General features: G+C 33.7%; 1 protein-coding gene across 6 annotated transcripts; it reads left to right on the top strand.

Moving 5' to 3' along the window:
• Positions 1 to 26,473: 26,473 nt before the first annotated feature.
• Positions 26,474 to 29,919, top strand: LOC146905302 (uncharacterized). Of its 6 annotated transcripts, none has more exons than XM_085727529.1 (5): positions 26,474 to 26,998; positions 27,408 to 27,500; positions 28,159 to 28,227; positions 28,830 to 28,986; positions 29,106 to 29,919. In XM_085727529.1, exons 1-5 carry the CDS (start codon positions 26,974 to 26,976, stop codon positions 29,107 to 29,109), a joined length of 348 nt encoding a protein of 115 aa, XP_085583655.1. In that variant the 5' UTR covers positions 26,474 to 26,973; the 3' UTR covers positions 29,110 to 29,919. The 6 variants fall into 6 exon arrangements, 5 of the variants coding, with proteins under 5 accessions (XP_085583655.1, XP_085583654.1, XP_085583657.1 ...); XM_085727528.1 differs by having other exon boundaries at positions 29,526 to 29,915; XM_085727531.1 differs by having other exon boundaries at positions 27,408 to 27,525; positions 29,526 to 29,912.
• Positions 29,920 to 62,555: the final 32,636 nt, after the last annotated feature.

Below are 62,555 nucleotides of genomic sequence, written 5' to 3' on the forward strand. Positions count from 1 at the left end.
AAAGGTGGTAGCCATGCTCATCCTCACTAAAACCGATGAAAGTTCACTTCTTAGATTTAGGATCACGTTTATTCCAACCTGATGTGAGAGTTTTACATCTTTTTAGCTCCATGACTCTTATGGTATGTTTCAATGGCACCGATGGACCTCAGTTGCTAAAGTAAGCTAATGTGTTGACTGCTTCCGTCCAGAACCACTTTGGTAAGCCTGCGTGCACATGCAAGCTTCTGGATCTCTCATTCAAAGTTCTCAGAGGATCTAGGTAATGCACAAAACAAGAGTAGAACTTTGTCTTCATTCTTAATTTTCACTTCAATTTTCACCAAATCATGAAGGATTTGTTGAACTTCGTCAATTTTTGTGTGATGGTTTTAGACTCCACCATTCTGAATGAGTACAATTTTTGTTTCATGAATTTTCTATGAACCAATGACTTGGTCATATACAACGACTCCAACCTTTGCCCTTATCATCGCCACACTTGGCTCCTTTTCCATAATCTCAGGTAGTGTATGCTTGTGACATCGTAGTCGGCAATGCAGCCTCACCCTTCAAAGCATCAACAAACCTTCGTTGAATCAAGATTTCTTGCATCCTCACCTCCCAAAAACTAAAATCGTTGTCTCCGGTGAATTCTGGATATCCCATTTGGTACGCATGGTGCTCACCTAATGATATGTTCTGATTGCCCCATGGTGCACACCAATTGTTGTGAAATCAGATAAAACTCACATCAATACTTTGATGTCTGGAGCAAAATTAGCAGCAACCAAAAGGAGAAGAAGAACACAACAATATTTGTTTACCCTTGTTGGTCCAAATTTGACCTATTTTGGGGGAGAGAACAACTCTCCAATTTACTGTCAAATACTAGTTCTTTACAAAGAGATATAAGAGTTACAAGAAATTAGACTTTTTCAGGTTTTGTAAGACCAAACCTGATTTATACCATTTTTCTCAAATCCCTCTCTCTGGCCAAGAGACTCAATGATTTATCCCTATGATGCTTTGAATTGTTTTCCAACCCTAGATTTTTCCTAAAAGCTCTCAACTTTTAACCCTAAAAGTTGTCGATTTTGTAACCCTAGAACTCTCACTTTTCCATCTCTTCTTGAAATTGAAAACCAACACCTTATATATACATCATCACTTAGAGCTTCATGCACACTACATATTCATGTACTATTTGATTAGAAGATAGTTTTTTTTTCTCTTTTTTTTTAAGAGGAAGATAGCCCTTTTCAAAATTGAGATTATATAATATTTATGACATCTAATGATAATGTCATTGTAACAACAGCTATGGTGACAATACATATACCCAACATTTACATCAGCCACCAAGGATGCCATCTCACACGATATTTTCTTTACGTGGAATCACAAAACTATTTATTATTATTATTATTATTATTATTATTATTATTATTATTATTATTATTATTATTATTATTATTATTATTATTATTTATCAAACAAAACATTAGATTAAGAGAGACAAGCTTGTAAATAAAAGATAGACTACGTAAGGTCAAAACTGACCATTAATATAATTACAAGTTTAACCTTAGTCTGTCTTGGTTATTTTTCTTTGTAATTTTATGCGTTAAAGGAATGTTTAAGCTATATATTCTTTTGGCTTCTTAATTTTTTTTTACAGAATTATAATATAATTTGTCCTCGTAAGTATAACTCAGTTGGTAGGGATATGCATTATTATATGCAGGGGCTGAATTTCGAACCCCAAACACCTCACTTATTCACCTTAAAAAGGTGAATTTTAGCCATTAAACTACTTGGGAAAAAAAAGAATTTAATTACAATATTTTAAATAGAGAACTTCGACTTAAATTTAAGTCACGGTACATAAAGTCTAATTATGCAAACTCTAGTTTTTTTTTTTTTTTTATCATTAGAAATCAAACTCTATACCCATAATTTACAGCTAATCTCTTCCACTGGATCATGGATTTCGGCCTAGTTAATACATGAAGAATTCAAACAGAAGGTTTAATTTTTTGTCTGCATGGGGTAAACATAAGGTCTAATTTGTTAATGCTGAATTGAGTGAAAATATGGGAACATTGAATAATGATAGGTAAGTGAGAGAGGTGTGGGTATGTGATTGGATAAGAATATGTAAAACTGTAAAAGGGATTAAAAGGGAAGAATAAGCATGACACATGAGCCGCCCATGGCCCACTGTAACGGATTCGCTGGATAGTGGTGTGGGCCCAATTCCCCGACAAAGAAAAGATAGTTCATTCTATCATAGTATAATAATAATGCAGCCATGCCACCTGCAACCTTTTGTGGCCAAGTAAAATGTCAATGTTAGAACCAATAATTTATGGAGAAATGATATTTTGACAACCATTTTTTGACAATTTTTGGACAACTTTCTCTCTCTTACTCACATGATGTTGTTATCCTCTCTCTTTCTTTTTCTCTCTCCATTGTTTTTGACCAATAAGAAGTGAGAAAAACAAGGTTGTCAACAAAGTTGTCATCAAATGGATGTCAAAATATCATTACTCTAATTTATGCATCTTAAAAAGCTAATATTTGAAACACGAGACACATTAATGCATGTGAATTTTTCCAGCATGATATTAGGGAATTTGATTTGTTAATGTACACATGATATTAGGGTTTCTTTGGGAATTTGAAGGAAATGGTAGGGTTTTGGAGGGAAAGAAAAAAGGGAAGAGATAGAAATCTTCGGCTTTATTTGAGAGAGTGATTTAGTAGAGAATGATAAAATAATGTTTGATTAAAGATATATTATTAATTTTTAGGGTATTATAAATTTGGAAAAGAATCGAAGAATTTATCTAAACCCATCCAAAAACCCTTCAAAGTTATTCTTCAATACATTTTTTGAGTTTTTCAAATTAGAGGATCTCCTTCAAAGTCATCACATCTTCACCAAATTCGCAAACAAAATATTAGGTCTACACTCCGTCTAATCACATTTTTTTCATCTACAAAGAAGGCTCGAACTCTAACCTCTATTTTAGATATTCGAATTTGGACTAGCATAATGTTGAGACATGTGATTAATTATATTAATATATGATGTTATTGTAAATAATATTATGCTGTTGTGATAATCAAAAGCCAAAAAAAGATATTATAGTAATGTCAACGAGGATAGGATTTTGAAGAGTTGGGGATGTTGCACTTTTCCTTTTCTAAGTTAGATATTTTGCTAGATCTTGGTGTCATTGTCAAATTCTCAAATATAATAACAAGTTGGTAAATTAGTATCTTTTTGAAATCGTACACGTGGAATGTTAATGCTAATTTGCCATAAAAAAAGCATCAAGAACTTCGGTAAAAAAACAGCATCAAGGATGCTTGCCATGTTTAGGCTGTGAAATGCTGTCATAGAATTTTAGTATTTAGAACTTCATTCTCCTATACAACTGAATCTGGATTTTATATTCCAAAGTTACAAGTGCCAAAGTCAGAAATAATCTAATCTAGAAAAGCAGGCATGCATAATACATTGCTAGATAAATTTAAACTTTTTTTGGGATTCCATTCACACACATGTTATTATTCGATCAAACTTAGAGGAAAGGAAAACACATTTTTCATATATAATCAAATTTGGAGTCTTTTTTCATTTCAAAATGACATAAAAATAAAAAATTATTTCCATCACAAATAAACAATTATTTCCAAACATAAAATTGCTCCAATCAAGTGACTTACATAGCGTCACCCTTACGTCTTGATTTGAACTCAAGACCTTCAAATCTTTAATTCTTAGCGAGTTGAGCATCCAACTTGTAAGATAATGACCCCGTCTGTTATAGTTTTTTTTTTCTTTCTAAAATAGATTTTTATAGTGTAATGTCTTTTTGCTATAATTTTTTTAACAATTTATTGTTTAAGGAAAGCTTCAATTGAAAAATTTGTTTGAATAACTTATCTTGAAATATCATTCTAAGTATTTCATCATATTGTCATAATATTTTTTTTTATGGCAAGATTTCAAAAAATCTCCAAAACAAGAAGCTATTTTAAATAGCTTTTCATAATAAACATTTTTAAAAGATAACTTTTTTAAAAAATATGTGATTTTTACTTTGTAAAATCTCTAAAGATGAATATTTAAGTTAGTAAATTTAAATTTTTTTTTTATAACTTATAACAAATAGGCTTGAAATAATTTACACTAGTTTTGAGTAAATTTTAAAAAAAAAATCATTTTTAGAAATATAAAGTAAAATTCCTTCTTTTAAATCTATCACAAATGAACCCTATATTATAAAATTAAATTATTATTACAACAGCCCACATTTTTTTCCATTATTGTGCACAGTATATAAAGCATAATTCTAGTCGTTATTGTTTTTTTTTTCCCTAATTAAAGGATAATAAAAAATAAACTCTAGCAAGGTGCCTTTTTCTTTTTTAGACAATAAAATAATAATCAAAGTGCCATTTTTCTAACCAAAATAAAACTAATTATTCTACCATAAGAATTAAAAAAAAACTAATTAAAGGATTAGGGAAACCTGAATGTGGCCAAACTCACTTAATTTCGACCACAATCTTTGGGGTATCGATTTGTGAATTAGAATTAGCATGTGGAGATTAGGTCGAGGTTTGGATAAATAATATGTAGATATAATTATAGATTTATATCTATTATCTACCTACTTGCCTTGTCCACAAGTTGGTTAGTTATAGTATATTGGAAAATCAAATCTAGAGATGAGATAGAATCTTCCCTTCGACATGTTTAATAAACAGAGACCACAAAGTTGAAAAACCTACTTGACAAAATGCATTGTAAAATTATTCTTTTTGATAAGATTGTAAGATTGTATAATATAACTTTTTTTTAAGAAATATAATATAATTATTATTTTTTTGAAAGAAAATATAATATAATTATTAGAAATACAATTAAAATCAATGGTTAAATCTATATATAAACATACAGAAAATACATTCATAATCATGCGTGTCTACAAATCACTTTTAAACCTATGTTGAAGAACTGCAAAACTTTTTTTTTTTTACAACAAGAAGTTCAAAACTTAAAATTAAAAGTTATTTTCCTCAAAAAGAAATTAAAATTTATAATTTTAACTAGAATGTCAATTATTAAAATTGTGTTAATATACAAATATACATACGCGATAATTTATGAATTTATATAATTTCATTTCTGTAAAATTTTCATTAAGATGCAGTTCCAAATTATATTTTTCCTTTGAAGTAATTCTCTAAGTTAGTATCTATTTTAATTGTTATTTTGAATTTGATGAGCTGCCGCCAGCAATTTTTTGTGGTTCCATAGTTCAATTCCGAATCGCAATTGCTTCCTCACGTTTTGCTAAATTCTGATTTGTATTTGGTGATTTTCCTTTGGGTGGTATTTTATTCCACTGATTGGAACCTATCAATTGCAATTGGTTTGCTGTATGCATGATTTTGCAAGTAGTGTGATTGATCTTCAAGGGGCATCTTACTTGCATCATCATCATTATTGCATTTTCACCGATTTGAATTTCAACCCATTGTTGCATAGAATTCCAAGTCCAATTTTCGGGTTACGTGAATTTATTCCTTGTTTCCACCCTTTCTAGCCGCGACTTCCTCTCTATCCACCCGGCCGATTACTGTTCCAGCTGCTGTCATGCCTTGCGATTAGCGGGCAGAGCTTTCAGCCCAATCGGCCTTCTCGCCAGCTGCGCGGTTGCATAATTTTTTCCACACCTGCGATCACAACAATATCGTTAGCAAATAAGGATTTTTCGAAGTACAATAGAAGCAGCGGCGAAGCTGACAAAAAATTTATGCAGGGGCCAATAAAGAAGATTTTTTTTGAAAACAGACGTATTAAATTTAAGGATAAAATATATTTTTAGTCCCATAAATTATAATTTTTTAGGTTTAGACCATAAAAAATTATTCAATTTTTGTCTCAGTTTTTTAAAATTTTACCAAAAAAAAGTGTTTTTAGTCTTGAATTTAATCTATAACAAAAAATTAAGGACTAAAATTAACAAATCTGAGAAACTTAACATAAAAATCGCTATTTTAAAACGTTGGGCAAAATGCATTTGAAGAACTCAATTTCATCAATAACCGTATGTTTAATAATAGATTAATAATGTCTTTTCAAATGTAAATAAATAGGTTATTTGCAAGATACTCATTGTCCATTTAATTTGTATACGACTATTGTCTTGATAATTTTTATTGTTGAAAAAGGTTTCTCATTGTTGTTATTGAGACCGAAAGTATCAAACCAATACAAATAAATCTATCAATTTTGTAGTAGTTTTTTTACTTTATTATTTATGCTAATTTTTGCAACTAAACTTGTTTGGGGTAACTCAATGTTTATTATTTGGGGTAGCCGGATATAAATACATACCGACTAATTCAAGAATAATATCTTTTTTGGGGTAGCCAAGGCTACCCCTCCCATATGAAGGGCTAAGCCCCTGAATAGAAGGTTAGTTTTGTGCATGCTTTAAGTGGCTTAGTAACGACAATTGATGAGCAGCTACCAGTTCCGATCATAAAAGGTGATTCTCTCAGTATTAGGATTACACAGGCAGGATATGAAAAGGGAATTGTTGAATGTAAGCGGCTCCTACATGGAAGGCTAGTTATGGAGTAAGGGAGATAAGTCGTATACTGCCAATGATTTATATTTGAAACTCTCGAAACTATGGAAACTCTCGGGACAATGGAAATTGGTATCATTAGGGAGAGATTTTTATGGATTTGAGTTCTTCTCCACTTTAGAGGATATGTGCAATGCTTAGGCTCTAGGCACCTCTAATATGAAGTCGGGTATCCTCCGTCTTTTTCAATGTACGAAGGACTTTAACCCTTATACGCAACACCACACTCACTCCCAAGTTTGGATACGCTTGATGGATTTACCTCGAGAATATTGGAAGGAAAGGATGTTGCACAAGATAGCCAGAGCGATTGGAACTCCTTTGATCCAATTTCCACAATTCAATACCGTCGTTTTGGGAACTATGCGAGGATTCTCAATGACACAGATCTTTCTAAACACATTTTTTATGAGATTATGGTGGAAAGAGATGGTTTTTCTTTTCAGGTGGAAGTTATTTATGAGCGTTTACCATTATTCCGTAGTCATTGTTGCATTATCAAACATAATCTTTATAATTGCAAGTGGATACATCCTGAGAAAAAGCATGGCAATTAATGACATGTCATCTTACATTATTCTTATCATGTTTTTCAGTATTTTTCAGTAGGTTTTACCAGCAAAACAGAGGAGTATAAGAGTAATTGCCTATGATTTTGGGACATTTGTAATATTTTCTATATTTAAGTCTGTAATAAGAATTTTCCCGAAACATAGCAATTTTATGGTGTTCTTGATGCAATTCACAAAGAAATCACGCAAATCGGCAAAGCAAGACAGCCAAAGATTTATATGGTCCTTGGGAAGACGAAGATTGAAGATTCAAGAGGCATCAGAAGACGTTACAGAGGAAGGAATTATGTTCCCAAGTTCCAAGACATCTTACATTGAAGAAAACACCAACACGGGCAAAGAATAAAGGCATTTTAGCACTGAATTTACACTGAAGCGCCTGGGCGCTTTCAAAAAGCGCCTAGGCGCATTAAGGCGGTTTAAAAAGCGCATGGCGCATGGCTGGCTAAGCCTAATACGCCCAGGCACATGGAAAAAGCGCTTCGCACTTTGTGACTTGCGAAAAAAGTCACTTTTTGTGACTTTTTCGCCTGGAAAACCCATACTTTTAGCCAAAGTCAGGTGGAAACTTTCCCTATAAATACCACCTTCCTCATTCATAATTTCTCATTCAGAACTAGAGCAGTTCAAGAGAAAGTCGATTCTAGGAGCCAACTAGGAGTTCTATCTTCTCATATCTTTTCTAGGGTATGTTTTTATCTTTTTGTATCTTGTTTTTAGTTACCATGTGTAACTAAGTAGTTATAGGTTAGAGTTCTAAGATGAACTCCTATTTATTTTGTTGGATAATTATTTAATTTATGTCATTTATTTAGTTATTTTATATTCGCTATTTAGTTTTATTAGTCTAAGTTTATTTCTATAGTAGGCGCAACCCTAGATTAGATACTTAAGTTTTGACATGGTCCAACATAATTATTACTATCTAGATGCTTATATCTTGATATTTATGTCCTTATACTAATAACTATATGTCTAGGAAGTAATTAGTAAATAGCTAGCGAAAGATACTGAAAGCGAGTTAGGGTCACTAAGACCGAGTCAAATCTGGTGAACGTAGAAGGTAACTAGTGAAAGATTAAGGAAACACGCGGTTGCTTGAAGGAAATAAACTGAAACCTAATAGAACCATTCTTCTTGACCCTTGGTAAGGTAGACGCTGATCGAACTGCCCGTTTGTAGAACTAACAAGAAGGAGAGTGTGAGTTGAGATACCTAAGATTCATGGATGGGCTAACCTAATAGAACTTTGGCACTTAATAGCCTTAGGGAAAACTAGAAGGCCAATTTAAGTTCATGCTTCAATTACCTTTGAATTAACAAGACCCCACACGTAAAGATCATTATGTGACCAGTAGGTGCAGTTAGCCATCGGAGGGATAACCTTTAATCAACTGGGAGAGTAAGACCCCGCAAGTAATGATCACCGTGCGATCAGCAATGCAACTTGATGACCGATTAGGGTAGAAACATCCCACGACCTCATCACATAGATAGTTCACTTAGAATAATTAAATGCGACATGTATGTTAATTTAATATCCAACAAATAAGTAGGGGAATTCAAAGAATCCTCTAACCACTATTACATTTCTGCAACCAAAAACAGGTAACTTGCTCTATTGCAAACATATAAAAATTACAAATCTCTTAACCTTTATCTCTTTATTTTATCGTCAAACTTAAAATAAGTAACGCGAGTTGTTTGGATGAAACGACAATCCATGCGGATACGATACTCACTCATCACTTTATTACTTGGTAAACAATTTGGTACACTTGCCTAATCTAATCATCGGTAATCTTGGGACAAAAAACCAATGGTGGAGGAGCCTCCTGCTGCCAAAAAAAGTGTTGAAATAGTGGCGGGAAAAGCACACAGGTCACATGGGCACCTCCAATGTTGCAGAACACTCGGCAGCAACACAACAACAACATGCCCAACAACATATTGACTCAACTGCTATTCCGGCAGCCACAACAGTAGCACCAAAATTGATTAACTTGACCAACAATAATGATGCAGAAAATGAGGTACGAGAAACACAGCTTAATAAGGAAAACAGTTCTTTTCATTTTGCACTTGAGAATGTTATTGATAAGATCGTGCGGCCTCACATTGATGTCGTTGATAATTCGCATTTAGATATTATACGACCAATATTAGAACAGATGGAACCTTTGGAGAAAGTGTTGAATGTCGAGGGCAGTAGCACTCTCTCTTCTCCCTCGAGTTCGGCTCCGGTGAAGCAAGTTGTGGGGGTGAGCACATGTGAGATTTGTCCTATACATCATAAGGATATTGATTTGGTACGGCATGTGTTGGTACAAGAAGATGAGAACAATGCGCCTTTTACTTATGTTTTGACAAATAAAGCAATGCAAGGCTCTCAATAGGTCAACTTACAATACTCGTTCAAAGGGTGATCCTCCATCCACTTCTCAATGAAGATCTTTCTTTTGGTCATTAACGCGGAGCTCTATGGCTTTGTGTTTTCTCTTGAATATTCTCTCACGCATCGTTGGCATATGAACGTTGGTATCTTGATCATATGTTTGGATATCTATCGTGACGGAAACAGTTGTGAAGATAAGTTGACTAATCATGGGCATGGTGTCATGAGTATTTTCTGGTGGATGTATTACCCGCTTTTATTAGACATAATTTTTTTAAAGACCAGGTTGGGCTTCCTAATTACCGTTTTCCTTAGGTCTCGAGTTTTAGTTTGTTTTTCTGCTTTCTTTTTGCGGGTTTAGGTCTGGACCCCCGCTAGCTTGTACAATTTTTCCTTTTTTTAATAAAATTTTATGAGCATGGTGGTAGAGGATGGAGGTGGTCTTGGGGTGACAACCTAGTTGGAATGTCTTGTCTCCTCCTAATGTTCTCCATTGCTTTTGATTCAGGAAAATTTAAAAAAATAGTTATTTTGAATAATCTATTATAATAATATAAAAGATTAAATATCACTAGACTACTTGACAAAAAAATATAAGTTTAAACATTTTTATTCTCTACAAAACCTTTTTTTCGTTCCCATAAATAAAATCACATTGTTTAATTCCTAGAAAATTATCACCCAAGTTGTTGTAGTTCCTACTATATTTTTTAATAGAATTTACGATGTTTAGAAAATTATAAAAAGATCCACAAAAATATAAGTTTTTTTAACTTCTAATGAATTAAATATAATTTTTTTAAATATCAAAAGTTGAAAATATAAGTAACAAAATATTAGACCTTAGAATTAGATTTGGAACTCATTTTTCGTGCATGATTTTTAATTTTGTTGTATCTCTTGTGTGTGTAAGAGAATGGAAAGAATATTGTAATATTCTTTAATTTAGTGCAATATTTGTCGGAGTTTATATTGTGGTTTTTCCTTTGGTATTTGTGTTTGATTTTGATTACACTTTAAATTTGAATGAATATAGTTTCTTTTAGTAAAAAAAAAAACTTGCAAATGAATAGAGTTTTATCGGTCCAACAGTAAAAGTAGAAGAAAAGGGTATTTGGTCATTATGCTCACATTATGGTTGATATTGACCTCTTCGAAATAATTTTGATGAAGTGATGGTTGAGCGTGAAGGGTTTGCATTCTATGTGGACATTGTTTATGAACGCTTACCTGAATTTTGCTCCATGTGTTCTACTATAGGGCATTCGATTTATTGATGTAATAAATTGAACCCTGTGAAGAAGATTTCCTTCTTAGACTTGGCTGGGTTTTGATGATAACAAACTCACTTCACAAAAGAAGAAAAACTATATGGAGGCTCAAGTTGAAGAATGAAGTTAATGAGACTTAGGCTTCATAGTTATATTTTTGTAAGTATGGTTCTTATCTTTGACACTATCATTCTTAACATTTAACAAGACTTAGAATGCTCAGAAAATAATTACAAATATTTTTTCTAAGTCTCCATATGAAGCAATGCTAAATCTCTCATAAAAATAAATCACACACTCACTATAATTTTTATTTCAATGTGATTTTGCATTAAAATGTTTTTGCATGTGTTTTTAAAAAAAAAAAACTTCACGTTTTACATTGATCATGAAAATATTTAATTAATCATGCCAATAGTACAAGCTTTTGATGATTCAATATTAAATTGGCATGATTGGATTATGCTTTTGAAATATGACTTTTGTCCATTTTCAAAACAATAATTACCGTTGGAATTACCGTTGAAATCATTCTTAAGAGAAATTATTTATTACCCAACAGCTATTTCTTTAAAGCCATTTTCAATCAGTTTTTTTGCTGCTGCATTCCTTTGAATTAAATTGATTATTTGGCCAACGAAATAGATTTTGCATAGCGGCTGTTTGGATTTTATTGTTCTTGCAACAGCTACTAAATTTTAAATGCATTTTATGAATAGGTGTCTTTTCAAATAAGTTTCTATTCATTGGTAATTCTTTTTGAAAAATAGCATTGCTTCATAAACATCTTTTTAGCCTCTATAAATTCAATTGAGAATCAAAACAAATTACTTAACATTATTACTACAACTTTCAATCTCAATTGTCATATTCAATATCACTTGATTTATCAAACTTTCACCATCTTGCTTTGAAAACTTTGTCCACATTTTTAACATTCATAAAGAAGTTTTCTGAGCACTAAGTTCTTACTGTTAATGTGATATTGATCAAAGCATAACAGCCATACATTCATTATTCTTCAATTGCCTTTGTAAAAAGCTTCTCACCATTGTTGGTGAAATCATTGTAAAAGATAGTGGGGTGCTATCTTGGTGTGTAGAGAAATATTGTTAGGGGGCCTTGGGATTAAGGTTGCTTTGTAACAAAGATTCTTTACATAGTGAATTCCTTCGCGGGGTGTGAAGGGAGTGGACTGACCCTAAGGTTTAGAGGGGAACCACTATAATTCTCTTGTGTCTTTTCTTCTTCCCTTACTCTTTTATTTTTCCGCATTCATACCTTCATCATTATTTATCGAAAAAATAATCAACAACACGAAACTCTTAAAAAATTGACCAATATTGCTAGAAACCTAATTCACCCCCCTCTTAGGTTACAATCTGAACTTACAAACCCCAAGAGCAAAGTTGATAGAGTGAAGTCGGATAAACCCAAATTGAAGGGTGAATCTTCTAAGCTCACTATTGAAGATGAACAACCTCAGAATGCACTGCCTAAGAATGAGCCCTAAATCATGCCCTTGACCACCAATAATGAAAAAGACAAGACAAAGGAGGAAGATAACACTAATGTTTAATCTCACGAGGACCACCATGATGAGGAGCATATTGCAAAGGAGATTGATGTTATAATTTAGGTAAGTGCACCAAATCGTATCAATTAATAAAGTAGTAAGACATCGTCTCCATAGGGATTTTTGTTCAACTCGGTAATTAGCGAAACTTATTTGAAAAGTAAATAAAAGAAGAGATTTGAAGGTGGTTGTAGGGTTTTAATTGTCTTTCCCAATGCGAGATTAGGTTTTTGTGATTCCGAAGTATAACGACGATTAGGGAATCCTGGAATACCTCATTCGTCTTTGTTGGAAATTAAATCAAGTAATCATTAATTTATAACTTGTCTTATGTTTGTATTAAAGAAAGTAAAAAATAACCCCATGATGAATCAATGGAAGGTTATTCTAACATCCCGGCAATTCAACCATTTACAATTGCAGGGTTTCCTTAATATGAGTTAATACAAGAGAAGATTATCAACAAGTTAATCTCCAATATGCAAGGTGATTGAATCCAAGATGTATTTATCAAAACAATAATCGATATGGAAATTAGGTTTTAGGAAAATATTCAATCACAATCATATGGTAATTAAGCTAATAGATAAACATCATATATCAAAGTTTATTGATAAAATTAAAGAGTTAATGAGAAGAGAACACCATATATTTATAGAGGTTCCCCTTTTTTCGTCCTCGCTAAGGGTATATCCTCTATTCAAAAATGAAAAGAGAAACTACATTCTCCCCTTTTTGATGATGTCAACTAAGTATGTTGATGTTACTGTCTTTAGTTCCCCCTGAAACTCAGCCATATCTTTGAAACACAACCAAACAAAAATATACATATATTCTCCCTCTTTGACAACAATAAAAAGGGAGACATGAATAGAAGTAAAAACATAATTCAACAACGAAATGTGAAGAAAAATAAGAAAACATGTCAAAACGCACAAGTACACCATCCCAATTGAATAGAAGTAAGCATTCAAATAAGGCACAATAGTTATGAAAAGGCATGCATAAAGACAAATATAAATAGACATGGCACATGTGCATTCTAAAGAAAAATCAAAGTGTATCAATATCAATGAGTTACTAGGCCAATATAGATATAACAAGAATTTCTTACTAACCGGGAAGCTTCAACCAAGAGCTAAAACAAGAACAGTTAGTAGAACAAAACTAAATAGCCTGATGCACTTGATTATTTAAAGCAAGAGTTATCAAAGATAACTAGTTCCCTACGCATTTTGAGTAGTCTTATGAAAATATTCACAAGTTGACACTTAGGGTCAACATATTCAAAAGTTACATCCTCGTTTTCTACACAACCCCTAAGGAAATGATGCCTTATTTCAATATGTTTAGTACAAGTGTTATCACAATTGCTTGGAATGTTACCTAGTTTTAAATCAAAGTTTAGAAGTTGTTATTTAAGACATAATATTTGAGATGAACAACTACCAGCCGCAACGTATTCGGCCTCGACGGTAGAGAGAGCAAGCTTATGTTGCATCATACTATGCCACGATACCAAACGGCTTTCAAACAAGTGATATGTACCACTAGTATTTTTCCTATCCGATTTGCAACCTACAAAATCAAAATCAGAGAACCCAACTAAACAACAAGCACTCGATTTCAGGTACCGTAAACCAAAATTTGAAGTCCTGCTTAAATACCTTACTTTTTACGATTTTTAAGTGGGATTCCTTGGCTCACTTGCTATTAAATAAAGCAATGATCGAATCATATTGCGGTACCTCTTAACATCAAATTCAATCACTTGTTTGTCCTTGTCGATAGAAAGAGTTGATGCCATAGGTGTAGAGATGGACTTGCAATCATGCATGTCAAACTTTTCGAAAACCACGCTTTTGAAAAGTTTTTAAAGGGGAGAATCTATTCACCACCCCCCCGGCGTCTAGGTAATCATTGTATCTCAAAACCTTAGAGATATTGTTCTAAAATCCACTTTGGTTCAACAAATGCAACCATTCTGAACAATAAAATGACGAGGGAATTGTGTGATGATTTCAAAATTCAACACCATATCGGCCAAAGATGAATGGGGTTGTAGAAGTAGCCAACAAAAACATGAAAAAAAATCATTCAAAAAATTGTAAAAACCTATAAAGACTACCATGAAATGCTTCTGTTACACGGTTATAGAACTTGTGTTCGCACCTCAACAAGGGCAACATCTTTTTCATTACTATACGGAATGAAAGCAGTACTCCCTATTGAAGTGGAAATTCCTTTAATGAGAGTGTCGATGGAATCTAAGCTAGAAGAAGCAGAGTGAGTCCAAGCGAGATTTGACCAGTTAAATATCATTGGAGAAAAAAGGATGATTAGCTTTATGCCACGGTTAACTATAGCAAATGAGGCTTATAAAAGCTTGTGATCAAAAGGTTCACCCTAGAGAATTTCAAGAGAGTGACTTAGTGCTACATAAAATATTGCTCATTCATAAATATTCTCGTGAAAAATGGACCTCAAACTATGACGGATCATATGTCTTGAAAAAGGTCTTCTTCATAGGAGCTTTGGTTCTCATGTAGATGGACGATAGGGGTGAAAATATCTGAAAATACAAAACATAATAATATAGAAATTTAATAGGGGTGACAAAATTGATAGTTTGGATGGATAAAATTATTTTGCTTTTACTAGGCCCAAAATATAATTTTTAATTAAGTCCATTTGAAAAAAAGTGATATTTAGCCCAAGCCCAAATCAATTTTATTATAATTTTATTTAAAAATTTAATATTAATTAATAAATAAATATATATTAATTAGGGGTGGTAGACCAGCGGCCAGTAGTGTCATAGTCAGTGGCAGAAGGTCGCAGGACGCCCCCGTGATCAACCGCCAGATTGCCGCCATGGGTGATCGAAAAATTGGGCGGTGGTTCGCCGTTTGCTGTTGTGTAGCTGCTGGAGCTCCTTCAGATCAACGCTGGTGGCCACTGTTGAAAAATATGTTAAATTCATTTGGTCGAAAAATTGATCAAATTATGAAATATTTCTTAATTATTAAATTCATTTGGATTCTAATAAAAAATCATTGGGCTAACAAGAAGAATTAGTATTCGGCCTTGTTAAATAAAATATGTTTGGACATGTATCAAATTAATTATATAGTAGGTTATTACCCCCCGTAATAAATATACAGTAGGTTACTAAATTAATATGCAACAAGTTATGAAATTAATTCGTGAAGAAGAATAATACACTTTAAAATTTAGATCGGATGGACATCCATCCATTGATAATCTAATAATGGATGAATCAGATGGATTTTATACTAAACAAATTGGATTTGATGGATTTTTTATAACAATTTGAGTGAATCATCAAATTCGCCCTTGAATTTTCACAGATAAGCCAAATTCATCCCTTAATTAAGCGAAATATCAATTTAATCCCTTAATTTGTTAAATTTCAATCGAGTTAGTCCTTCTGTTCAACCGGAGCGTTAACGGTGCTGACGTGACCGTTAACCTCTCACATGTCAGACGCCACGTAGGCAGGGACTATATTGGTCGATAATAACAAACATTTGAAAGGAAAAAAATTGATTGATTTGCAGAAAATGTTTTGGCTTTCTTCCCTAGCGGCTTTTTTCTTCCCCAACAACTCTTTCTTCCCCAAATATATAAAATTGGAACCCTAATTACACAATCTGTAATCTACACTCCAAAATCACCAAAATTTCTTCCAATAATAAGTGGTCCATTTCTTCCCCAATTCAAAAAACTCCAAACCCTAATTTTTTTTCTTATTGAATCTGAAAGTCAAAACCCTCAAAATTTCTTGAAGCAAAACTATTGAAATTGAATCTGAAATGATGGGGGGTGGGAATATGGGAAAAAATAGTTATGAAAGTCGAGCTTCATCTTCAAGTTCCAAGTTTAATGGTGATGTGAGTGCTTGAATGTTGGTGTCCTAGAATTTGTGTTGTTAGAAAAGCCAATACTGTAAAAAATCCAGGAAGGTCATTCTATGTTTACCCTCTGCCAAAGGTATGTTTAACTATTACACATGACTGATTTTGAATTTACTTTTGTATAGGATGATGCTGAACATTATGAATTTTTTGTTTGGGTTGATGAAGCTGAAGAACTAGGATACTTTAAAAACAATGGAATTGGTGCTGGTCATGGAAGAAAGACAAGATTGATGGAGAAGGTTTAGTCCATGGTTAAGGCTAAGGCTAAGGAAAGTGGCAATAAAGAGGTTTGGAGAGCAAGGTTGATGGACAAAGTTGAGTGTGTAGGAAGTGAGCTTAGGTTGATTAAGTTTGTGATGGTCGTAATTTGCTTGATTGAGGTTTTTAGCATGGTATTGTATTGTTCTAGGCGTGTGTAAAGTTCTAATGAAAAGAGGTTGAAGATGACCGGTAAATATACCCTTTCTGTAATAATATTACCATCAAATTAGTCCCTGAATTATTTCTCTATCTATCAAATAGATCCCTACGTTATATTAAAAACCCATCAAATAAGTCCATGAATTGTTTAATCAGATATCAAATTGATCCTTGAAGCATATGTGCATAAAATTAAGTAAAAAAGCCAGAACACACAAATTGAAACTGAAATATTACATAGGCAAAAGTCATAGGTCATAAGTCATAAGTCTGAGAAATTACATAGGCAAAAGCAACCCAACTATGGGGCATTAACAAGTCATAAGTCTTAAATAAAGATAAGCAAAAAGAAACTCAACTATGGGGCATAATTCAAATAAGCCTAAATATTACAAATCCAAAAGCATATTTTAAACTCCATGAAGCATCACTTCTTTGGAAATCCAGGATTTGGTATAAACTCCTTGAATTTAGGTTGAGTCGAAACGGGTGGACCATAGGTTGGATATGGAACTCTAATTATGCCAGTAGGAGTTGGATGAGCTGGTGCAGGACCCCTCATTGGTGTTTTCTTAGGCCTATGAGCTGAAAGAATCGGTCCTCTAATGCCATACCTCCTTGGCGCAACACCCTGAAATTGCAAATTCAATCAAATTAGTCCCTAAACTATGACATAATCAATCATATCAGTCCTTCGATTGATATACTAATTGGCAAATCGATCCTTAAAATTTAAGAGTCATACCTGTCCAGCATTTGCAACAACATTTCCTGTAGTTTTTGCATTTCCAGGCACAACATTTTCTGGCACAAAGTTAGGAGCATTTTCAGGCACAAGCTCCATATCTTTAACTGGTTCAACTTCAGTTGTTTTCCCACCTGTCTCCATACTTCCCAGAGATTCTCTCATTGCTCTCTCAAGCTCCTCCCTCTCTTCGGTTGTTAATGGTACAATTTTAACCTCATCACTATCTACCACATGTTGTGCATATATTTCCACTTCATTCCCATCAGCCCTTGCAACTTGCACCATATCCAAAACATGTTGATCAGCTGTCAATGGATTCAAGCAGATGTTCAGATCAGTTGCAACACCATCATATGGATTTAAGTATGCCTCTGTAATGTTTCACCATCTTCTCAATGTCCCACAAACACAACTCACCAGCATCCATCTTTTCCCATACACAGAATTCACTGCCAACGTATTGCAGCCTCCGATATTCATCTCGCACTAAATCACCATCGTGATGCATCAATAGTGTGATATTGTCTTCCATCCTACAGATTTCGGCAAGTTTAGTCATAATCACAAACAAAACAACATCAAAATACAAACCCTAAAATGCAAACCCTTTTCAGAAACTGTTTTATTCAACCTGTAATTTCCATCATTACAAAGTTAAATGTTCATCAATTTTAGAAACCAACCATTAAAAAAATCAAATTTTTAATTCTTAACCCTAAACCCTATAACGAATAATCAAAACAACTGTCTCAAAAACGCAACAAACACAAACAAAGAACAAAGCAAGCATCAATGATCACAGAAAGAAAATAAACTCAATGATAAAAACTTAAAACGAAAAAACAAAAAAATGGATAAAAAAGGGTGAAAACGAACACAGAAACTTGATAAACTAGAGGAAAGGCGTTACCTTTAACCACAGCCAAACACAGAAACTTCAAACACTAGATAATCGCCGGAGATGATGATGATTTTGGAGAGGTGAGAATGGAGAAAGTTTTAGCAGAAGGATAAGGGTCAATGACGTTTTTGATGTTTCTGATTGAAATGTGAGGAAGGAGGTATGGGTAATACATGGGAAAAATTGGAAAAACATAAAAAAATTAAACTGAAAAGTGAAAAGTGGAATTTTTTCACTTCCATCAAGTTAGTTCTGGAACACGTGGCTTCCTTCTTGCCATGTGTACAAGACAACACAACATGCAGGGCGATAGATCAGCATGGTTAACGAAACACTTGGACAGAGGGACCTTTTTGATGGACGTCTGACAAATTAAGGGACTAAGTTGATATTTCGCATAATTGATGGATGAATTTGGCTGATCCATGAAAATTCAAGGACAAATTTGATGATTCGCTCATAACAATTTAGTGGATTTTAATAGATTAATGGATTATATTCATTCATCCATTATAATCAAAATCCATATCCATCCATTTTGCCACCCCTTATGGACGGTGAGGAAGTGCCATTCCCACACACGCGCGTACACACACACACAAGGGTCGCATTGGATCATAAACCTAAACAAGGAGACCTAAGCAAAAACTAGGGTATCTTGGTATGTTGAAAACTTGGAAGAACAATCTACGTATAAGTTAGGGTTTAAAAAAAGAGTCGATAGGTTGAAAACCTAAAAAGGTGATCTAGGCAAAATTAGGGCATCCCAGTGGATTGTAAAGTCGAAAAAAACCATGCACGAGATATGATGAACAAAAGTCAGGGATTTCAAAACAAAAATGTGTGTCGAGCGGTACAAGGTATGATGAACGAGATAGATCCTGACTCAGCCGTGTATTGTTCTCAGAAGAAGAAATATTGGGTGTAGATAATTTTATGTTTGAGTAGCACTTGTTATGTTACGAAGGAAGCTAAGAATCTTTACATCACCATTTTTCTCCTAAATAAAGTACTTGTATTTGACTCTTATTTTTATAGTAATGTCTTATTTGTACGTGGGATCATGCCTTTGGGATGGGAGAGAGTAAGTTTTGAAGTTTAAAGAGCAATTTTCCTATTTTTTAAAGTTGAGATACATTACAATTTCAAAATAAAAATCAAGATCTAGATGATGTCCCTCTGTCAATTGAAACATGTCGGTTGATAGGGTAGTAGTATAAAGTTCAAAAGAATATATTCGAACACATTATTTTTTTTATCACTACTCATCTTATATGAAGAAATTTGATGTGAGAACCTATATAACTCATTAGGTAGAATACAAAATATGTTCCCTCCATTCTCTTGAGTTTTCGAAGAGACTACCAAATCAGTACACTAAGTATAAGAAACTTTTATGCCAACATTTTCAGAAACTTCCATAATTTTTTTTTAAAAAAAGTCTAAAAACATCATTAGGGAGAATGTCATGTAAGGCTTCCTTAATTGTGTTTATTTACTATAATTGTCCAATTTGAACGGAGATGAAATGAAACTCTAAATTATCATATATGGTTTTATATTTTTTACATGCATATATCAAGTAGGATGGACTAAACTTTTGGACTAAACTTTCATGTCTTAGTTGTCGCATATCGTGAAAAACACCATATCTTTAGGAAAAATTAAATGGCACATATATATATATATATATATATATATATATATATATATATATATATATATATATATATATTATAAAAAAAACCAGAACCACCATATCTAAGCCAATGAAATTTTAAGCAAATGGAAAGAGCTTGGTTTGTGTTTTGGAGTAGAGTCGGAGGTGTTGTTGCTATTCTGATGCAATGCAACGGCAGTACTATGCCGTTTGAGTCTTTTGATATTTTGGAGTGTTAAAGAGCAAATTTAGAAGTTAAAAGAGCAAAATCCGATAACGAATTGGAGGTCACACAGCCCAATAAAGGCATCTAACATCAAACCACTTGTGCAACAATCTCACAACAATAGGCGTTACTTTTCACCCCATGTTGAGTACTAAAAAACCTCTCAGTTTTAAATGTGTATTCGCAGATGATAAATGGAAATAATAATTTTATTATGAGACTATATAAGTTAAATGTGATCAACTATCTCTCTGAAAGCATCTTAAATAATTGTTTTTATATACTAATTATACAACTCATATATATTTAGGCAAATAATAAAAAAGAATACAACTCTTGTGTTTGTTTGGTTCTACACGTTCATAATCAACTTTACTATAAAATAAAATAAATAAACATGTCAAAATCAATTTTATCCCTCCAAAAATATAATTAAATATACACTTAAGCAATCCACCTTTTTTGTCCAAAAAAAGTAACCCACACTTTTTTTATTTTTTTTTTATTTTCAAGACACAATTTTTTATTCAAATGTTATCATATTTTAATTAAGTCACTTCAACAAAATCTATGCAACTCACTTTACATCATATTTCTCAAATAGATAGGGAAAAAAACAAGTAACATATTCATTTTCATATGTAATATTCTAAGATAACGAATTGGAGATGCCTAATAATTGATCGACTTTTATTTATAATTAATTCGGGAGGTAATACTACGTCTATATTTAGTATTTGATTAATGATTACGTAAGTTTAACTCAGTTGATAAAGACAATGCATAATATATGCAAGGTTTGAGGTTCGATTCCCGGACATATAAACAAAAGTATTTGATTAATGATTGAACAAGTATATTTTGTCCTCTTAAAATACATTCCAATTGGAGCTTAAAACTGTATATGGTTTTTATTCTTTTTAAATAATTATTTAATTGTAGTCGGTGTCTTCACCTAAAGCTAATCCTTGGGGTTGATGTCTGTTTTTGTGCATGTGCATGACTGTTGTTGGTGTTTCTGATTGACACAGAGAAAATAAGGGCAGGTTTCACTCCAAACAGCATGTTTATGTTATGAGTTCTGAATAATCTGCAAACAACAGTAGGAAGCAACATCTTGATCACTTTTTAAGCGTGAAGAATGAATGATCTTTATGTGTTGAAGCAACATCTTCAATTTCATGATAATAATAATAATAATAATACAATGGTATGCTTCTTTATATACTGCTCATCAGTGGATATCACATGCTATCTCAGAGTTTAGCATTACATTTAATTTGCATTGTCCCTAAAAGGAATACAATGGTGTTCACTTTATAGATGATCATTATTAGATTGTAATAAAAATCACATATAACCAAAGTTCTTATAATCAGGATTTTGATTCAGGTCGAAAGAGAAGAGTAAAATCGAAAATCGTAAAATGGCAATCGAAATTGAAGGATTCTATTCAACTACTTTTGTAGAATCGATATAAGAAATCGTAAAATTGCAATCAAAATCGATGGATTTTACCAAAACAAAAATAATGCTAAATTTATGTTATAAATTGTATATAGTCATAAATGACTCAGTTTAAAGTCCACAAAATACTTGTACATAAATGACTAAAAAAGATTGACTAAATCTTTCAAAACCCTTTAAAATCCTGCGATTTTGTATGAATTTCACGATTTTGATGTGATTTTACTAGAATTTTACCTATTTTGAGATTCTGCTATACATTTGACTCGTTAAAGGTGAATATAATCGCAAAATCCTAGAATTTAGGATTTAAGTCAGAATTTTAACAATAAAGCAAATAACCATTTTGGAATACGATAATAAAAATCTCAACCATCATTTTGTTTCCGACTTCAAGTTTGTGTTTTGTGTAGGAGAGATAAAATGTTTATAAATTATAATTAATCTTGATTTTCAAATAATATTTTACTTTTTCGTGCTAAGTCTACTAGGTTTAAGGCATTGTTTGGTAGTTTGAAGAGAAGAGTAATGGAAGGATGTGAAGAGGGAGAAATACATGGAAAAATGGTTAATTTTTCACATTTTTTAAAAGATGTTATTTTAAAGAAGAATGATAAATAGTGTTTATGATTAATATACTTTTAATTTTGAGAATATCATAACAATATAGATTGATTTTGAAGAATTCATATCAACCCTCCAAAACTCACCCCATGTTTTAAAAATAATGATAGTCAGTAGTTAGTTAAAATTATTTTGTTAGTTAGGATACCAATTTAGTTACTATATTAGTCATATTATTGACTTATTTGTATTCTCTCTTCCATTTTTGTATCATTTTAACTATCATCAATAAATAGCTTTGCAAGTTTTTTCTCTCTATTATTTCCACCATACTTTCTAGAGAAAATTAAATTTTCTCATCTTCATTTCCTTATTTCCTTTCTTGTTAATTTTTTCTTTCCGATTCAATTTCTTGATTTCTAGTTTTTGATTTGGTTGTAATGTCTTGATTTTCCTTTCGATCAATTTTGTTTCTTCTCATGACCATTTTTTCTTTGTTTTCATTGAATTTTTTCGATCTTTGATCCAATTGTATTTGATTTGATTTCGATCTAATTTTGTTTTTGTATAAATTTTTTGTAAATCCAATTGTGATTCATATTTACAGTTCAGTTCGTTCTTCTTCTCACATTTTCCCTCAAATTCTAGGGTTTTCAATGTTATGATATCATTTTCCTCAATTTTCTTTTCGAATGTTGTTTGATTTTGATTCGATTTCATCATCATGTTTTCCTTTTGCTTTGATTCGTTTCTTTCATCACAATTTCTTGTTCAACTACAATGTTCCTTCGTTTTTACTTTTATGAGTTTTCTTTTCGCAATTTCTCTTTCGATTCCTTTTGGATTTTGTTTCTGTTGTTGCGATTACAATATTCTGTTCATCACAATTTAGCCATCGTATTTTCCCCAAATCCTTGATTTTGTGATTTCAATTAGATCTCATTTCAGTTCTACGAGTTTTTTTTATAAGGTCAAGATAAAGGTTAGGCATCAGGGGGAAACTTAAACATCCCAACTAGGTTGACACCCAACAGAGACTCCCATCCTCTACCGCCTTTCCAATACGTAATATTATTAAAAAAAAAAATCCATAAGGGAGGGAACTAGGCCAAAACCATCAAAAGAAAAATAAAGAAAGCTAACAAAAAGAAACAAAAATGTCTAAGGGAAATGGAAATTCAGCAAACCATTTCTGTCCCTAGCAAAATCAGCCACCAAAGAGGAAGGCATAGATGTATAGCAACTAGTGTCTGACAGGCATGACCCAAAAAAGCAAGCTTATCGGCACAACAATTTCCTTCTTGGAAAATATGAGAACAAATCACCATCATACCATGTTGCAAGCAATTGTGCCACCGGTTCCGAAGACGAATAGGAATGACAGAGGGATTCTTGAAAGCATGCACCACACTAGGTGAATCGCATTCAAGCCACAACCAAATCCATGGATGATGAGCACCAAACTCCATAGCTAAAATCAAACCCATAAGTTCCGTTTCAAAAACAGACCCCGTCCAACGTTACTAGCAAAACAACCTAAAAAGGTTCCTCTAAAATCACGGAAAATTCTGCCGCAAGAAGCATTATGACCAATAACCGAACCATTCGTGTTCTCCTTAACCCAAGTAATGGTGGGAGGCTTCCAAACAACCGAAATAATCTCCTTAACAAGTCGGTAAATAGGTGGAATCAAGAAATTATTTAAAACAGCAATATCAAATGATAAACAATTACAGTTGGAGTGCATTCTGACATAGCAACAAAGGAAGTAATCCTTGCCATGGTCGCATGAATAGAAGGGGGAACCGAGTTGAAGCGAAGCACATTCCTTACCAGCCATATGCAATACACCGAATGTACAATTGCAGCCACAAAAATGTCCCGCACTTGTGAGCTACAGCGAACATGAACACAATCTAATAAAGACAGAACCGAAGTCAGAGAGACCGTACAATTTAGCTTCAGACCAATACATCTCCGAACAGCCACCGCAAAATACAAATAAAGGAATAAATGAGAAGAGGATTCAGCTTGCTCGTAACACAGACCACAAGTAGAAACCAAGGTACACCCATGCATTTACAAATTCTCGTATGTGGGGAGTTTGGACAATCAGCCTACAAAAAACAAATGAATGGGAAAGAGGAATACAGGGACGCCAGATGATGGATGCCCACTCAAGCTTATCCAGAGAAGGATGAAGAAATTGGAACCCCATCTTAGCAGTAAGGGTGCCATCAAAAGCATGGATCCAAACACGCCTATTCGGCAAAGGAGTAACCGGTAGCGTGATTTTGAGAATGTTTGCCGCAACTGTCGGATAATTGAAAAGAGAAAGAATAAGCTGCCACCTACCATTAACAATAATAGTCTGAAGCTTGGCAGTAAGATACGAATACATATTCGGGGGAGAATTGAGAATAGAAACTCAAGTTGCTCCCATCCAATTATCCAGCCAAAGATTTATTTTTCCACCATTACAATAATCCAAACCAAATTCTCTGACAACATTGTCAAGAATTCCTTTACACCGGACCAAATAGAAGATTTAAAATAGCGGCTTCGAGGGAGACCATAAGAGAGAAATCAGTGCTGAAAGAGGAGAGAGCGCTGAGATTCTTGAGTGAAAAGATTCCAACTCAAATGCAAAAGCAGAGAGGCATTAATAGACTGTGTGGATTTGAGGTCAAGACCACCAGATTCCCAAGGATGGCAAACATTATTCCAAGAAACCGTACAAATTTTGCGAGTACAAATATCACCTCTCAAAACAAAATTTTTAATCCACCTATTAAGCATATGTAACAGATGGAACAACCAACGGTAAATATGAAAATAATACACCAACATACCATGCACTACCAACATACCTTAATGCGATGAACAATTGGTTGGAAATGTATACACTTAGGCTTACCTTGGAAGATGGGGCAGCCTAAGTATTGGAATGGCAAGGTACCAACCGAAAAACTTGACAACTGTGCCAACATATTTCTCCGGGTAACAGTCATAGCACCAGTAAACAATTTACTTTTACCAAAATTAACAAATTGGCCTGAAGCTTCAGAATAAGCATGAGTCATTTTAGTTCTATGAGTCATTTCCATTTCAATTTATTTGTTTTCCTTTATCATGATCAAGTTTAAATCTATTTCTCGTTGATTTTTTTTCCTTCAAAATCTTAGGGTTTACAGTTGATTCCTATTCTTGGTTAAGAGATATTAAATTTGTTTTTTTTTTTTTGTATCGTTGCACTTTGCTATTGGTTTGTTTCTTGGTAATTCCATTATGGTTCAATTTGGAATGTGTGAGTTGATTTAGAAGAGTTGATTGTTTCTTGGTAATTCTATTATGGTTCAATTTGGAATGTGTGAGTTTATTTAGAAGAGTTGATTTCTACAACTTCAGTTTAGTTTGGAAATTTTATACATAGTTTTTTTTTTTTTGGATAAACATTGTTGTTTTTGTTTTCAAGGGGGGAAATTCATTGCATTTCATTAGCTAAAATGTGCCGAATACATGAGGTTAGGATAAACAGTGGGTGGGGTTTATCATGGGAAAGGAGAGTTGTTTCCCACCATAGAAAAGTTATTCTTGACCGTTAGATCAAATAGAGAACATGATTTTATTATAAAGACTCAACACAAGATTTTTTTCACTCTCCTCCATGGAGCCCAACCACTTGCAGCAATCTCACAGATCTATAATTGTTGTTACTTTACCATACCCCTCGTCATCCTTCAACCTCCATGTGTAGTGATTCAAATGGTATTGACTCAAAACAATGACTAAACTCTTAGAAATTGGTTTAGGATATCTTAATATTATAAATGGAATGCAGGTCTGCTAGCAAACCCTAGCCAAACCCTATTCCAAGCCTTCACATTTTAACCTGCAAGCCCTTTTGGAGCCAAAACTTTAGAGTTTGAAAATGCCAAAATGACATCATTGCCCTTCAATTGATAAAGTGGACGGTGCACAAAAGTTAAAATCTCAGAACCTTTTCTTCTCACACGTTTCCTCTCTACTTCCTTTGTACCTTTTCTTCTTTTCTTCCATTCTCCTTCAACGGAATTGTCTGCCACACACTCAATTTTCAAATTTTCATCTTGGTATTACAATTCCTCTGCACCCTTCCCCAACTTTCATCTCTAATCCAATTTTCAAATTCACTCCAAATTCAAACTAACATTCAAATTCACTTTCGGCAAACTCGCCACCCTTCCACTCGTCTCCTTCTCCGACGAAAAAATAGGCGAATCAACTCTCGACGTCAAATCCACATCTCCTTCCACCTCAGGCGTCGTCGTTGTGATTTTTGGTCCGAAACAGAGGGATTGGAGTATTAAGATTAATAAGATGGAGAAGACGCTTACGATTTCGACGGCAGTGGCAAGTGCAGCGGTGAATACGATTGTGGTGGAGGAATTTAGGGATGAGTTTGAGGGGAATGCAAAGATGGAGGAGTTTATTGCGGCGATGAAAAGGTGGGGATTGGATCCGACGGAGAAGCTCTCTCCCACTTTCCCTCTCACCAAGTTTGGATCGTGAATCTGACATAAGAGGGAAATCGATGGTTCCTTCTCCACCATTTTTGGGTACATAACCATCTCTTTCGATTCTTATATTCATTCCTGTTTAATTGATTATATGTTCTTGGTATGTTATGATCATGAGCCGTTTTGTTTGTAAGATGTTTGATGAAATGCCCAAGTGGAGACAAATTGTTATTAATTCTGTTTGGATAAAGATTTAATGAATTGCTTATGAAATAAGCTGAAAACAGCTTATGGACACATCGTAAGTTGTTTTTATAAGCTTTGTCAAACAGTTTTACAAGCATTTGTTCAGGTATTCCTGAACGAGAGATACAATATGATAAGTCAGTTCATCAATTTACAACTCCCAAATTTATTCAAATATTTTTGTTTTGGGTTTCGATTCTTTTTTATTTCTGTAAAATGAAATAAATGATGGTGATTTTTTTTTTGTGTATATTGAAATTAGATGCTCATGCGAGTGTCAGGAAGCAATTGACCAAGTTGTTCAGGGAATCTCTCAAAGCTAATGTTCTCACTGAACCTTATGTTGCAAAAAATGGTGTGAAACATGCTGATTATCAATGGTCAGTTTCTCTAAATCGATTCATTTACCCTCTGTTTGGATTTCAACTCAGTTTAATTACATGCATGACAACTTATCAAAACAGCTCATAGCTTATATATTAGAAATAACTTATTTAGTGTACTTCAGTTTGTTGAAATTCTAATTTTGGAGTTGGCCTAATTGAACTCATTCATTGGGAATTTCATAACATGAAACCTAAAGAAGTATTTAGTTTGTGGAATCATATTAAAGGAATTGGACCTTTCCATAAATATTAAAGAATATGGTGTTTTGAAGGATTATGTTTTGTGGTACCATTGATCAGTTCTTATAATATGATACAACTATATTGAAATATTTCTAAATGGAATTCTTTTTGAAATTATGTTTCCGTTCGATTCTAATGTGTTTTGTTTGTGAGTCTGTATTTGCTTTCTTGAAGCTTCTTTTGTAATTCTCCTTTGTACTTTTTTTGTGGAGTAATTTGGTGGTGGCTGCCTATTTGGGATCTCAATAGATTGAGCTTTTTATTGGTGATGGCTTTAATCTAGATTTTTTTAATAATTAAATGAAAATAAGTAATTATGCTTTTTGTTATTTCATTATGCCTTAACTGTTTTTTATTTCTGTGGTTGTTCTTCGTGCAACATAGTCTACTTTTGCATAAGGAGGGTAGTAACTGTGCAACGGAAGAGGTGGCATCGAGGTTGCTCGATCATAGGTAATGTAGTCTGTAGGAAGCAAATTTTTATGATCATGTTACTGAATAAAAATTAGTTTTTGGTGCTATATTATGTTTTTATCATATGTCAAGGCTCAATGTTATATTCTCCGAGTGGCTCAATGACTCAGTATTCATGTTGTATTTTATACGGTTGTGCTGTTTTTGTTGTGTCTACTGCTTCAATGGACTTCTCTGATTATGCTCTGTCAAGCTCGAATTCTAATTTTTTTTAATGCTAAATCTCTAAATCAATGTTTTAGTATTTGATAAGCTCATTTCAATTTATGCTCTAAATTTTTGCTAGACAATTGATTTCCTGATTAATTGGATAGTGACAGACAAGAGAAAATTGTCACACTCATTATTCAGAATAAGCACCAATCTATTGTAACTCACAATTTTTGTTTGCTGAGTGAACGTCTCTTTAAAAGTCACAATAGGAGATTATTACTCTCATTGTTTTCCTAAAATATTTCTATTATGAAATTGCAATGACTATGGCCTTAATCCATTGGTTGAAAAGCCTTTACAGATGAGGCAAGTCTTGGATTTTGATTACGCCAAGTAAACTCATGTTCCATTTGTTCATGTAATATCAGGTTCTGATGTTGATGGTGATCATCGTTCTGATGTGAATGACATTGTTGTTGATTGGTGTGCGAATAAAAGGGTCATTCCTTATAGAGACATCAATGCAACTCAATGTTACCTTGCTGGTGCTGGAGTAAGGATATATCACATAACTTTGTTTTTGGGGTACCTCACCTTGCTATATTATTCATTTCAATCTAAAGAAACCATGGCTTAACATGGTTTTCTTTACTCTGCAACTTTCTTTCTATGATTTTAATCTATTTTACATGTTCTTGAAATAGATGACGTGGCTAGAATTTTGTATGCACATGATTGTGTATCAACTGAACTCAAAGAATGCTATAATACAAGCTAGGATGGACAAGAATCTTACTTTGGAGCTCACTATAAACTCATTTTACCATGGTTTTTTTTAAGCTCCAACAGGTTGATTATAAAAGTTAGCTAGGGATAGATTTGGAGTTGAAAGTAGGTATCCACTATTTGCATTGATATTTGAAACTTAATCTAGCAGACAATGATGTGCCAAATTAGCATTTTTTATATTTAGGATGAAAGCAAAAGAAAAACATGTAGAAGGAATTTTTCTTCATTTGTTAATTTGCTCAAAGACATCGACTTCTTTTGATGTATCACTAAACATTCTGGTATCATGCATAACATGTATCATCCATGATGTTTTTATTGTTTGATCTTTGTAGTGTTCAATTTCTGTCAAGCAACCCTCTCGCGCACATGCTCTGATTTAAGATTGACTGATGCACATGGAAAAAAAAGTGGAGTTGTAAGCTTGAGTGGGGGACTAATTCAAAACTATACTAAAATCTTATTGGTTTTTTAGTCTCATGGTGCAATTTGGAGCAGTTAAGCATTCAGAGGCAAAAATGTGGCATAAATAACTTTTTTTCTTTCGATCAAGGCAAAGAGAATAATTTATTTGACGTGTATCGGTAAAAGTAACTATTAGAGGACTTTTATTAGGTTGCATTTTGAAACACAATATAGTTTAATTTATATTTGTAATGGCCTTTACTCTGTTGTAATAGTTGATTTTCTTATATAAAAATTCATGTTTGCTGCATTGATCAATGATGCATAATATTATAGAATAATTTATTTTTCAAATTTATTGATTTGATTGTAGTCAAAATATATTGATCAATAGTCTATAACAGATCCGCGCGATAGCGCGGGTCAAGAGTCTAATTTATGATAAAGCCTTTCAAAAGCTTCAACCTACTCACGTGTATAACGAACACACTTTCCACTATTCATTTAATGCTTATTACCATCCTAATTCAAGACTTTCAGAAACCAAATCTAAATATAACACTAACCAAAATCACTTTTCTTTTAAATCTGCTTAATTTTAAATTTGCAAGAGTTAGATTTGAATCCACAAAACACAATATTCTGTGTTCACGGATTTCATGTATTTTATTTTTGGAATTTTTGCAAAAGAGCTTCAATTCCTTGTATTTTATTTTTTGAATTTCATGTTTAGGAAAAAAAAAACGAAGATAAGAAATCTATAGCTGCAGATTTGCATTCTCAAGGTTGAAGATGTGTGGAAAAAATTGACAGACCATCATAAAATTTGTGCACCTCTTTAATTTAATGGTCAAGAATAAATTTCCCATGGTGGGAAACAACTCCCCTTTCCCATGTTAAACCCCACCTAAACATTGTTGTTGTTAGTTCTTTTTCTCGATTTGATGGTTGATAGCAGTGTTCTTCATCTTGAAGATTTGTGATGAAATTTCTATATCACTTTCAGTTTTATAATTCGACTCGTCATTGGTTTTAATTTCAGTATTGATGGAATTGTCCCTATCGTTTGAAAAGTATTCCTTCAGATGAATTTCTCAATTGTAGCGGAATCTTGAATGTATTGTGTATTCTATATCAATTGGCAGGCTTTGGAGTAAGGGTTTTGTTGAACTTGTTTGCTGTCATGTTTTGGAACTTATGGTTTGAAAGCAAGTGTAACATATTAGATATCAGTTTGTTAGTTTTGTGCAAGCCATTTCTTATGTTGAGTATGATGTTAATGATTCTATTTTGGTCCAGGATCATTGATGAAGGTATCATTATTGTTGTTGGATTTATGCTTGCAAATGGAGTTCTCTTCAAGCACGATGTTATTGATCAAATTGTGTTGAGTTGTTATATTCTTTTCTACGAAGATTGATTTCGTCTAATGTGAAATTGAATTGGTTGTTGTGATATGGACTAGCTTTGTCATCCAGCTACCGATTAGAGTTCTTAGGATTCTATATCAGTGCATTGTAGATGAGTCCAAGACTAAGCCAAATTGTGCAAGTTTGAGTTCCATGACATTGCACTACTACAACTGCATATTGATGATTAATTTCAGCAAATGGCTTGTTTCAAATGAATGTCAATTGGAGTATATCTATGTTGTTCATTGTTACAGGTTACTAGTTGTCTATACTTTGATTTTAGATTCCTTTATTGCATGGTGCTTTAGGGAAAGTGGCATATGGCTACTTGTGTAGACTTTTGTTATTCATTGGTATGTTGATGTCATGTTTTATGAAGGTTGCACTTACCTTTCCCAATTCGAAGCATATAGTTTCCACTTTATATGCACATCAAATCTTTGGTGATATGTTTTCTTAATGATCTCTGTGAGCTAATTTCCATATTGGTTAAGCTTCATTTGATCTTCTGGCATGGATGGTTAAGCCTTTTTACATGCATCTGCCTTGGTGGTTAAGCCACTCTTCAATCTCTTTCCGCTTCTGCCCTGTGGTGGTTATGCCTTTCACCCTATGGATTTGTTAATGCAGCTTATGTTAAATGGTTAAACATGTGTTATGGCTTCTGCTTATTGGTTAAGCTTTTGTTGTTTTCCTTTGGTATTTGGATGTTGTGGAGACGATGTAAGAAGCTTAAAGGGGCCAAAATTTTGTCGAAGATTTCTAGCAGTTATGCACCTCAACTATTATAAATATATTTTTTAACTTTATTTTCGTTGTTTGGTGTTAGCTTTGTAATCCAAAACTCTAGCTAAGTGTTCTTTTGCCTTGAGTTTGAGGGAGGCTATTAAGAATAATGATAGCTAGTAGTCAATCAAAATTACTCATAAAAGTTGAAGAATGATGAGAAACCCGATTCCTCTACGATAGGATGAGGGAACTATAATCGTAAAGATAAGAAGAAATTTCAAGATAATAAATCTATACAATGTCATAAATTTGAGAAATATGGTCATGTGCCAAAGGATTGTTGGTACAACAAAGGAAAACAAGTTTCTAAAGACAATGGTGATAATGATGAAGCAAAGATGGCATAAGAGGATTCTAATGGTGTTGATGGAAACAATTTTAGATGATTATTCTTATTTTGAAACTTGGTTCTTAGTAGGTTGCTCCAATCATATGACCGGTCATAAGGCATGGCTAATCAAATTTGAGGATGTAGTAAGAAGCAAGATTAGCCTAGCTGATATTGTATGTGCCAGGTATAAAGTGTTAGTCAGCTTATTGAGAGAGGATTCTCAATAACAATGAAAAATGAGGTCCTTCGGTCCTTTGTTAAAGAATAGAACCTGATGACATGCTGTCATTACGTAATTTTTAGGACTTATTGTGACATTTTATTAGAGTTCTCATGCAATTTTCACTATTCTGGGGTGCAAAAAGATGAAAAACTGAAGTTCTGCCAGACCAAATCGCGCCACGCCAAAATATTGCCTTTGCCGCGATTTTTGAGACACATTTGCATATGTCCCTGTTTGAGGGAAATCGCGGCGCGCCAATTACAACTGCGCGACGCGATTTTGATTAGGTCAGGCCCAAAATCTCTATAAATACTGCACTCAGCCAGAAGAAAAGGTGTTACGATTTTGGAGAGCAAAGTGCGATTTTGAGACATCAGAGACGGCTAGAAGGGCGATTTCTTCAACCTTTTACCAATTCATGTATGTTTTAATTATTTCATTGATTATGCTATTTGTAAACTCGATTATGAGTAGCTAAATCTCTTAGAGATTAGATCCGAGATGAATCTTTGTAACCCTAATTGACACATGTTGCTGTGAAACTCTATTTTGTTTATGAATTCAATTCTAGTTTATTCAATTCAATTGTTCTTAATGCTTTTTATATCTTGATCACATATAACTTGATTTTGTGAGAACGAATGACCACTGACCATGGCTTTCGACTTAGACCTAATTGAATTGTTCTAATAAACAGGGTTAGTCTAGGAATAGATAATCGTTTGTTAGTGATAATAGGTTAACGTTCGGTAAAACCTTCAAGAATTATTAGACCACCTAAGGAATTAGGGGCTGTAGTTTAAGAAGAGGGTCCTAACTCAAGGGATTGATTAGGGCTATTTTGTTAATCATCGTAAATTAGAAGAGGATTCATAACAAATACGTGCAGTAGACCAATTAGGGGAACTTAGAGGATTCGACGGATCTGATCTCATCTTTCTCTCATATTTTCTTAATCAAATCTAATTTCTTTTATTTGATTTCATAAAATCAAACCAAATCTTCTGCCTAGTGGCAAAACAAAATAAACTTTACACATCCTAATTATATAACGAAATTGAATTATTGAAGTTAAAAACAGTCCTCGTGGGATCGATATTTTTACTACTTCGATAGTATTTGGTGCACTTGCCAAACGTCTATCAGAACCTTCAAGACTTTGATTAGCTCCACAAAATTTCAATGTCTACAAATCATGTTTGATCACCAGAAAAGTTTGCTATGGAATTAAGGTTTGGCCATTTGAATTTTAGATCACTTAATCAATTAGTGTTACAATAAATGGTGAATGTATTTACCGAAGTTTGCAATGCTTGAGAAGCTATGCGAAGGCTGCTTAGTGGGGAAGCAACCGAGGATTCTTTCAAATCTTACTTATCAATGAGGTCCTTATTCATATTACAGGTTGTTCACTCAGGTGTTTGTAGTCCTTTTGAGGATCACACTATTGGAGGAAATATATATTGTCTCTTTTGTAAACGAGTATAGCAGAAAACTTTAGGTGTATCTGATCAAGCACAAAGATTAAGTGTTTGAAATTTTCAAAAGATTCAAAACACTAGTTGAAAATCATAGTGAAAAGAAAATAAATTTTTTAAAATTGATGGTGAGGGAAAGTATACCTCCATAATTTTTTGACCATGCAATTGACCATGAGGTTACAACTCCATTCATCGCTCCACACATTTGGTATAACTGAAAGAAGGAACAAAAGTATTTTCGACGTGACTTGGTGCATGTTGAAACAAATAAGCATGCCAAACTCACTTTGGGGAGAAGAAATTTCAACTGTTTCATATGTAATGAATAGGTGTCAAACAAAGAGATTGAATAACAAAGTTACACAAGAAGTATGGAGTGGTAAGAAACCATATGTCAATCATGCACGAGTTTTTGGTTCAATTTGCTATAAGCATGTTTTTGATGCTGGAAGGAAGAAACTAGATGGCAAAAGTGAAGCAATGATACTTGTTGGATATCACAATACTAGAGCTTAGAGATGAATTCTCAATGGAAAAATTATGATTAGTAGAGACATAATTATTGATGAGAATGAATCATGAAAGTAAACATGTAATAGTACAACTAACAAGCCTTTTATGAATTCCTCACTAAATGAGTCACACAATGAGGAAGAAGATGAAATTCATCCAGAAGTTACAATTGAGAATGTTCATAATGAAAGACCTCAGAGAACAAGAGTAGTTATAGATAGCTAGATTGCAGGAATGTGAAGTAATAGCTAATAATGAAGTCATATAAGATGGAGACTTGATTCACTTTGCATTACTAGAAGATGTTGATCCTATTAACCATAATGAAGCTTTCAAGACCGAAACATGGAAAACTGCAATGACAAAAGAACTAGTTGTTATTGGAAGGAACAATACATGGAAACTTGTCAAATTTCCATCAGACAAGAAAGTAATTGAAGTCAAGTGGGTTTACAAGTTGAAGCATAACCATGATGGTTTGATTCTTGACATAAAGCGAAATTAGTGGCTAAAGGATTCCTTCAAAGAGCATGCCTTGACTATTATGAAGTTTATGCTCCAGTTGTAAGGATAGAAATAGTAAGGTTAGTATAGGGGTGTTCGCGGTGCGGTTTGGATCGGTTTTGAGGCAAAACGTCAACCGATCCAAAATAAACATCACATGCGGTTCGGTTCGGTTTGGATGAGTTTTCTAAAAAAATCCGAACTGAACCGATCCAAATATATGCGGTTTAATTTGGATCGGTTTTTGGATATCCAAAATGCAAAATATATTTTTTTATTTACTCTTTTTTGAAGAATATTATTTTTTTTATTAATATTAATATTACACAAACATGGTAAAAATAATAGGTTTGATGCAAAATAAATTAAAAAATTAAAATTATAGTATGAAAATTATCGATTATTTTTAAAACATATGAAGTAATAATAATATAGATTAAATTAGTGCAATATATAAGATTAAAATTTAACAATGAACATAATAATGCAATATATAATACTAATAAAAGAATAAATAAGTATTAATATTTATTTTTGTTGTTCGATTCGGTTTGGTTCGGTTATGAAAAAGTGATCCGAAATCCGATCCGATCTTAGCGGTTTTTACAAAACAACATCCAAACACATCCAAATATATTCGGTTTTTTGCGGTTTTTGGTTTTTTTGGATCGGTTTGTGGTTTTATTTTGGATCGGTTTGGATTTGAACACCCCCTAGGTTAGTAGTAGCTATAGCCTGCAATAGAAATTATATACATTTCATCTTGATGTCAAATCTGCTTTCCTGTCCATTAGATGAAGTAGTTTTCGTCCCTCAACCTTCAGATTTTGTGATAAAAGCGGGAAGGAAAATTATATATATATATATATATATATATATATATATATATATATATATATATATATATATATATATATATATATATATATATATATATATATAGATTTCACCAAGCTCTATATGACCCTAAACGGTCACCAAGACCTTGGAATAAGAAAATATATTCTTATTTGGTTGAATTAGGCTTCACAAAGTGCAAGTCAAAATATGGTGTGTATGTGCAAGCAGATGCACTTGACAAAACACTCAAATGTCTCTATGTTGATGATTTGTTAGTCACTAGTAGCAACATCTACAATATGAAGAAGTTGAAGTAGTTCATGATGAAAAAATTTGAAATGACCGACTTAGACAATATGTCTTACTTCTTAGGCATGTAATTTATAAAAATTGGAAAGGTATCATACTACATCATAGAAACTATGTTAGAGAGGTTCTTAAAAGGTTCATAATGATTGAATATAATCATACTACCTCACCTATTGAAGAAAATTTGAAACTTGAGAAGTGTGGTGAGGAAGAAAAGGTTGATGCAACCTTGTTCCAACAAATTGTAGGCTCACTAAGGTATATATGTAACAACAGACTAGACATAGGCTTCTTAGTTGGTTTAGTGAGTAGATACATGAATTATCCCATTATCTCTCATATGAAAGTTGCAAGAAGAATACTCATAGCATTTTATTTCCTACAAAGTTTGGATGATAATGATGAAATAGTTACATGTTACTAAAATTATGATTAGTCTAGAGACAAATCTGACAGAAGAAACACATCTGGTTACTTTTTCATGGTTTTTGGTGCACCAATTTCATGGTGCTCTAAAAAATAACCAATGGTGGCATTGCAAACTCGTGCAACGCACGAGTTATATACCTAGCAGTTGAATTATAGGGAACATGTTATTGATAAATCAGCCTATGTTTGTTAATAATAGTTAGTTATTTAGGTGGTGATGTGTGAAGCAATTTACCACACTTTAGCCATTATAGGTTTTGACTCCACCATTCGGTAAAAGTAGAGTTGTTGTTTCAGACATTGTCTATGTGCCAAGGACTTGGTCATGTACAATGAATCAAGTTTATTCCACATAGACACAGCAGTAGTCTCCCTTGCTACCTCTCTCAACACCTTATCACCAAGACACAGAATGATAGCACTGACCGCTTTATCATTCATCTCCGTCTTCTCTACAGGTGTCAGATGCGCAGGCATCTGTGCTTCTCCCTTCAATGCTTCAACACACTTTTGTTGAATTAGAATTGCCCTCATCTTTACCTTCCACAACCCGAAGTCGTTACTACCGGTAAACTTTTCAATATCCCACTTCGAACCCATGATACCTGGTTATTGATTTGACCTTTGCCCCACGGTGGGCGCCAATTGTTGCGGATTCGTTGTGAAAACCACACCAATAAAAACTTGATGTGTGGAGCAAATTAATACCAAGCAATCAATTGAAGCGGATGACAAAAATAAAACAAACAAAATAAAACCGCAAGAGAGGAGAGAGGGAGAGAGTACACAAGAATCTGTTTACCCAGTTCGGTCTAATGATGACCTACTCTGGGGGAGAGAGCAGCTCTCCGTTCCACTATAATGATATGAGTTTCTTTACAAAGAGATGTCAGAGGGTTACAAGAATCAGTCTTCAAACCTAATTCTACCCAAAATCCCAGCCTCTTCCCGTGACCAAGAGACTCAATCCTAATAGTGCTTTGTTCAAGGTGAATCGAAAACAAACCCAACCCTAGTGTTGTTGCCAAGAGAATTCTCTATAAACCCTAGTTTTTATGTTGGCTTCTAAACCCTGTTTTCTACACTACGTTTCATCTGATACAAGGCTTATATTTATAGTAAAAGTAACCCTTAAAATATGGAACAAATCTGCACTGAAAATACGTTTTCTTTATTTCCTTCAGCGTACCATCGTGCCACGTTACGATTCCATCGTGGCACGATTTTTCCAGTGCTTGCCTCAGGATCTGAAACCACCAATCGTGGCACGTTGCTCTCCATCGTGGCACGTTGCTTCTGAAATTTTGAACCTGATTTTAAGTTAACTCTTACAAGTTCTATGAGTCATTTCCATTTCAATCTTATTTGTTTTCCTTTATCATGATCAAGTTTAAATCTTTTTCTCATTAATTTTCTTTTTTTCTTCAAAATCTTAGGGTTTACAATTGATCCCTATTCTTGGTTAAGAGATATTAAATTTGTTTTTTTTTTGTATTATTGCACTTTGCTATTGGTTTGTTTCTTGGTAATTATGTTATGGTTCAATTTGGAATGTGTGAGTTGATTTAGAAGAGTTGATTTCTACAACTTCAGTTTAGTTTGGAAATTTTGTACATAGTTTTTTTTGGATAAACATTGTTGTTTTTGTTTTTAAGGGGGGAAATTCATTGCATTCATTAGCTAAAATGTGTCAAATACATGAGGTTAGGATAAACATTGTTGTTGTCAGTTCTTTTTCTCGATTTGATGGCTGATGGCAGTGTTCTTCATCTTGAAGATTTGTGATGAAATTTCTATATCACTTTCAGTTTTTATAATTCGACTCGTCATTGGTTTTAATTTCAGTTTTTATTATTCGACTCGTCATTGGTTTTAATTTCAGTTTTGATGGAATTGTCCCTATCATTTGAAAAGTATTCCTTCAGATGCATTTCTCAATTGTAGTAAACTCTTGAATGTATTGTGTATTCTATATCAATTGGCAGGCTTTGGAGTAAGGGTTTTGTTAAACTTGTTTGCTGTCATGTTTTGGAACTTATGGTTTGAAAGCAAGTGTAACATATTAGATATCAGTTTGTTAGTTTTGTGCAAGCCATTTCTTATGTTGAGTATGATGTTAATGATTCTATTTTGGTCCAGGATCATTGATGAAGGTATCATTATTGTTGTTGGACTTATGCTTGCAAATGGAGTTCTCTTCAAGCACGATGTTATTGATCAAATTGTGTTGAGTTGTTATATTCTTTTCTACGAAGATTGCTTTCGTCTAATGTGAAATTGAATTGGTTGTTGTGATATGGACTAGCTTTGTCATCCAGTTACCGATTAGAGTTCTTAGGATTCTATATCAGTGCATTGTAGATGAGTCCAAGACTAAGCCAAATTGTGCAAGTTTGAGTTCCATTACATTGCACTACTACAACTGTATATTGATGATTAATTTTAGCAAATGGCTTGTTTCAAATGAATGTCAATTGGAGTATATCTATGTTGTTCATTGTTACTGGTTACTAGCTGTCTATACTTTGATTTTAGATTCCTTTATTGCATGGTGCTTTAGGGAAAGTGGCATATGGCTACTTGTGTAGACTTTTGTTATTCATTGGTATGTTGATGTCATGTTTTATGAAGGTTGCAGTTACCTTTCCCAGTTCGAAGCATATGGTTTCCACTTTATATGCACATCAAATCTTTGGTGATATGTTTTCTTAATGATCTTTGTGAGCTTATTTTCATATTGGTTAAGCTTCATTTGATCTTCTGGCATGGATGGTTAAGCCTTCTTACATGCATCTGCCCTATGGTGGTTAAGCCACTCTTCAATCTCTTTCCGCTTCTACCCTGTGGTGGTTATGCCTTTCACCCTATGGATTTGTTAATGGTAGCTTATGTTAAATGGTTAAGCATGTGTTATGGCTTCTGCTTATTGGTTAAGCTTTTGTTGTTTTCCTTTGGTATTTGGATGTTGTGGAGACGATGTAAGAAGCTTAAAGGGGCCAAAAATTTGTCGAAGATTTCTAGCAGTTATGCACCTCAACTATTATAAATATATTTTTGAACTTTATTTTTGTTGTTTGGTGTTAGCTTTGTAATCCAAAACTCTAGCTAAGTGTTCTTTTGCCTTGAGTTTGAGGGAGGCTATTAAGAATAATGATAGCTACTAGTCAGTCAAATTTACTCATAGAAGTAGAAGAATGATGAGAAACCTGATTCCTCTACGATAGGATGAGGAAACTATAATCGTAAAGATAAGAAGAAATTTCAATATAATAAATCTATGCAATGTCATAAATTTGAGAAATATGGTCATGTGCCAAAGGATTGTTGGTACAACAAAGGAAAACAAGTTTCTAAAGACAATGGTGATAATGATGAAGCAAAGATGCACAAGAGGATTCTAATGGTGTTGATGGCAACAATTTTAGATGATTATTCTTATTCTGAAACCTAGTTTTTAGTAGGTTGCTCCAATCATATGACCGGTCATAAGGCATGGTTAATCAAATTTGAGGGTGTAATAAGAAGCAAGATTAGGCTAGCTGATAGCAGATCATTACAAGCAGAAGAAGTAGGAAATATGGGCATTTAAAGAAGTGATGGTAGTTTAGAAATCATTGAAGATGTATTGTATGTGCCAGAAATCATTTCTCAATAACAATGAAAAATGAGGTCCTTGGGTCCTTTGTTAAAGACTAGAACCTTCCAAGACTTTGATTAGCACGACAAAATTTCAATGTCTACAAACCATGTTTGATCACCAGAAAAGTTTGCTATGGAACTTACGGTTTGGCCATTTGAATTTTAGATCACTTAATCAATTAGTGTTACAATAAATGGTGAATGTATTTACCGAAGTTTGCAATGCTTGAGAAGCTATGCGAAGGCTGCCTAGTGGGGAAGCAACCGAGGATTCTTTCAAATCTTACTTATCAATGTGGTCCTCATTCATATTACAGGTTGTTCACTCAGGTGTTTGTAGTCCTTTTGAGGATCACACTATTTGAGTAAATATATATTGTCTCTTTTGTAAACGAGTATAGCAGAAAACTTTAGGTGTATCTGATCAAGCACAAAGATTAAGTGTTTGAAATTTTCAAAAGATTTAGTTGAGAATCAAAGTGAAAAGAAAATAAAATTCTAAAAATTGATGGTGGGGGAAAGTATACCTCTAGAATTGTTTGACCATGCAATTGACCATGAGGTTACAACTCCATTCATCGCTCCACTCATTGGTATAACTGAAAGAAGGAACAAAAGTATTTTCGACGTGACTTGGTGCATGTTGAAACAAATAAGCATGCCAAACTCACTTTGGGGAGAAGAAATTTCAACTGTTGCATATGTAATGAATAGGTGTCAAACAAAGAGACTGAATAACAAAGTTACACAAGAAGTATGGAGTGGTAAGAAACCATATGTCAATCATGCACGAGTTTTTGGTTCAATTTGCTATAAGCATGTTTTTGATGCTGGAAGGAAGAAACTAGATGGCAAAAGTGAAGCAATGATCCTTGTTGGATATCACAATAAACGGTCACCAGACCTTAGAATAAGAAAATATATTCTTATTTGGTTGAATTAGGCTTCACAAAGTGCAAGTCAAAATATGGTGTGTATGTGCAAGCAGATGCATTTGACAAAACACTCATATGTCTCTATGTTGATGATTTGTTAGTCACTAGTAGCAACATCTACAATATGAAGAAGTTCAAGCAGTTCATGATGAAAAAATTTGAAATGACCGACTTAGACAATCTGTCTTACTTCTTAGGCATAAAAACTGAGAAAGGTATCATACTACATCATAGAAACTATGTTAGAGAGGTTCTTAAAAGGTTCATAATGATTGAATATAATCATACTACCTCACCTATTGAAGTAAATTTGAAACTTGAGAAGGGTGGTGAGGAAGCAAAGGTTGATGCAACCTTGTTTAAACAAATTGCAGGCTCACTAAGGTATATATGTAACAACATACTAGAGACATAGGCTTCTTAGTTGCTTTAGTGAGTAGATACATGAATTATCCCATTATCTCTCATATGAAAGTTGCAAGAAGAATACTCATAGTATTTTATTTCCTACAAGTTTGGATGATAATGATGAAATGGTTACATGTTACTAAAATTATGATTAGTCTAGAGACAAATCGGACAGAAGAAACACATCTGGTTACTTTTTCATGGTTTTTGGTTCACCAATTTCATGGTGCTCTAAAAAATAACCAATGGTGGCATTGCAAACTCGTGCAACGCACGAGTTATATACCTAGCAGTTGAATTATAGGGAACATGTTATTGATAAATCAGCCTATGTTTGTTAATAATAGTTAGTTATTTAGGTGGTGACGTGTGAAGCAATTTACCACACTTTAGTCTATAAGTACATGTGTTTTTAATCAGTTTCATAATATATATTCAACCTTTATTCAATCTCAATTCATAATTTTACATTTACAAAATTAAACTCTCTTTCATTCTCATCACATAACATTTTTATCTATACCAAAACGTTCTGAACTCTATCTTTTCTCCTATCATTGAGTGTAAGTGCCAAGCTTGCACCAACCAACTATAAAAAAAACTAAATTGTCTTTATAATAAAAAAAAATCAATAACATTTATCAAACAAATTCAACCCTAGTGCATGATGAAAGTACATCAGTATTACAGTAAGAGTTAAAAGATATATGGGATTTCATACCCTTGTTATTAAAAATAAGGGATATGAGAATCTTTGCATGGAAAATTTTGTTTCACTTGAAACACTTTATAATAAAAAAAAATCAATAACATTTATCAAACAAATTCAACCCTAGTGCATGATGAAAGTACATCAGTATTACAGTAAGAGTTAAAAGATATATGGGATTTCATACCCTTGTTATTAAAAATAAGGGATATGAGAATCTTTGCATGGAAAACTTTGTTTCACTTGAAACACGCATGGAAAGGATTGTGAACCAACAGAAATAAATGCGACAACTACATTGTCCATCAACTAAAGGTAAATAAAGTTACTCGTTTATCCTTTACCATTTTATAACATAAATAGTAGAAAATAAATAAATGATTTTGAATGTAAACTCATCATAAATAACTCTATTTATATTTTGTTGATATGTAAATAAAAATTTACCCATGTGAAATCAAATTCCATTTTGGATATCTTGTGAGATTCTGGGTTATTGTCAAATACATATTTGATGTGCCAACTCATACTTAAAATGTGTGAAAAAGCCCTTTATTCCAATTTGACGATTTTTAGTATAAAATCAGATTGACAAAAAAAATATATTAAATGGTGGATTCTAAGGTGTGGGTTCAATCAAGTCCCTCACCGGTGGACTGTGAGAAAAGCATCGTTAGATTAAATAGATGGTTCAGATTTATTAAAATTAAAAATGAGAACATCTACAACTATTCATATTCAATCATGTCTCATGAGCGGTTCCTACTCTTTCCCCTCTTTCATAAATTTTGGGACTCAAATTTATCTCACCTTTCATCAAATCCAAAATTCATCTGCAATTGCAACCACACCCTCGTTTCTGCACCATGCCTCTCCAAAGTCATAGCAGATGATAACATTATGAGATATGCTTCTTGTTTTGTATCAATGTTAAAATAATTACAATAGCAATCTTGCATTTATAAGAATATATAATATACACGGTTCTGAAACCCCTAATTTTAATGTCTTTAATTATGTCTTTTAATCTTAGAGGAGTCACGTATGCAGAGAAGATAAATTTGGTTGCAGATGCTTTTGATTTCATTAAAGTTGTTGTTTAGTTGTATAAGAAAAGAAATGAAATTGATATTTGAAGAAGATAGATTTATATTTTAAGGTTCTTAAATTGAGTCAATGATGATGATTGGGGGAACGAAATAGGGTTTCTTGATTGTGAACCTTACGAAAAATAAGAACATAAATTGAAACTATTTGAGGATAAGATTGAATGAGAGTAGCTGTAGATGTTTTCAATTTTAATTTTAGCAAATTTAAACCATTTATTTAATCTAATGTGTTTGTTTCATGGTCCACCGGTGAGAAACTTAATTGAACCTTCACCCTAGTATCCACCATATTAAATGTAAGTTATGATGGTTAAAGATCAAAGCATATCTTTATACTAACAATTTAGAGTTCTTATAAATAGCTTATTTCAAATTCCTTTCCTCTAAAGATGTCCACCTCATCAAAAGCCTACTTGGCATATGTTCCCAAAATTCCTCCTAATTTTTAATACAAGCTTGATCATTTTAATTGTTATTAAAAACTGTTTTTTATTTAACATTAAATTGTACATAAAGTAAACAGTTGGTTACAATCAGATAATTATTAATATAATTATTGTTTCGATTAAAATTTAAATGTTACAATAAAAATTTGAACGTTACAAATCAAATAATCATTAATATAATTTGTATTCGATTAACATTTATACGGTACATTAAAAATTTGGTTGGTTAAAAAATTATAATAAATAAATTGAATAAATTATATTTTGAATTTTGGTCCGTTACACTAAGGCATTAACCTACTAATTAAAAAATTAATTGTATTAATTAGTTTTTAAGGTTATATAATTAATTTTTGTTCGTTACAAAACTATATTACATAATTATTTGTAAGATATTATTAAATATTAAATTAAATTTCAAATGTTATGAAGTTAATTTTTTGTACGTTACATGAAATATAATTAATCGTTTAATGCACATTTTATAATATTAAAGACGTTGATAATATTAATTTTAAAACGGTCAAATTGATAATTAATTTATATTAATTGTTATGGTACTATTTTTCTATATAAATAGTAGCGCTTTTGGGTACGAGTACACAACAATCACAAAATATAGTCCTTCTTTTTCTGTTCTCTGGTGCTCTGATATTTATATTCTAAACTATTTTTGTAATTTTTCTACTGCAAAGGAAAATGTCTATGAAACACGACTTCATCTCTGATGTTTCGTCAAGAAAACAATCGTGGACATTGGTTGTGAGGGTTTTTCGTGCTTGGTTTGTTCAAGACTACAAAAATAAAAAACTACCATTTTCCATGGAGTTGGTTCTAATGGATCGAAAGGTGCCTTTTTCATATCGTTTTTTTGTTTTGTTTTTGTTTTTAGTATTTTTTTGTTTAAAGTATAGTGTTCTCATCTTTTTTATCTAGGGTGATCGAATTGGTGCGTCTATACGAAGAACATTGATCTACAAGTTCAAGGAGCAGCTCCAAGAGGGAATGATGTTCACGATTTTCTCATTTGATGTTGCTTGCAACAGTGGTTCGTATCGACCATTACGAAGCGAATTTCACAATCAACATAAAAGTCAAACTATCTAAAATTGTTTTGGTCCCAACAAACGTGTATTCGTTTACACCTGCACCTGATGTTTTCAATGAATCTTACGACAACAACTACTTGGTTGGTAAGTGACTATAATTTTCTTCATGTAGATTTTTTTAAATATTATTTTTGCTTACAAAAATAACACAATAATTTATATATTGAATTAATAAAATGTTTTGTTTAATATGATTCAATTGTACGTTATATTCTTTTAATAATAAATAGTAATTTGATCGATATTTTAATGTGTGTTATATATGCAGATGTAATTGGAGTCATGACTGGAGTTGGAGTTGAAAGAGAGTAGGAAAGAGATGGTGTAAAAACTAAAATGAATGTCATTGAATTGGATTCAAATGGGTAGGTTTGATTTTTTTTGTAATTGTAATTTTTCAAGACCTGTATTTTAGTATTTTTATTAATATTTGTATAATCTTTGACAATTTTAAATAGGTACTGTTTTAAATGTACTCTTTTTATTAATATTCCGATGAATCTCAAAATGTTGTTGTAGCCATTATGTTGGCAAAAGTTAAATTGTTTCAAGGTAATAATTTATGACTAGCAATTGTGATTGTTTGTTTATACGTATATATATACTTGATTCATATACTTTTGTATCTTAATGATAGGAAAACCAGCATTGCAAAATGCATTTTCTTCCACTAGAATCACATTCAATCCTAAAATTGGTGAAACAAAGGAACTAAGGAAAAGGTATATATTTTTTAATATAACATTTTTTCTTAAGTTATAATATTATTGATTGATACTTTTTATTATAGCTTTCTTAGTGCAAATACAAATTCTCCTGCATCGGGATTGATCCAGTTACCAAATTCATCTCGCATACCTGTAAATGAGGAGTTTCTCAAACTTACTCCTAGGACCACTATTGAGGAGTTGAAGAATGTTAATAAGGTTTTTTTTATTACAGGTCTATTTTGGTAAAGTTTGTACGCCTTTTGGTATAATCTTATTTTGTATGGTGATGCAGGGCACCTCTTTTATTGTCTTGGGAACAATAAGTGAGATTATTGATGACGACGGATGGTGGTACACCTCTTGCTCATGCAACAAAAAAGTGTATGCTGATTCTAACATGTACTTTTGTGAAAAGTGTGATCGTCATGTTGTGCATGTCACACCTAGGTATATTCTAACTTAAATATTTTGCGATTTTTAATCAGCTTAAGGCGATATCCTTAAGTTTGTTATTGATACATCCAACCGTTTGATGCAGGTTCAAAATCAAGATTCGAGTAGTTGATGACCGTGGAAGTGCACTTTTTGTTTTATTTAATCGAGATGTTTCCGGATTGCTTAATAAATCATGTTCTGACATTATTGAATCCAACAATATTGTCGTATGTATTTTTCAACCATTATTATAATATAATTATAATATAATACAAATCTCTAATATTATATTTACTTTGAAAATGTATGATTCTACACAAACAATAATAACAAATGTATGATACTTTTATTCTAATGATATTTTGGCAGGGTGATCCATCTCATGATTTACCCGATGAGATTGCACAATTGGTTGGAACCGAGTTATTGTTTAAGGTTGACATTTTTTTTTGGCTAAGCAGGGAGACAGACAGACATCAGGAGACAACACCGACATCCCAACTAGGTTGGCACCCCGGGACGCCTCCGTCATATGCCTTCCAATCTCTAAAATTTATTAAAAAAGGGGAAAAATATATACAAGGAGAGGGGGGACTAGGCCAAAACCCTCAATGAAAAAGCCAAAACAATAATAAAAAATAAAAAAGATGAGACTAGCTATCGTGTTATGAAGCTTAGCAATGATCCACATATCCTTTTAAAGTTTAAAAAAGCTGAGACACTCGAGGTATTGTAACACTCTAATTGTTTGAAACAATTTTTGAAGACATTAGTTTCCTTAATGAAATACAAAATTGTAATGTTTATTGTATGTGTGCATGTTAAAACAATTAGAGTGATTTGGTGGAACCTGCAATTCATAGCCGGTATGCTTCGAAGACAGTTGGTCTCGAGAAAGACAATGTTGTCATGGTATTTAATAACTTTATGAAGTTTATTTTATTTGATATTTTGGAAGAAAAAAATGTCGGTTGTGATTATAATATATATACTTATTTTATTCTAAGTTGACACAATTTTTGGTATAGGACTTAATGACTAAGTTTTCTGAAACAATTCCCACAACTCCATCATCCGTTGACCCTGAAGGTGTTATTGAATTGGATTGTGAATCATTTGCACCTCCTAAGAAGAGAATGTTGCCAACAAATGAAGATTGTGGAACAACTGACGCAATTTTTCAACCGGTGAAAAAGATCGTGAAGATAGCGAAATAGTGTCTTCAAGTGACTTTGTTTTGTTGTGTTCAAGTTGTTTGTCTATTATGTCAAAGTTTCATGTCTGTTTTTAGAGTACCAAAATAAGGTCCATGTCATTGACAATGGAATTACTATTTTCAATTTAATAAATCAATGTTGTTCCATGTATTGACCCGGTAAAATGAAATAATATATAATTTGGTTCAGATTATCAATTTACAATAAATTCTATAATAAATAAAAAAATTAAAGGCCGTTTTTAATTTCAAATAATTTTCTTCTATGAAAATGAATTATATAACCTTAAAAATGTTTTACAACATTTAAGATTTATAATTAGTAGGTAATTGTAATTGTGTAACGAATCAAAATTCAAGATATAATTTATTCAAGTTATTTATTATAATTTTGTAACTTACCAAATTTTTAATGTACCATATAAATATTAATCGAAACGCCTATTACATTAAAAATTATATGAATGTATCAGACTAAGTATTTTATGAAAAAAATTAATTTGAAGTTAGAAACGGCTTCAATATAATAATTAACATTTAGCATGAATTAAAATTTAGGAGAATTTTTTTGGAATACATGTCAATCCATCTTATGATGATGTTGACACCTACATAAAAGATAATTCTTGGAATAGGATTAATTGGACTTTATTCTTCATCACTCAAACTATTTGGTCCATAAAAAATGGAGATTGTTTGCGTTCGTAATGGTAATTTACTGTCAAAATTTTAATTCGTAAAATAAAATACAACTTTGGGATAAAAATCAACTTTTTTTAACAAAGAATCTCCATTTTTGCAGCAAATTAAAAATTTAGGTTGGAACCAAAATTACAGTAAATGAGATAATTGAGGGACAAGAAAATTTGGTTTTAAAACAAAATACTTTTGTCGTGAATTTGATATAAAAGATAGACTAAAACACAATTAATTATCATTTTTATTTATTTTTTACATATGTGCAAACTAATTTCTTGCTTCACACTTCATATTTTTGGTTTCCGTGCTTTACAATATTTATTTAAGACCTAGGTATATAGAGTGGTTTTTTGACTAAGAAAATATTCAAGCTGTAAAATCATCATGTGTGTCTTGTTTGGTTTGTTTATATTTTTAGCAGGCTAAATGGTAAGTTGAAGCCCCATATAGAGAACACGATGACATTGCTAGATTACAAGAGTTCTACGAGAGCTTTAAAAACAAGAATAATGTTGATATATTACAATTGAATAATTTTTTACATAAAATACGAATTCGATTACATATTAATAATTATTAGTGTACTTGAAGTATCGATTAAAATCTACACGCTATATTAACAAAATTACTATATTTATGAGGCATAAAATAACGGTTCGTTTTGTGTAATACTGAAAGTTTGTTAGATCCCGGCAATGCTCCCTGCGAAAATAAAAAACAATGTTAGCAGTGGTTTCTATGTATAAATTATTATCATGAACGACTTTTCTTTTTGGAAAAAACCATTATTTTGACAAAATATAACAAGTTTTAAATTAATATTAGTTAATGTTGTTTAAAATTTACACAAGCAATTAACTTCATAGGGTTAATGAAATTTGCATGATGGTGCAAATCAAAACATTTTCAACATATTTGTTGTTCATAATATGAGAAAATGGTGAGGATACTAAGGGAGTATGAAGTGAAGATGTTCCATATACATGGGGATAGTGCATTCCTGATTTGATGATCAATTAATTTAAAATTAAACCACAAATTATCGTTTTAGTTTGACTCATTATTCTAAATGTTGATGCATAATTGAAAATAGGAGTTTTAGTTTGAAAATTTTAGTGTTAAGTTACTAAACATTTAAGATATTATATATTGATGTAATTGGTGTCTTGATTAAGGTGGATTTTGTTTGAATGAAGACGTCAAATCAATTATATTAAAAATCCTTCAAGCACAAGATGTGCCTAACAAAGGAAAATACAAAGTTCGAGATGCATATGAAGGTGAGAAAAACACAAGAAGGGGGGTTGAATTGTGTTTTGAAAAATTCTTCGTTTCTCCTAAAAACTGAACACACTGATCAGAAGCTAGGTGAGACAGCTTCTGAAGTGATAATCAGAATCTAAATGCAGCGGAATAAAACAGAGAGAGAGAAGAAGAACGACACAAAGCAATTATACTGGTTCCTTCCACAATCCGGAAGTAGTCCAGTCCCCCTTGCACTTCCAAGGAGATTTCACTATGAGTAATATCTGATTACAAATGCTCAAGCACACAAGCAAGAGACTTCCTTTACTCAAGCACACAAGCTAGAGACTTCCTTTGCTCAAGAACACAATCAAGAGACTTCCTGCTCAAGCACAACTGCAAGAGACTTCCTAACTAAACAAAATTACACAGAAAATTGTTTAAGGTTGAACACTTGATATACAATCAGAGGTGCTCACAATACAAATCAGATACAGACTCAATGGACTTAAGAATTTCTAAGATATGACTTTGAGACACAGAAATTCTAAGTGAATGCAGAACAATTTCAGCAGAGATTTGGCACTTGTAAAAATGTTATGAGTCTTTCGTTCAGCGTTCATGCATTACCAAAACTCTAGGTCTTCACTCCTTTATATAGAGGTGTGAAAGAGACGTTGTGAAATTGCCAGCACACCAAAGAGTCGTTGTTGAAGCTTGATCTTTCACCAATGATCTTTTGCCTGATTTGGTTGTTGTCCTACGAAGAACCAATTTGAAATCCATTCCTTATCCAAAGGAACATATATGCAGGCGAGACCGTATTCTGGAGCTGTTTTCTTGTCTTGTAGCGTGGACACAAAACAGAGTGGTGGAGAACGTGGTTGTACAATTCGTACAAAGTACAATGTCAACGCTTTCGTCCAAATTGCAAGCACAAGCCTTCAAACACCTTTGAAATGACCGTTGCAATGTTCCACTAATTTTCTGCTATGTTTTCGAATCCAATAGACAGCTTTTGCAATGTAGATCCTTCAATCTTTGAATGTTTTGCAAATCCAGTTGATCTTCAGCTTCTGGTGAAATGACTTCTGATGAGGCAGCTTCTGATGATGCAGCTTCTGATGATGCAGCTTCTGATGAAGCAACTTCTGCAGCTTCTGATGGTGCAGCTTCTGATGATGTGGCTTCTGGACCTCTTGTCTTCAGAAGCACTATTCTTCAGGAGCAGCTTTACTTCAAGAGCGGTATTTCTTCAGGAGCAGCTTGACTTCAGGAGCGCTTTGCCTTCAGAATCATCTAAGCTTCATTTCCTTTGCTCTTTATTTGCTCATTCAGAACCAATGATGATGTAACTTTAGAATTATGGTCCTGTACACTTGAACAAATATTAGCTAGTCCAATTTACAATTTTTAATACCTTGTTATCATCAAAACTCTTTAAGGTTCATTGTTAAACACATTTTGTTCCAACAATCTCCCCCTTTTTGATGATGACAAACAAAAGTATTTAAAATTGATCAAATGTTGTTAATCTAATTAACAAGTTGACTTTGGGGTTTTGAGGTTTGTAAGCTCAAAGTCTGAGGTTTGTAAGCTCAAACTCCCCCTAAGTCTGATAGTCTTTAAGGTGAGGTTTGTAAGCTCCCCCTAATTTCTATCCAGGTTAATTAAATTCATTTTTCGCACAATAAAAATATCAGAGCTTTAAAAAAAATTAAATCATTGAAAGAATTAACTTATAGATAAGAAGAATGGTTCAATTAATTTTACTTGAATTTTGATACTCCTTCGTTCGTTCATAGCTTATACCAATAGGGTAAAAAATGATAGAAGTTTTTCAAAAATTTCAAATGCCATTAATGGGGCTCAGAGCCTTTAAATACTTGTCACATATACTCCCCCTTTTGTCATTATCAAAAAAATAATAATAAAAAAGATAAGCATAAAAGACAAAAAGATTTGAGAAAAACTCAAACAAGAGAGAGTATACAAGAAATTAATTAATTCAGTCAGATCAAAATATATGAGCATGAATATCCAATTATCAGAAGCAGCTAAGCAGTCAGAAGCAGTAAACATTCAGAAGCATAAAAATAAAACAAGATGGTTTCAGAAGCAAGGACTAAGAATTTTAAAACAAACAACAAACAAAAATAACACAAAGGTGTGCAACTAAGGGTTGGTTTGTTGTTGTTTCTTCATCTCCTCCATTTCTTCAATTTTCTTTTGCAACAGTTCTTCAAGCTGTTGTTGCCTCTGGAGAAGAGCCTGTTCCCTTTCTCTAGCCTCTTGCTGCTGCTGTGCCATCTGTTTCTTTAGAAGCTTACACAACCTTGCTTCTCTGGTCAAGTAGTCCGTTTCTAAGAAGAAAGGCTGGTTTGCCAGGAGCAGTGTAGAACTTCTTACTCTGAGACTCTGATTCAAATGCTCCATTAGCCTTCTGACTGAAGCTTGCTTGATTCTGATGCATTTAGCCTTGATATCTTCAATAAGCTCAGCTGCCCGGTTCTGAAGAGATGCCCAGGAGTCTTCATATGCACTTGTGAGATCAATTGTCCTTCTTTGATCCACCAGATTATGCAATTGACTAAGGATTGTCAGAAGCTCAGAATTAATATATCCAGATTCCAGGATGTTTGTGGGTGGTTGTTCAAGGGTTTCAAGATCAGAATCACTGATTTCCAAATCTTGAACAGGGTTAGGAACTGGAATGGTAAAGTGTGTTTGTGTGTTTGAAGATGAAGGCTGGTCAGAAGCAATGTGTGCGGTAGAGGTTGAGGCTTGAACATTGACTTGAGAGTTGTCAATATCCATGGGAGTTGGTTGTGGGGAGTGTTCAATTTCAGTTGGTGGTTGTTGTGGTGAAGTTGATGTTTGAGTGTTGAGTTGGGGGTCAATGGTAGCTATTGGTGATTGTGGGGGTGTTGTGGGTTTATGTGGTTCAGGTGTTTGTTGATGGGGGTTTTCTGAAACAACATTTTCAGAAGCAGCTGCTTCTGGAGTTGTTTCAGAGGCCTTTTCTGAGGTAAATTTAACATTTTCTGGAGGAATCATGTTGAGGGGTTGAATGTTAAGGGGTTGAGGGTTAAGGCGAAAGATAGTATCAATGACTCTTTCTCTCTGCTCAGCCATTTCAGCCAACTTTTCATTAATTATGTGACCAACTGGTTCATAAGTAGTTGACTGAGAGGGCTTTTTGTTGGTTGATGTTGACTGGCTTTTTACTGGTTTTTGAAAAAGTTGAGCTAAGGGTATATCATCATCAGAATCATCAGAATCTGATAATGATGAGGATGCGGAATCTGATGATATATTAATTACTTTCTCTGGTTCAGAATCAGAATCCTCTTTAGCAGACTCACTGGTCATCAGCATCAGTTGCTTGGCTTCTGAAACTACAGACTCTTGTAGGTCAGCAGCAATTTTCAAGACTTTTTCAGCTGCTGCCTTCTTCCCTTGTAAGTCCTTTAACCCCAAATCAGAAGCATCTTGAGCTGTCAAGGTGATGTGAGGAAAATCCTTGGTCCTCCTTAAGGCTGGCTTCCTCTTCCTCTTTGGTATAGCAGGTTGATCAAGAGTAATGCCAACATCCATGATCATCCTGGAATCCATGTCTTCAATGGCTTCTTCAATTGAAGGTACTGATGAACTACCAATCTTGAGCTTGTCAGTAGCAACTTTTGCCTTTTTAGCAGATTGTTCAACCTCTAGATATTGCTCTGCAGTCATCTTTCTTTTTGACTTTCTGCCTCTGGCTCGTGGCAGAGCACCACCATACATTTCCTCTGGAATATCTTCCAATCTGATTCTCTCATTGGTTGCCTCAAAATGTTCCTTGATATAGTACATCTGCACTTCAATGGGATCCTTCTTGCAGATGGGTGGAAAGTCCTTCATAAGATCAGACTTAACAAGTGATTCACTCAAATCTGTATGAAGCTTGGTGATAGCAGGGATCAACTTCATATTCTTGAGGGTTTGTGCATTAATGAACTTTCCAGTTTTAGTATCAAGCAGCTCATCTGTGAAGGCTTCAGCACTGCTTAGCTTGTCCAAGACTCCTCCTTGATAGAATATTTCTAACAAGAGTCTTCCATAAGGTACCCAGGTTCTATTTTGCAGCTGACTCTGTTTCAGACACTCTATCAAGTATTTGAACATATATTTTGGCATGTTCACTTTCTCCTTCTTAATGAAGTGTTGAAGAAAGACCTTTTGTGCCAAATTGGGTTTCTCACTACCACCACATGGAAGTAAGTCCTCATTCTGAATCTTCAGAAGCAGCTTCTTATCCATGCTTAGATCAGCATACTTTCCTGCTTGCGTTGAGTTGTACAGGGCCAAGTTTACTTTCTCTTTCCAGAAGCGTTCTTCAGTTGTACTTGAGAGATCAATTCCAGAGTATTTTCCAGAGGCCTCTCTACAGAGTACAGCTTCTATCTGCCATTCCGCAATTCTTACTGGAATACCACAAATACTTGACCTGATTTCAATACCTGTAAATGGCTCAAGTCCCATTTCTTCTCTGGTCTTCCCTTCCAGTTCAGGATAAATCAACACCATCTGACTTTCTTCAGTTATAGACGCAGCTTTGTCATAAACCTTAGCTCTCACCCAGAAGTGTCTTACCAATGCTTCGTATGATGGTCCATTCAACATCTTGAAGTAATGCATAAGTTCCTGTTTTTCATAGTAGCTTCTGATCCAACACTCATGGAAGGCGAGTGATTCAAAATCCACCGGATTTTCTATTTGAACCTGTAGTTCCCATTCTTCCAATTTCATGCTTCTTCCTTTGTAGTCATATTCAGGGATCATCCGTGAAGTGGATACTGAAACTTCTCGTTGAGAGCTTGATGATGCCATTTGATGATTGACGAAGATTTGAAGAAGATGAAGATTTTAGGGTTCTAAGGTTGAGAAAATGCGCTTACTTCGCAAGAGGTTTGAGAGCAAATGTGTTTGTTGTGAGTGAGTAGTGTGTGAATTGTCAAAGTGTTAAAAGTAAAACGATTGCAATTCAAAAGAGACAAACAAACATAACATTAATGACAAAATTGGGGGCGCGTGAAAAGTACTTTCAAAGCTATTAAATCATCATTGCCCTTTTTAGTTATACACCAACACATACAGGCCACGTAAGAAGTTCACAGAGTAACTACCAAATTAGTGGGCCAGAAGTTACTTTTAAAAAGTAACTCCCAACGTTTCCACTAATTCAACTATTCAGAAGCAATAAATCCAGCTTCTGGACTTCAGATGCTGACGTCATCAGAAGCGAGTTTTCCTCAGAACCTCAATAAAGAGCTTCTGATGGACTACTGCTTCTGAACTAACTTCAGAACCTAAAATCCTATTCAGGAGCAAGCAAACATCTAATGAGACACGTAATGCATGTTCAAATTTTTCTTTATAAAATTAAATCTTTCAACAGTTAAAGGCTTAGTATATATATCAGCCCATTGATTTTCAGTATCAATGAATTGTATATCTAAAATTCCTTTTTGAACATAATCTCTGATAAAATGGTGTTTGATTTCAATGTGCTTGGCTCTTGAATGCAAAATTGGATTTTTAGACAAACAAATAGCAGCAGTATTATCACAATAAATGGGAATACTGTTAGCAGTTATCTGATAATCTTCCAACTGATGTTTCATCCAAAGTAGTTGTGTACAACAACTTGCAGCTGAAATGTATTCTGCTTCTGTTGTAGACATAGCAATAGTTGTTTGTCTTTTGCTAGCCCAGGATATAAGATTATCACCCAGAAATTGACAATTGCCACTGGTTGACTTTCTTTCAATCCTATCACCAGCATAATCAGCATCACAGAATCCAATTAGCTTATAATCTAAGGATTTCCTATAAAGGAGTCCAAGATTAGTTGTTCCTTTCAAATACCTGAAGATTCTCTTGACAGCAGTCATATGAGATTCTCTAGGATCTGATTGGAACCTTGCACACAAGCATACACTGAATAAAATATCTGGCCTAGATGCAGTGAGGTATAACAAAGAACCAATCATACCTCTATACAGCTTCTGATCCACTTTAGCTCCTTCATCTTCTTTGCTTAAGGTGCACGTAGGGTGCATTGGAGTGTTCATCACTTTACAATCTTCAAGTTTGAACTTCTTCAGAAGCTCCTTTGATTGATGAACATAGACTCCATCTTTGCATTGATTGATTTGAATGCCAAGGAAGAACTTCAGCTCTCCCATCATGCTCATTTCAAATTCATCCTGCATTAACTCAGAAAATTCCTTGCAAAGAGATGCATTAGTAGAACCAAATATTATATCATCAACATATATTTGCACAACAAGAATATCTTTCCCAAGGGTCCTCCTGAAGAGTGTAGTATCAACCTGTCCTCTTTTAAAATCATTCTTGATTAAGAAATTACTTAGTCTATCATACCAAGCTCTGGGAGCTTGTTTCAAGCCATATAGTGATTTCTTCAGTTTAAAAACATGGTCAGGATATTTAATATCCTCAAATCCAGGAGGTTGCTTGACATACACTTCTTCTTCTATGACACCATTTAGAAATGCACTCTTGACATCCATTTGATATAATATTATGCCATGATTAACTGCATAGGAAAGAAGTAACCTGATTGCTTCCAATCTTGCAACTGGAGCAAATGTTTCAGTGTAATCAATGCCTTCTTGTTGACTATACCCTTGTGCAACAAGCCTGGCTTTGTTTCTTGTTACTTCACCTTGCTCATTCAGCTTGTTTCTGAATACCCATTTTGTTCCAATAATGTTCTTGTGCTGAGGTTTGGGTACCAGATCCCACACATCATTTCGTTGAAATTGATTCAACTCTTCTTGCATAGCTAGGATCCATCCATCATCTGAAAGTGCTTCATCAACTGTTGTAGGTTCAATCATTGAGATTAGTCCAATCATTGACTCTTCTTGTCTGAAATGTGATCTTGTTCTTCTTGGACTATCTTTGTTTCCAATGATTAGCTCCTCAGGATGTGAAGACTTGTGTTTGAATGTGTTTCTGGGAGGATCTGCTTGATGTGAGCCATCTTGTGCTTCATCAGAAGCAGCTTCATCTTGTGCTTCTGATGTGGGTTCAGCTTCTGGACTATCTTCAGACTCAGCTATCTGATCAGGTTCTGGAGTAGCTTCAGAAACCTGTATCTCTGCAAAACTTTCACCTTACTTTGAAGTTTTATCTTCAAGCTCCTTGTCATCAAATTTAACGTGCATAGATTCTTCAACACAGAGTGTTTCTGAATTATACACTCTGTATGCCTTTGACCTTTCAGAGTAACCTAAAAAGATTCCTCTTTGGGCCTTGGCATCAAATTTCTTTAGGTAGAGCTTGTTGTTCAGAATGTAACATGTACATCCAAATTGATGAAAGTAAGAGATATTGGGTTTTCTTCCTTTAAAGAGTTCATATGTTGTTTTCTCCAAAATAGGTCTGATATAGATCCTGTTTTGAACATAGCATGCTGTATTCACTGCTTCTGCCCAAAAATGTTTTGGTAAATTGTTTTCATGAATCATGGTTCTGGCCATTTCTTGTAAAGTTCTATTCTTTCTCTCTACAACCCCATTTTGTTGTGGTGTTCTAGGAGAAGAGAATTCATGGAAAATTCCATGTTTTTCACAAAAAGCTTCAAATGGCTCATTTTCAAATTCTCCACCATGATCACTTCTGACTTTCAAAATTTTTGATTCTTTTTCAGATTGAATTTGAGTGCAGAAGCTACTGAATACATCACACGCAACATCTTTACTCTTTATGAATTTCACCCAAGTCCATCTGCTGTAATCATCAACAATGACTAATCCATATCTACTTCCATATAAGGATGCAGTACTCACTGGTCCAAATAAATCAATATGGAGTAATTCTAAAGGTCTTGAGGTTGAAACAATGTCTTTGGTTTTAAAAGATGATTTCACAATTTTCCCTCTCTGACATGCACCACAGAGTGCATCTGAATGATAGTCAATGTCTGGTAGCCCTTTCACAAGTTGTAACTTACTAAGCTTAGAGATTAACCTCCAGTTAGCATGTCCCAACCTTCTGTGCCACATCCATTTCTTATCATTCACTGATAGTAGGCAAACCACCTTCTGATCAGCTAGTTCAGAAAAATTGATTTTATAGACATTGTCAACTCTCTTTCCCTTGAACACAATGGATTTGTCTTCCTTGTTGATTATTGTACAGTTGGGTTTTTCAAAAAGCACATCATAACCATTATCACAAAATTGACTAATGTTCAAAAGGTTATGTTCAAGACCATCTACCAACCATACATTATTAATTGAGGTAGAGGAATTACCAATAGTTCCTGTACCTATGATCTTGCCTGACTGGTTGCCTCCAAATTTCACATTTCCTCCCTCTTTCATTGTTAGGCTGAGGAACATGGACTTGTCTCCTGTCATGTGTCTTGAGCAACCGCTGTCTAGGTACCATGATCTTTGCTTTGGCACTGCTCTTAGACATACCTGCATCATTGACATTTTTAGATTTAGGTACCCATTGTTCTATGGGTCCTAGAAGGTTAGTACTTAAGGCTTTACTCTTCACTTCTTGTACCTTGTGCTGTGAGTTGGGTTGCTTCTGATTAACCATCACCTTAGGTTTTGGTACTTCAGAAGCAGTAACTGTCTTCTTCTGAAACTTAGACTTCAGAACCCCAGATTTTGGTTTCACCAGACTCTGAGGAATAGGTTCTGATCTTTTCAGGATCCTGACCTTTGAAGTCTTGGAATCAGATTTGATCATAGCCTTTGACTTAGAGTTCTTTGGCTTTGAAGTAATCTTAGCCTTAGGACTAGAAGCTTCAGGTTCTGATTGAACAACAATTTCCAACTCAGCCCCTTCTGGTACAAAGAATGTTTTCAGACCTTCCTTGATGCATTCACAACAAGATTTTAGATTGGTTTTCTCAAGTTTCACTTCTGGAAAACCAATTCCTCTGCCATTGTTCTTGTAAATGCTATAAATCATAGAAGCTACTCTGCTTCTGTCAATGCCAGATATAATAAAATCTTCAAGAGCAATTTCATGGTTACTTAAAGGTTTTTCATTACACTTTTCTTGTAGCTTCTGACATAAGAACCTGAGCTGATCTTCATATGTTTTACACATGAAGTCAAAGCCCCTAAGTCCTTGTTCAGAAGCTTTCAGATCCAATAGAGTTGATTTTTGTTGTTGTACCAAATCAGCATATTTTTCTTTTAAATCCTTCAACTCATTGGTTCTTACTTCAAAATGTGTAAGAAGTTCTTTAAGTGACTCAACAAGTTCATCTCTGGGAATTTTGGAATATACCTCGTTTTCATCTTCTGAGTCTGAATCTGATCCAGCTTCTGAAGTTGCTGTTGCTACCAACCCAACAGCTACCTTTGCATCTTCATCAGCTTCCTCTTTATCAGATCCAGATTCACAACCCAAATCATCCCAGGTTGCCATTAAACTCTGCTTAATCTGCTTCTTGAGTTTGCTTGGTTTGAATGTAGACCTCTTTGACTTGTCCTTTGACTTTTCTCTTTGAAGATCAGGGCATTCAGCAATGAAGTGTCCAGGCTTCTTACAGTTGAAGCATCCCTTCTGATCTTCTTTCTTTTAGCTTCTGGAGTTACCCCTTCTGGAGAGAAACTTTCTGTTCTTCTTGGCCAGATATTGAAGTCTGTTTGAGAGCATGGCCATTTCAGCAGCATCTGGTTCAGAATCTGAACTTGACTGTTCTTCCTCTTCAGATTCAACTACTTTAAGAGCTTTTGATGACTTGCCTTTGGATGGAAGAGCTATTGATTTACTCTTCTTAGTAGACTCATGTTCATTAAGACTTAACTCATGAACTTTGAGAGAACTAACAAGATCTTCGACACTTAAAGTGTTTAAATCTTTAGCTTCCTCAATGGCAGTCACCTTTGGTCTCCATCTGGCAGGTAAGCTTCTGAGTATCTTGCTTACATGATCAGAAGCAACATAGCTCTTCTTTAGAATCTGTAGCCCAGAAACTAAGGTTTGAAACCTTGAGTACATCTCCTCAATAGTTTCATCATCCTTCATCTTGAATAACTCATACTGATGTACAAGCAGGAGAGCCTTTGCTTCTTTGACCTTCTTGCTCCCTTCATAATTTGAACAGAGAGAAGCAAACATAGCTTTAGCAGTGGATTTGTCACTCATCTTCATATACTCTGCTTTGGGTATGGCAGTGACAAGAGCTCCTCTGATAATATGATGCTTCTTGTAGAGTTTCCTCAGTTCTGGAGTATGTTTCTTTCTATCCACAGCAGCTCCTTCTTCATCAAGGACTAAATCACCAACACCATCTTCCAGAATATCCCATAATTCTTCATCTAGGCTCATGATGTAACTGTAAAAGTTGGTCTTCCACCAAGAGAACTCTTCAGCATCTCCATTGAACTTTGGAACTTTTCCAACACTGGTTTTCTTACTATCACTATAATCATGTGAGACATGTTTATAGCTAGTATCACTAGGACCAGTAGGAGGAGGAGTAGACATGTTTTTCTCAGATCTTTGACTGTTGCACGGTTAAGTGTTACACAACAGACCAAGGCTCTAGATACCAATTGAAGGTGAGAAAAACACAAGAAGGGGGGTTGAATTGTGTTTTGAAAAATTCTTCGTTTCTCCTAAAAACTGAACACACTGATCAGAAGCTAGGTGAGACAGCTTCTGAAGTGATAATCAGAATCTAAATGCAGCGGAATAAAACAGAGAGAGAGAAGAAGAACGACACAAAGCAATTATACTGGTTCCTTCCACAATCCGGAAGTAGTCCAGTCCCTCTTGCACTTCCAAGGAGATTTCACTATGAGTAATATCTGATTACAAATGCTCAAGCACACTCCTTTGCTCAAGCACACAAGCTAGAGACTTCCTTTGCTCAAGAACACAATCAAGAGACTTCCTGCTCAAGCACAACTACAAGAGACTTCCTAACTAAACAAAATTACACAGAAAATTGTTTAAGGTTGAACACTTGATATACAATCAGAGGTGCTCACAATACAAATCAGATACAGACTCAATGGACTTAAGAATTTCTAAGATATGACTTTGAGACACAGAAATTCTAAGTGAATGCAGAACAATTTCAGCAGAGATTTGACACTTGTAAAAATGTTATGAGTCTTTCGTTCAGCGTTCATGCATTACCAAAACTCTAGGTCTTCACTCCTTTATATAGAGGTGTGAAAGAGACGTTGTGAAATTGCCAGCACACCAAAGAGTCGTTGTTGAAGCTTGATCTTTCACCAATGATCTTTTGCCTGATTTGGTTGTTGTCCTACGAAGAACCAATTTGAAATCCATTCCTTATCCAAAGGAACATATATGCAGGCGAGACCGTATTCTGGAGCTGTTTTCTTGTCTTGTAGCGTGGACACAAAACAGAGTGGTGGAGAACGTGGTTGTACAATTCGTACAAAGTACAATGTCAACGCTTTCGTCCAAATTGCAAGCACAAGCCTTCAAACACCTTTGAAATGACCGTTGCAATGTTCCACTAATTTTCTGCTATGTTTTCGAATCCAATAGACAGCTTTTGCAATGTAGATCCTTCAATCTTTGAATGTTTTGCAAATCCAGTTGATCTTCAGCTTCTGGTGAAATGACTTCTGATGAGGCAGCTTCTGATGATGCAGCTTCTGATGATGCAGCTTCTGATGAAGCAACTTCTGCAGCTTCTGATGGTGCAGCTTCTGATGATGTGGCTTCTGGACCTCTTGTCTTCAGAAGCACTATTCTTCAGGAGCAGCTTTACTTCAGGAGCGGTATTTCTTCAGGAGCAGCTTGACTTCAGGAGCGCTTTGCCTTCAGAATCATCTAAGCTTCATTTCCTTTGCTCTTTATTTGCTCATTCAGAACCAATGATGATGTAACTTTATAATTATGGTCCTGTACACTTGAACAAATATTAGCTAGTCCAATTTACAATTTTTAATACCTTGTTATCATCAAAACTCTTTAAGGTTCATTGTTAAACACATTTTGTTCCAACAGCATATGTATAAAAGAACCAAATCATGAGGTTGAATAACCAAGACAAGTAAATGGATTATTCCAGCAACATTGCAACTCAAAATACGAACCTAATTTCTTAGCATTTTGCCACCACTAGATGAGAATTGTAAATTTATCTAACACCATCATAAACGGGTTCTTGTGACAAAAATGTAAGAATTTATGTATTTCCAAATAATCCAAATGCAAGTCAACAAAATCAACTAAAAACTAAAATAAACCTTTTTTTTGAACCGTTGAGAACCATTAAGAGTACTCTCGCAGGAATTAATGGGAAGAACACAATAATTATCCAACCACTTTAGAATATTATGTCAAATATTATCGAAGAATTCACACTAAAAATAAAAATGATTAACATTTTCCTCTTTCTCACACCTGTCAGAACATAAAAATGAGTCCATATTAAAATACTCCATCAAGTTAAGTCATCCTTTGTTAGATTCAGTTATTCAAGAGTCTCCACGAAAAGAGAGAGAGATTTAGAGGAACTACTTTGTTCCCAATAAGATTTTTTTAGAGCCATATGTTCACCATGCTCCACCTGCATCATCTTATGATATACCCCTTTGTCAGGGTACCTTTCACCATGATCAACTTTCCATGTTCACTTATCAATGACGCTAGCCTTAAAAAAATGTTGTCCAGCAAAGAACAGCAATATATCCCCTGCACTTCCTTCCAAGAAAAATTCTATGACATCGTCTCAACCCCCATCCAACTCTAACCTACGCATCTCCTTAAATGGCACAAATCTTATTTTGAGATAACTAAAAAAGTCTTCTAAATATATTACACAAAGGACCACTCTACAACCACGAATCATGGCAAAAAAAATGTATTTTTCTCATTACTCTCCACTATCGTCAAGTTGTCATCAAACCAATTTCAAATCCCCATCTCCGCCCCTATTTTAGCACTATGGAAGTGTTTCTACCACATGTACGCCTAACTGTCCCCACTCTTCACATGAACTCCCTCCAACCTATTCTAATATGCTAAAACTTTAAACCGCAAACTCTTTGATCCGTATTAGCATCCAAAACAATTCACTTAACAAAGATAAATTAAAATTTTGCACTATACGAACCTCCAAGCAACAACTATATCGACCAACAAACAACTTATCCCACTTAACCCAATTGACTTTCCTAGCTTCCACACTCCCTCCACACTAAAAATAATAAGGATTCAATAAAAGAAAATATACTTAAGTAAGCCTTTAAGAATGAAAGAAATTAAACCAACTCTGGTGGGTATTGAAAGAGAATACAAAGATACATTACAAGAACATAGAATTGAATTTGAATGGATGAACCTAATTTGTTTTTATTTTTTCATTTTAAATATATAACACATTATAATATTTAATTATTATTTTAATTATTTGTCAATTAATTTTGAAGATATATCAG

Source organism: Medicago sativa, chromosome 7 (genome assembly GCF_051527215.1).
Source record: "Medicago sativa cultivar Bolivia chromosome 7, Bolivia_mono, whole genome shotgun sequence".
Classification (NCBI taxonomy): Eukaryota; Viridiplantae; Streptophyta; class Magnoliopsida; order Fabales; family Fabaceae; genus Medicago; species Medicago sativa.

Coding starts and splice junctions, on each gene's coding strand:
- LOC146905302 (XM_085727528.1), top strand. CDS start 26,974: ATGGTTCCTTCTCCACCATTTTTGG. Junction 28,228..28,829: donor TCGAGGTTGCTCGATCATAG/GTAATGTAGTCT, acceptor ATGTAATATCAG/GTTCTGATGTTGATGGTGAT. Junction 28,987..29,525: donor CACATAACTTTGTTTTTGGG/GTACCTCACCTT, acceptor TGATCTTTGTAG/TGTTCAATTTCTGTCAAGCA.